This window comes from Canis aureus, chromosome 19 (genome assembly GCF_053574225.1).
Source record: "Canis aureus isolate CA01 chromosome 19, VMU_Caureus_v.1.0, whole genome shotgun sequence".
Taxonomy (NCBI): domain Eukaryota; kingdom Metazoa; phylum Chordata; class Mammalia; order Carnivora; family Canidae; genus Canis; species Canis aureus.
The window spans coordinates 43,449,061-43,521,149 of record NC_135629.1 but is presented as its reverse complement, the minus strand read 5'-3'; the positions used below and the strand labels follow the sequence as shown (position 1 = coordinate 43,521,149).

The 72,089-nt window shown below is 41.2% G+C and overlaps 2 protein-coding genes and 1 long non-coding RNA gene across 10 annotated transcripts; 2 read left to right on the top strand and 1 right to left on the bottom strand.

Moving 5' to 3' along the window:
* Window positions 1-15,231: 15,231 nt before the first annotated feature.
* Window positions 15,232-22,096, bottom strand: LOC144289295 (uncharacterized). The gene is made up of 3 exons (XR_013357261.1): window positions 22,000-22,096; window positions 17,017-17,065; window positions 15,232-15,451 (listed from the first exon to the last, which is right to left on the bottom strand). It is a non-coding gene; the product is annotated as an uncharacterized LOC144289295 (long non-coding RNA).
* Window positions 22,097-44,967: 22,871 nt separating this feature from the next.
* LOC144290187 (C-C chemokine receptor type 2-like) lies at window positions 44,968-53,534 on the top strand. Of its 4 annotated transcripts, none has more exons than XM_077859169.1 (3): window positions 44,968-45,084; window positions 45,232-45,339; window positions 49,541-53,534. In XM_077859169.1, the coding sequence occupies exon 3, from the start codon at window positions 49,552-49,554 to the stop codon at window positions 50,668-50,670; it is 1,119 nt and encodes a 372-aa protein (XP_077715295.1). In that variant the 5' UTR covers window positions 44,968-45,084; window positions 45,232-45,339; window positions 49,541-49,551; the 3' UTR covers window positions 50,671-53,534. The 4 variants fall into 4 exon arrangements, with proteins under 4 accessions (XP_077715295.1, XP_077715294.1, XP_077715293.1 ...); XM_077859168.1 differs by having other exon boundaries at window positions 44,997-45,084; window positions 45,186-45,339; XM_077859167.1 differs by having other exon boundaries at window positions 44,998-45,339.
* A 6,644-nt stretch (window positions 53,535-60,178) lies between these two features.
* LOC144290186 (C-C chemokine receptor type 5) lies at window positions 60,179-64,984 on the top strand. 5 transcript variants are annotated; one of them, XM_077859163.1, is made up of 2 exons: window positions 60,179-60,332; window positions 61,954-64,984. In XM_077859163.1, exon 2 carries the CDS (start codon window positions 61,965-61,967, stop codon window positions 63,021-63,023), a length of 1,059 nt encoding a protein of 352 aa, XP_077715289.1. In that variant the 5' UTR covers window positions 60,179-60,332; window positions 61,954-61,964; the 3' UTR covers window positions 63,024-64,984. The 5 variants fall into 5 exon arrangements, with proteins under 5 accessions (XP_077715289.1, XP_077715290.1, XP_077715292.1 ...); XM_077859164.1 differs by lacking the exon at window positions 60,179-60,332 and adding an exon at window positions 60,347-60,690; XM_077859166.1 differs by lacking the exon at window positions 60,179-60,332 and adding an exon at window positions 61,202-61,341.
* The last annotated feature ends 7,105 nt before the right edge of the window (window positions 64,985-72,089 follow it).

Sequence of the window (72,089 nt, the reverse complement as noted above, 5' to 3'; positions counted from 1 at the left end):
CAGCATAATACCCTCCAGCTCCATCCACGTCGAAGCAAATGGTGGGTATTTGTCGTTTCTAATTCACAACCAGGACTTTGTAAAACAGCAGTGACACGTCCCCTTTTCCCAAGGGGTTTGGGGGGGCGTGTCAAGCAGTTACAATATGTAAAGCACTGCAGAGATGCCTGAAATAGCATGAGACTAAACTGACTGTCACACAAGAAGAAATACTAAGGACATGGCTATTTAAACTAGGGGTTCTCAAAGTTAGGTTTCCAGACCAGCAGCACCTTGTTACCTGGGAGCTGGTTAGAGAGACAGATTCTCAGGGTCCCACCTTCACCCTATTCAACCAGAAATTCTGGAGGCAGCACCCCATAGTATGCTCTTCACCAGCCCTCTGGGGAAGCCGAGGTGCATTAAAACTCAGCACTGCTGGTTTCAGCCAACAGAGGAATATATTTGAAGGATATGGGGGCTTGTCAGGGGATCCAAGGACAGAAATGCAACAGGACCTCAAAGATGGACGGCCAAGATGGGAGCCCAAGGCAACAGGAGCCTCCTCTCCCTTCTCTTACCTTCGGGCCCCACTCTTCCTGCAGCTGCAGAGGAGCTTCCTCTGAGTCTCCTTCCACAGGCCGGGGGTTTCTTCCACAGAGTGGCCAGACCAGGAGGCTCCACTCTTACACAAGTCATTTTGGAAGCGACTCACTGGCCCTGCCAGAGATAGACTGAGTCACTTGATCTGAGCACAGTTACCTCCCCACCGCCAGCCCCCCTAAGTGGATGGAAAGGAGTGTGAGTCTCCTGTGCTTGGAATGCCAGCCACATGCGTGGGAAAGAGGTCAAGGTGAGGGAATGAAATTTAAGAGTTACAAGCTTTGGGCTCAGTCCAACAGAGCAATGGTGTCAGCCACCACCCCAGACCTACGGAACCAGAAACTTTCCAGTGGGCTTGAAAGTCTGTGCTTAGCAAGGACGAGTCAGAGAACCACTCTCAGGGCAGGCTCAGAAAGGGTGCAAAAACCCTATTTGATCAGAGGGACGAATCACCTCTATCTATAACCTCATCTGTCTCTCACCCCACTTCCTTAAAGTCATAGTGAAATAGGCAGAAAGGACATCAGAAGAAAAAAACCATCTGGCAGGGGCGGGGGAGGCTTCCCCTTACTTTTCTTGCTCCAATGCAGCGTGCATCGCCCGAGCTGGCTTCTCAATGCCACGGACCCGGCAGGGCTGGGATGGAGCCTGATGTTCTTTCAGCACTGTTGGGGAAACTGAGGTTCTAAGAGGTCACAGGCCACGCCCTACGTCTCTCATTCATCGACAGAGGAGGACTGAAGCTCAGGCCTCTTGGCTTCAACTTATCATGATGAACAATGAAATTTTTCTTGGTCAGAGAGAAAAGTCACGGAGAAAGTAGATCAGAACAGAATCCCGTGAGACCTTCATGAATAATGAAGAGCCACGCAGAACCAGCCAGTGGAGCTGGCGTAAGGGTTGCATCTACAGTGTCATTTTGTAGAATCCCTAGCCAAAGCGATCAACCAACATCCATTATCAAGCCTCAGATCCCACCATTGTGTTTAAGAGTTTTTCATAAATTGGGCAAGCCTAAACCCAGGGCTACCTCGAAATTAGAATATTCATAAAGCTTTTATAAGAACGGGAAGGAGAAGAGGAGAGGAAAGAGAGAAAGGAAGAGGCATTTTGCAGAGCAAAAGAAAACTAAGCTTCTAAGTTCTCAGAGTTATTATTATTATTATTTTTAAGTTCTCAGATTTAAATGGATCTGGGAAATATTCCACAGGGGCAAGTAGCTGAAACACAGTGGACAGAGCAGTGAAAATGATCTACTTTAAAAATCTGACCTTTGGGAAACTATAAGAAGAAAAATACTCTTGACAGTTATTGTGTCATCTTTAATAAAAGGAAGTGGCAAGTCCAGTCCGAATTACAGTAGGTCAGTGTGGCATGTGTGGGATGCAGAAAGACAGGAGCAGACAAAAGAAAAAAAAATTTAACAAGGATAAAAGAGGAAGCAGACTGAATCCAAACCAAGAAATATCTGTTAGCTCTTAGCAATGGGTTTTACCAAGATGCAGACTAGAGGAGGGGTGGGCAAGGACAGTTGTGCAGGTTGCACCCTGAACACTGCTGGGTTGCCTTTTTGAGATTTGTAATTTGATGTATGTATGTTCAAAGTGACTGCTCGGCAACCCATTCACCTAAGAACAAATAAACAAAACATGATTTGGGTTCTTTTCATAGAATACCTGTATTTTCTTTATAAAGTCCCAAACTCAGGAGATATAAGCAACCATTTAAGCAAGTCAATATCTTGGGGCCGGAACAAAATGATAGAACACTGTGAGTGACCAGATCTGCTCTAGGGAAGGGGCACCAACTACAGGATGGTGCCCTTCTGCTTCTGGAGCCAGAGTCAAAACTCTCCTTACTATTATTATTATTTTTTAAAATGTCATCTTGTTTATTTCTGCAACTAATATTTTCAAGATCTCAGGGATTTTGATGATTTGGGGACTTGCTTTCTTATGTCTTTCCAGGACATCTCCATGCTTTACGCGACTAGGAGTTGTCAGACCATTTCAACTCTTGGAAATCCTTCTCGAACGTCCCCTCTCCGTGATCGAAATCCAGCAAACAGAAATAGTAGTGGCCTCCTCACTTCCACAGGGAGTGGGAGGGGAAGGCTGCTCCCCTTGGGAGAAACTGGCTTCCCACAAGGACATACTGAAGGGAGGAGGCTTGTTGGCTGTTTGAAAATTTCTCACCCACCCAACTGGACAGCGCATGGGAGTGAGGCCAGGGATTTGCATGTGCTCAGCATCAGTCATCCAGGATCTGACCCCGTCTCCCCCACCTCCATTGCCAAGCCACCACGCCCCCACTGCCACCGTGGGTAGGACTTGTTTCTCTGTGTGCTTGATCAGGCTATGTCCAGTGCTGCTTCCAGAGCAATCCCGTAACAACATCAGTCCCTCCTCTACCCAGCGCCTCCAGTAGCCCCCCAGCTGGTGCCCAGTAAAGGGCAAAGCGCCCACGCAGGGCCCAACAGCTCCTCTTGACCTAGCTTCCACCTCCCCTTCTGCCAATGTGGATCCCCCCACGCTCCCCCTTGCTCCCCTCTGCTCCAGCTACCCTGGTCTCCTGGCTGTTTCTTGTGGACCAGTGTTGCATTTCTCCAGGCCAGAGGCATACCTAAAAATGGAAGTGCCGAATCAGAGCATCTGTACATTTTCTAGATATTACCAAATTGCTCTCTTACCCAAGTTATCGAGGGAACTGGCTCTCCACATCATCTGTAGCACTTGGTATTAAAGATTTTACTAATCACATGGGTGGGAAATGTTAGCTCAATACTGTTTCAATTTATATTTTCTTCATTATGATGGAAGTTTAGTGTATTTTCATGTTTACTGACCGTTGATAGCAAATACTCTGGAAATCTGCTGGGGTAGGGAGGAAATTTTAACAATTCAGTTTCTTAAAAGTTTATTCTGTTTTTCTATTTTCAGGGGTTAATTCTGACAATGTATAATTTTCTAGACAATTGCTCATTTTGTCTGAATTTCCAAATGTTTTGGCGTAAAGTCATGCCAGGTATTCTCGTAAGGTGACTATTCTCTCTCCTATATAGTTATGTATTTTGTTGTTGTAGTTGCTAATAGGGCTTATTTGTACCTATTCTATTTTTTTCCCTTCATTGTCTTGCTAGAGGTGAGAAAATGAAGACTGAGTAGGCTCAGGTCAGATTTTGCCACCAGGCGAGTTATGAACTAAAGTTTCAGTTTTCAGAATCTTTTGGATTTCAAAATTGCAGACTGCATGGATTACAGATCTTTGCTTTCATTTTCATTCAGCTCTCATTTCTTGGTGATTTTTGTTCTGCTTTTATTTTGAACTCATAATGCATTTAAAAATGTATTTTCCCGTTTTCAAAAACATGTGGTTTTTTTAGGATTTATATAAGGAGGGTTTTTAATTTAATAAATTACAGTCAGGGAATGCAGTCTGTGTGATACCATTTTGTTCATATTTGCTAATAAGTCTATTATGAACTTGCAAAAGGTCAGCTTTTATCAAAATTCCATATATATTCTGTTTCAGAACTTCCCAGCCAGTGAGCCATGAACGGGCTATGGGTGTGTCGCAACATATGGATTTCTTCAGCACTGGGGACAGATGGGTGGGGCCTTATTCTAAGCAATCTCATCTGGGGTTCCTGGCAGGCAGCCTCTCGTCTAGAAGCTCACCTGGCAGCCCCGCGTGGGCAGCAAGCACACGACCTCCCTGCAGCCTTTGTACTCTAAGGTCAGGAGCTGAGCCTGGGCAAGGAGGCATCCCTCGGTGGACATCCACATCGCCCGCCAGCTGCAGAGCTCATGGCTGCCCATCAAAGACAAAGGGTCTACAGAATTATAGGAGAGTTCATTCATGTTCCAGGTGCCCAGGAGGTGGAGCACAGCCAAAGCCTCATGGTTGGTAGAGGTCAGGGGGCAAGAGAGTCTTTGCTGGGGCCCCTGGCAGACACAGCTTTAGGCAATAGCACCAACTCTCTGTTTTACGTTTTTTTGGTCACTTCTGCTCATTTGTGGCTGATGTGCTGTTTTACTGGCATCCAAACTGGCCACAGGGGTGACTGTTCTCACCATGTATGTATGATTTGTAAAGTAGAGCTGCAGCATTTTCCAAACTCTTAGTATATGACATTTGGTTGCCTCTGATAGTCATTGTATTTCAGTATTACAAGAAATTTCAACATTACATGTGTTAATGAAAGTGAAAGAACTACCAGATTTCTCAAATATAATTTCAATTGTTGCAAAAGTTTGTATGGTTATAACCATTTTGCTTTAATTTTTATCACTTGCTTAAGTGAATAGAATTTCTCATTGATGCTGATGATCAAGGATTTGAAATTATTTCATCAAAAGTCTTGATCTGCAAAAAAAAAAAAAAAAAAAAAAGTCTTGATCTGCAATGTGTCCACCAATCTCAAGCATAAAATATGATTAAGGCTTATGTCTGTAGGGGCAACCTCATTTCTCGTTTAAAAATGGGAAAATACCCTATTTGTAAAACTGATAAAAAGTCAATATTTTATATTTTATAATATTTATAATACAGTTATAAAAATAAATTTAAAAGTCAAATAAAATTATAAAAGAAGATAAAGTTACAATAATTTCTAATTAATTAGATGATAATTGTGAATTTTACATTGTTTATAACTACAATATTAACAAATTGAGTATTACTTTCCTAATAGATCATTCTTTTAATATTATATAATTTTATGCTTTTCTTAAAGATTTTGCTTTAAGTTCTATTTTAACATTCTACCTCAGCATTTGTGGAGTTTTTTGGTTAAATTTTTTCCAGAATGTCTCTTTCCTTTTTTTTTTTTATTTAAAGATTTAATTTATTTATTCGTGAGAGACACAGAGAGAGAGAGAGGCAGAGACACAGGCAGAGGGAGAAGCAGGCTCCTTGTAGGGAGCCCCACACGGGACTCGATTCCAGATCTCCAGGATCACGCCCTGGGCGGAAGGCAGGCACTAAACAGCTGAGCCACCCAGGGATCCCAGAATATCTCTTTCCTTCTATTTTCAACTTATGTAGTTTTCTTATAGTTCTGTGTAAGCAGTGCCTGATGATTTATGACATTTGACAAATGATGTCAATTCATTTACTTTTTATCTTTTTTTGTGATTACCAATATAATCAGACTGACCAAAGCCATCTTATTTTGTTTGTTTACCAGCTTTTCCCTTTTAGCTCATCCTTAAATCTCTTTCCCCATCTTTAGTGTTTGTTTCTCTTGTGTTATTTTGGAAGCTAGAGATCATACTCAATTCTCTTTGAAGTTCCTTTTATGTTTTTAAATATGCATAGTTTTTTAAAAGATTTTATTTATTTGAGAGAGACAGAGAGAGCATGAACAGGAAGGAAGGACAAAGGAAGAGAGAGAAGCAGACTCCCCACTGAGCAAGAAGCCCAAAGCAGGGGCTCCATCCCAGGACTCCAAGATCATGACAGCTGAAAGGCAGATAGATGCCCAGCAGACTGAGCCATCCAGGTACCCCTAAACGTGCATATTTAATTATAGATTTTTCCAACAGATTCTAAAGTTATTTAATATTTTTATCTTCCTCCTAAACACAACATAGTTTTTGTACAATCTTTTCACTCACCAAGTATCTATCCCCTCTGTACTATGTAATCATCCCTGCCTTGAGTGTTGTTTCTATGTTTGTTTTTCATTTATAAACAACAACCAAATTTTCTTCCATCAGAATTTAAATTTGCTGATAGATTTTTATCGGATAGTCCTTTTATTGTTTGTAGATAGTAAAATTACTTAATCCTTGTATGTCTTGGGATCTTTTAAATTTGTCTTGAATGATAAATTAGCAGGGTATCAAACCTCTAGGTTGACAGTCATTTTCTGTAAACACTTGGATGTTATTATTCTTTTGTCATCTGGCTTAAAACCCATCTTTTCTCTCTGACACCTTGGAAGAGTTCCTCTGGACTCTTGATGTGCTACACTTTCATAATAATATGATTGGACATATTTTGGTTCCATTCAAGATGTGCCTAGACATATTGCTGTAAATTACTAAATATAGTTATTTTAAAGTCTTTTTCAATTAATTAATAATTTCATCCAGAGTACATTTGAAGCAGCATAATTTTAGACACAACTAACAGAAAAGCCAACCAAAATAACAGCTTCAACAATAAGGAGGGTTATTATTTCATACTTTTAGAGGTCCAGAGCTAAGATAATGACCTGACAGTAACCAACCATGCACAATGCTTTAAGATAAATCTACCTGTATCATAAGTTTCTTTTACCTTCTACATTCTTCTACTTCATAAAGAAATTATACATGCCTTTTTCATTATAAGTATTTATACTTTACAAAATCATAAGAGCCATGAATATTATTACCAAGGGCAACAAATGATCAAGCAAAGAATCAATTCACAAATCAGACATTTAGATACTTAAAGCTGCATTTGATAGTGATAGTGATAATAGTATAATGTCTACTGTCTATTGTAATGTCAATGGTTATGTCTAGATGTCTTGAATATCTGTTAGAAGTGCAAAGTAAGAATGACTTTTTATGATACGTGTAAAAGGTGATCGAAGTTAACGAATTTTCTATTTCTTAACAGACAAAGGAGTAGGACCAATATTCTTGTGAATGTTTCCAACTTAATACATTACTTAGAACTGACTCTTGAACTATCTTTATGGTTCAGAACTTTGCCTTCTACAGCTGCTGAACAGTGGGGTTGGTAGAGAAAGAGAAAGGGAGAAGGACTTCCTTAAGTCTAATTTTTCTTGGACAATTTTCAGAATTGATAACGAAACTTGGAATTGATAACTAAAAGTACCTAAATTCTCAAGGTTAAGGACAGGCCTATCATTACTTCAATTTCTGAGCACACAGTCTTTATGTGACTAAAAAGAGGGCTTTACCTTAAAATCCACTATATTTTATCCCATTGGTTTTGGCCCATTATTCCAGCCTATTATGTGTGTTTGAATTTTGATCTTGTTTTTTAAATCACCAGCTATCATTCCCAACTTTGTGTCAGTTGCTATTCTAATAAAACACACTTCTTTATTTACATACCCTCAATCACACAGTGCAATCACTCATTCATTTGTGTGGTTTTTTAAAATTAGAGTTTTTTATTTCAAGATAATTGTAGATTCACAAGCAGTTATAAGAAATAATGCAGAAAGATTTTACGTGACCTTTACCTCATTTCCTTTATGGTAACATCTAGGAAAGTCAAATACAGTATTACAGCCAGGATATTGACTTGGATACAGTCAAGGTACAGAACAACAGTGTGTTTCCCCATTCAACCACTGAAGGCCATCTGAATGGCTTCCAGTTTTTTGCTCTTATGAATAAAGCTACTAAGAATATTTATGTACAGGTTTTAGTATGAAGATAAGTTTTCATTTGTCTTCAAAGCTGCAACACATGGTATTTACATGTTTAATTTTTTTTAAAAGATTTTTTTAAAATTTTTATTTATTTATGATAGTCACAGAGAGAGAGAGAGGCGCAGAGACACAGGCAGAGGGAGAAGCAGGCTCCACGCACCGGGAGCCCGATGTGGGATTCGATTCCGGGTTTCCAGGATTGCTCCCTGGGCCAAAGGCAGGCGCCAAAGCTGCGCCACCCAGAGATCCTTACATGTTTAATTTATTTTTATTTTTATTTTTATTGGTGTTCAATTTACTAACATACAGAATAACCCCCAGTGCCCGTCACCCATTCACTCCCACCCCCCGCCCTCCTCCCCTTCTACCACCCCTAGTTCGTTTCCCAGAGTTAGCAGTCTTTACGTTCTGTCTCCCTTTCTGATATTTCCCACACATTTCTTCTCCCTTCCCTTATATTCCCTTTCACTATTATTTATATTCCCCAAATGAATGAGAACATATAATGTTTGTCCTTCTCCGACTGACTTACTTCACTCAGCATAATACCCTCCAGTTCCATTCACGTTGAAGCAAATGGTGGGTAGAAAATGCTCTGCATCACTTGCCATCAGGGAAATACAAATCAAAACCACAATGAGATACCACCTCACACCAGTGAGAATGGGGAAAATTAACAAGGCAGGAAACAACAAATGCTGGAGAGGATATGGAGAAAAGGGAACCCTCATACACTGTTGGTGGGAATGTGAACTGGTGCAGCCACTCTGGAAAACTGTGTGGAGGTTCCTCAAACAGTTAAAAATATACCTGCCCTACGACCCAGCAATTGCACATGTTTAATTTTTAAAGAAACTTCCAAACTGTTTTTTCAGGATGGCTGTGAGATTTTACATTCTCACCAGCAATGCAGGGTATGAGCACTTTTCCTGCATTGTCACCAGCATTTGATTTTGGCCAATTTGATAGGTATTTAGTGATATAGTTCATCATGGCTTAACAGGAAGCAACACTGAACATCTTTTCATGAGCTTTTTTTGCCATCTATATATCCTCTTGGGTGAAATGCCTGTTAATGTCTTTTGTTCTTTTAAAAATTGGATTGTTTGGTTTTCTACTGTCAAGTTTTGAGAATTCTTTGTATATTTTAGATGCTAGGCCTTTGTCAGGTATGTAAGTTGCAAATATTTTCTCCACTCTGTAACTTATCTTTTCATCCTCTTAAGAGAATCATTTGCAGACCAAAAGTTTTTCATTTACATAAAGTTCAATTTATCCATTTTTTCCTTTTATGGATCATGCTTTCAATGTCAAGTCTAAGAACTCCACTTAACCCTAGATCCCAAAGATATATATATATATATATATATATATTTATTTATTTATATTTATATTTATATATAATATATAAGATATATATAAGATATAAGATAAGATATATTTATATATAAATATATATTTTATATAAAATCTTATATAAATATAAGATTTTTATATATATATAAAAGCTATATTGTTTTATGTTTAATATTTAAGTCTATAATCCATTTTGAGTTGATTTTTGTATAAGGTGTAAGGATCTTTTTTGAGGGGGACTATTTGACTATTATTTCTTAAAAAGTTAATTCTTCCTCCATTGAATTGTTTTTGTGCCTTTGTCAATAATCAGTTGGTTATATTTATGTCTTTATATTTGTAATGGGTCTATTTCTGGATTCTGTAGTCCATGTCATTTATCTATACCTTAGATATCTATTTCTCTGCTAATTCCATACAACATTGATACTGTAGTAATATAGTAAGTCTTGAAATCTAGTAGACTAATTCCTCCCATTTTATTCTTCATTTTCAAAATCATTATAGCTATTCTAGTTCCTTTATCTTGCTCATATCTACAAATAATCCGACTGGGATTTTGAATGTAATTGCATTAAGCTTGTGTATAATTTTGGAGATAATTGAGATCATTACTACATTGAGCCTTTAATCCATGAACCTAGTAAGTCTTTTCATTTATGAAGATCTTTTTTTGATCTCTTCATCAGCATTTTATAGTATTAATATATGCATCCTATGCATGTTTTAGGATACTTATACTTAAATATTTCATTTTTGAAGAATTGTAAAATTGTATTGAACTTTCAGTTTTTGTGTCCACATGTTCATGGTTAGTATATAGAAACAGAGTTGAATTTTATTTGTTTATCTGGTATCCTGCAACCTTGTTGAACTCACTTATTACTTCTATGTGTTCTCTTGTATATTTTTTCAGATTTCTTATGTAGACAATCAAATCATCAGCAAATAAGGACAGTTTATTTCTTACTTTCAGATCCACAGTTTTAAAAATTTCTTTTTCTTGTCTTATTCATTAGGTAAAAGATCCAGTGCAATGCTGAATAAGAGTGGAAAAAGTTGACATTCTTGCCTTTGTTCCTGACTTTATTGGAAAAGCATTAACCCATTTACTGTTAAATATGATGCTAGTTTTAGGGTTTTTTTGCAGTAGCTCTTCATCAGTTGAGGAAGTTTTGCCCTATTTCTGGTTTTCTGAGATTTTTTCCACATGTGCATTTTGAATTTTGTTAAATGCTTTTCTGAATCTATTGATATAGTCATGTGATTTTTATTTTTTATCCTGTTAATATAATGGGTTACATTGATTAATTTTGCATCCCTGGAATAAACCACGTACTCATGATGTATAATTGTTTTCAAATATTATTGAATTCTATTTGTTAATATTTTTAAAGGGTTTTTTGAATTCCATAATCCATAGAGATATTGGTCTATAGTTATCTTTAATTATATTGATTTTTTTCTGTTTTTTTTATAAAGGTAATTCTAGCAATATAAGATTATAGCTGTTTCCACCTTTCCTATTTTTTGACAGAAAGTGCATAGAATTGGTTTAATTCTCCACTGAAATCATGTGGACCTGAAAATTTCTTTCAGGGGGAATTATTTTTTTTTAATTTACTTATTTTTAAGATTTTATTTAGGGGCACCTGGATGGCTAAGTGGTTGAAGATCTGCCTTTGGCTCAGGTCATGATCCGGGTCAAGTCCCACATCAGGCTCCCTGCAGGAAGCCTGCTTCTCCCTCTGCCTATGTTTCTGACTCTCTGTATCTCTCATGAATAAATAAATAAAAACTTTGTAAAAATAATAAATATTTTATTTATTTACTTGAAAGAGAAAGACAGAGATAGCAACAGAGATAGCAAAAGAGAGCGTGAGCAGGGGAGGAAAGAGAGAAGCAGGCTCCCTGCTCATCAGGAAGCCTGATGTGGGTTTGATCCCAGAACCCTGGGATCATAACCTGAGCTGAAGGCAGACACTTAACCCGCTGAGCCATCCAGTTACCCCCCTGGGGAAGTTTTCAAATTTTAAATTAATTTAAACTAAATTAATTTCCTTAATAGTAATATGGATATTTAAATTATCAATTTCATATTGGGCGAATTGTGATAGTTTGTGATTTTGAAAGAATTGGTTCATTTTATCTATGCTATGAAATTGATGTTTGTAGAATTGTCTGTACTATTTTGCTCTTTGTTAGTCTTCCTGGAGGTTGTCAATATTATTGATCTTTCAGAACTAGCTTTTGTCTTGATTTTTTTTGTCTTGATGATTTTATGTTTTTCTCTTTTCAATTTCCTTGATATCTACTTTTATTTTTACTTATCTCTTCTTGTTTTGAGTTTTTTAGCTCTTCTTTTTCTAGCTTCTTGTGGTGGATGCTTAGATAATTGATAGGAGATTTCTCTTCTAATATAAACATTTAGTGCTGTAGATTTCCCTCTTGGCACTCCTTAAGCAGTGTCCCAAAGATTTTGATATGTTGTGTTCCCTTTTTCATTCTGTTTAATGTATTTTTTTATTTTCTTTGAGTCTTCCTTTTTGATGCATGGACTTTCTGAAAGTAGATTGCTTAGGGTCCATATATTTGTTGATTTTCCTGTTATCTTCCTATTTTGATTCCACTGTAGTCTGAGAACACATTCTGTATTATTTCAACTCTTTTAAATTTGTCGAGGTTTGTTTTATGGCCCAGGACATAGTCAACCTTCACATGTGCCCTGTGGATGCTTTAAAAAAAAATATGTACCTACAGTTGTTCAGTAGAGTGTACTTTAAACGAAATTAGATCCTGGTAATGAATAGTATTTTTATAAAGGATTTTTTATTTTATTTTTTTTATTTATTTTTTTTATAAAGGATTTTTTTTATAAAGGATTTTTTTAAAAAGATTTTCTTTATTTATTTATTCATGAGAGATACAGAGTTGGAGGCAGAGACATAGGCAGAGGGAGAAGCAGGCTCCCTATAGGAGCCCAATGCAGGATCTCAGGGTCCCAGGATCATGCCCTGAGCTGAAGGCAGATGCTCAACTGCTGAGCCCTCCAGGCACCCTGTGAGGCTGTTATTAAGTCCTTCTGTAAACTTGCTGATTTTTGGTCTGGTTGTTCTATCCATTGTTGAGAGAAGGATGTTGAAGTGTCCAGCTATAATTGTGGATAGATCTATTTCTCCTTTCAGTTCTTTCTGTCTTTGCTTCATTTATTTTGTGGCACTGATTTGGTACATACATCTTTAGGATTTCTGTGTCTTCTTGGTGAAGTGTCCCTTTTCTCATTCTGTCCTCTCTGTCCCTCTCGGTCCTTGTTAATTTTCTTTCTCTGAACTTTGCTTCAACTGATATTAAGATAGCCCATTATTACTTCTTTTGACTGATGTTTGCATGCCATATATTTTTTCCATCCCTTTATTTTCAATCTACACATATTGTTATATTTGAAGTGAGATTCTTAGAAGACCAGATAGTTGGGTCATATTTTTAATCCATCATGCCAATCTTTGTGCTTTAATAGGTATATTTACACCATTGACATTTAATGTAATTATTAGCGTGTTATGCATGCAATTTATTTTTTTTCCTGTTTTTTCTCAATCTGCCTCTCATTTCTTTATTTTCTTTTTTTTTTCATTTCTTTATTTTTTTATTCTGCCTTTCTGTGAGGCCTTTGTACATTTTTCTCGAATTTCACTACAGTGTTTTTGAAAGCATTTCTTTTTGTATAGGGTGTTTTGTTTTGTTTTGTTTTGTTTTGTTTTGTTTTTGGTGGTCATTCCAGTTACTACATGATATATGCATAACAGCACAGCTTACTGGTACTGACATTTCACCAGTTCAAATGACATGTAGAAACTTCCTTTTACTTCCCTTTATCCTTCCCTATTTATATTTAAATTATCTTAAATATTTCCTCTACATATTATTTCAAACCACATCAAATAGTGTTACAATTTCTGCTGTGAGTGTCAAACATCATTTAGGAAACTCAGAAGGAAAATGTATTGTTTTGACCCATATTTTCACTCTTTTCATTGTTCCCACCCCCTTTTTAATGTTCTAAGATTTCTTATTTCATTATTTCCTTTATGTTTAGAGAATTTCCTTTAGTCATCCTCTTATGGTGGTCTGCTGGTAACAGACCTTTTCTTTTCTTTTCTCTCTCTTTTCTCTCATCTGATGTCTTGATTTTTTTCTTCACCCCTGAAGGATATTTCCACTGGACATAGGATTCCAGATTAATAGGGGAGTTTATTTGTTTTTATTTTATTTTTATACTTTTCTTTAAAAAAAGATTTTATTTATTTATTTATTCATGAAAGACAGAAAGAGAGAGAGAGAGAGAGAGAGGCAGAGACACAGGCAGAGGGAGAAGCAGGCTCCATGCAGGGAGCCTGATGTGGGACTCGATCCCAGGACTCCAGGATCACGTCCTGGGCCAAAGGCAGGCGCTAAACCGCTGAGCCACCCAGGGATTCTCCAGTTTATTTATTTGTTTGTTTTTGTATTTAGCACTTGAAAATGTTGTGCCACTCACTTGGACCTTTATGATTTCTGATGAGAAATTTACTATCATCCTAATTGTTTGCCCCTATAGATAAAGTTGCTTTCAAAATATTTTCTTCATCTTTAATTTTCAGAAGTTTGACAATGATGTGTCTTGGTGTGGATTTTGGGGGGTATATCTTGTTGTAATTTTCTCAGCTTCTTGAATCTGTGAGTTTCAAACTAGGTTTTTTGCTAAGTTTATAAAACTTTCACCTGTTATTTCTTTGAGTACCTTTTTCAGCCTCCTCCTCTTTATCTTCTTTTGGGACTTTGATGCTGTGAATGTTAGATCTGCTGCCAAGTCATGAAGGTCTGTTCTTTTTTTCTCAATCTTTTTTCTCTTTGTTGTTCAACATAGGTCATTTCATTGTTCATTCTTCAGGTTCACTTTATTTTCTTTGTTACTATCTTTATGCTGTTGAGTCCTTCTAGCAAGATTTTTGTTGTAATTTTGAATTCTGTAATTATCCTGTGATTCTTCTCTATATATTCTATTTCTTTGCTGAAGGATTTTTCAAAAAGGATTTTATTTATTTGAGAAAGAGAGCATAAGCAAGGGAGATGGGTGGTGGGGAGGGAGAAGCAGACTTCCTGCTCAGCAAGGAACCCGATGCAGGGCTCTATTCCAGGACCCTGAGATATTGACCTGAGCCAGAGCCAAAGGCAGACACTTAACCAACTGAACCACCCAGGTGCCCTTCTTTGCTGAGACTTTCTGTTTCTTTGCTGAGTTATATGATTTATTCATATGCTTCAAGTGTGTTCATAAGTGCTCTTTGAAGGCTTTATATGATGGCTACTTATAAATATTTGTATTTCTAACACCACTTCCATTTTGGTGTTGGAAGCCATTGATTATCTTTTTTTCATTCAAGTTGAGATTTTACTGGTTTGTGGTATGACAAATGACCATCTAATGAAAGCTGGACATTTTGAGTAGCATAATATAAGACTGAATCTTATTTAAACCCTCCGTTTTAGCTGTTTTCCTTTGACACTAGTCTAGTGGCAAAGAGTGCTGCTTTGTTACTGTCAGGTAGGGGTAGGAGATTTTTCTGGTTTCCATTGACACCCAAGGCGGAAGAGGGGCTCTTGTATTGCTAGGTGGAACTGGGAGTTCCTACTGGGTTTCAGTTAATACCATTCTGGATGGGAGGGTTGGGTGTGGCTCATTACTGTTCTCCCATGCAGTCTCTGCTGACACCACATTACCACCGGACCTTGTTACTGATGAGTGGTGATAAAAGTCCTGCCTTCCCACTAGCTATCCTCTGACACCACCCCAATGGGGAGTGAGAGGAATGGTTTTATTTTTTATTTTTTAATTTTTATTTATTTATGATAGTCACAGAGAGAGAGAGAGAGAGAGGCAGAGACTCAGGCAGAGGGAGAAGCAGGCTCCATGCACCGGGAGCCCGACGTGGGACTCGATCCCGGGTCTCCAGGATCGCGCCCTGGGCCAAAGGCAGGCGCCAAACCGCTGCGCCACCCAGGGATCCCGAATGGTTTTATTTTACTGCTGGGTGGGAGTTGAAGTCCAGGCTCCTCACACAGTCTCTGCTGACCCTGCAGGAAGGAGGAGATGAACCTCATTACCACCTGGCTGGGATGAAAGTCCTTGCTTTTTAGCTGGCCTTCTCTGACACAATACCACCATGGGAGGAGGGGAGGTTTGGGCAGTCTCCTTATACCCTGTGGAAGATGAAAGTCTCTGGTCCCCAGTGGCCTTTAATAGCATGGGTGGGGTTGGGACATAGCTTTTTATGTGGTGTTTGGCTGGAGTAGAGCATTTAATGCCTAAAATTTTTTTGTCTTTGTAGTCCTTTGGCTAGAGAGAGTCAGCTTTTGTTGGAGTTATTTTTTGTCTGTGTCTGTTATCATTTCCAGGTTTCTAGCTTCTCCAGCACCTGGGGATATATGAGACACAAGAAAAAGCCAGAGAACTCACCACTGTATTGTTCCTTGCAAATCCTGAGGTCTCAAGCTGGTCTGCTTTCTCTCCACCTTTGAGAGTTTCCTTATGTTTGTTTTTTATATGATGATCATTGGGGTTTAGTCATACTTAGTGTGAGGAATAGGGAAAAAATACTCTTGCTTCAACTCCTTGGAAGTTTCTGTTTGTATACTTTTATGTCTTTTTCCCACAGCTAGACTGTAAGACCAGACTGTAAGTTTGTGAATATCATAACTTGGATATCATTTTTTAGTTTCCACCTCCAATCTCTGGCCTAAACTTCCTTGCAATGATTCCACCATTCTTATGAACTCTCTGGTTTAGCCCCTCTTGTACGTGCTTAAGCAATAGCTTCTCAGTTCCACCCCACTTGCCCACCTCTGGTTTTGTTGTTGCTTAATCCCTTGGCCTATTGCCACTCCCCTCCTTTGGCAGAGCAACCAGCTCCTCCACCATAAGACAACATAAATCCCCTAACAACAGTTCACACCACACCAACCACATTTCCCTTTTTTAACGAAGTTACTCAATTGGTAAATCCAGGAATGCCTGATGAACCTCAGTGCCAACAAGTTATTTGGCAGACTTCCTGCTGCTTAGTATGTATTTTGGCATTTGAGGCTTAAATCTTGACAAAATAAATTTAATTGCATTGGATTGGATTGAGTAGAGCCTATGGGATAGCTTAAAGGTGAATGAAGACTGACTGGTTCGACACTGGTCTCTAATAGTAGTTGATTAATGGGCTAATCTTACCCTCAAAGAAGGTCTTTAAGGGTAAGTTAAAATGCATCATATTGAACTATTTCCTAGTCAGTGATTTGTCAGTTACTTGAATAAGGACACTAAAGCTGTGCCTTATTGGAGTGACAATTGGCACAGTTGGGAATGATAGCTAATAAGTAACAGAAACAGATTTCAAAAAACATCTTGACAGCCTGAAATAACTAGTTAAAACTAAGAGGATAAACTGTAATTGGAATAAATAAATGTAAAATCTGGTTTTAGAGGCATAAGAACTAACCTCTCAAAACATCAAATGTAATAATAGCTAATGTTTATGAGTTTGTAGTAAACATGATCCATTCATATTTCATAAATTTTTATGAAATTCATATTTCACTGAAAATTCATAAACATCATTGGAAAGTTACTGAACAAATGTTTCAATACTCACAAACTATTTTTCCTCTTTGACACAGTAACTCCATTCCTAGGACTTTATCCTGCAAAAAATAGTTTATGAGTATGAATTTCATAAAAATATCTAAAAAGAGGAAAATGTTAAATACAAAAAGACTTATGACAGCACTATTTATAATAGGAAAAACCAGGAGATGAAGGTTCAACAACAATGATAATATTTAGTAATTTGATATGTATGTCAACCACATTGTGCAGCTTTTAAAAAGGAAGTTTTAAAAGGAAGGGGTGTTATTCTAAAGACAATATAGCAACAGGAAAAGATCTTACAGTACACGATAAAAACATAAGATTAATTATTTCCTATTCTGTGTGTTCAGTTGCAAAGTTAGATGTGCTTATGTATATTTTGAATGAGAATTATAAACAAGAATTGCACAAAAACAGAAAAATGAAAGCAATCTGTGTTAGGCTATTCAGTAAAGTATCTGATCAATATTTTTAATATGAAGAACAAAAGACTGATAACGAGGTATAATAGAAAAGGTATTGATATCTGATAGAGCTTACTTCTTGTAGTATTTGCCTCAGACAAACTACAAAACTATCTGAGCCTTAAGTTTCTTATGTTTAAAATGAGAATACCGGGTGCCTGGGCAGCTCAGTCAGTTAAGTGTCTGCCTTTGGCTCAAGTTGTGTGCCCAGGGTCCCGGGATCAAGCCCCATATTAGCTCCCTGCTCAATCAGAAGTCTGCTTCTTCCTCTCTCTCTGCCTCTCACTCACCTCGTGCTTTATCACTTGCTCATGCTCTCTTTCTCTCAAAAATAAATAAATAAATAAATAAATAAATAAATAAATAAATAGGCAATCACACCAAAGGCTCTGACTGATCTCCAAACATAAGAGACCCTCCATTGCTTGAACATCATAAGCTGTAGGCACCTAGAGTGAGAGCCGACCTGGACTAGACCAAGGCCTCCCTATCATAGGGCCTTCAGGGGCTGACTTCAAGTTTGCTCATGAAGTTCTTACTTACTGTTGTACCTTGTTTGTTGTGTGACTTTGTAGTGTACTTTCTTTTGTGTGACATGTATGAAGCCAAGTTAAATACCTAGTGAAATGTCATTGAGCTTGAAATGACAATCCTGAACCTGCTTAACAATTAAGCTAAACTTACTTTATGAGTGAATAAAGCTGATGTTGTAAAGTCACAACTTGTGTAGGCACCTTTCTAGTGTGCTCGTGACAAATAATGAAAATGGGGGATACCGGTGCAGAAGTAGGCAAACAAATGAAATGAAATAGTCAAAACAAACTTACATGTATATAGAGATTTAATATATACTAAGAGGAGTATTTCAAATTAGTCAAGAAGAGATGGGTTATTTAATAAGTGGTGTTGGGAAAACTTGTTATACATTGGAAAGAAATAGTTCAACTCTCCATACAATATATAAGAAACAAATTCCAGGGATGCCTGGGTGGCTAAGCAGTTGAGCCTCTCTGCCTTTGGCTCAGGGTGTGATCCCAGAGTCCTGGGATGGAGTCCCCCACCGGGATCCCTACAGGGAGCCTGCTTCTCCCTCTGCCTATGTCTCTGCCTCTCTGTGTCTCTCATAAATAAATAAATACAATCTTTAAGAAGAAAAAGAAAAAATATAGACAGCTTAAATATAGAAATGTATGAAATAAAACTCTGTAAGTACTTGAAAAAATATAGAATATTTTTATTCCTTTAGGGTACAGAAGGCCTTACTAACAAAAACATAAAATCATAGTAATAAAGGAAAACAGTCAGACACAATAAATCCATTTAAAAGGCAATAGAGCAGAAGAAAATATTCGTTTAATAGACTGAAGATTATTATCCAGCCTCATATGATAAGAACACCTCAACATAAAGATGCCTCTTTAATTTGTCCCACATGGATCCTCAAAGCAAACCAACTGCTTCATTTTGAGCAAAGCTGAAAATAAAAATAAAAATAAAAAAAATAAAAATAAAAATAAAAATAAAAATAAAAAAGATCTGTTCCAATAGTGAAGGAAAATATTGGTGGAGCAGCTAGCTAGCACCTTCAGGCAAATTAGAAAAAGCTATTTCTTCTAATGAGCCACAGTTGGCATTCAGCTTGATGAGCAGAGGCAGGGCTGTATTTCAACTTCCAGTAGCACCCCAACCACACAATCATTCTCAGAGTTCCTGAATGTTGCATTTCCCAACAAATTGTTCAGTTTGCCCTCAGTCATATTGTGATATAATAAGAATATAGATGTTTGATCTTCTTCCTGGCTTCTGGCCAGGGATCCTAAACCCCTTGTAATTTCCTAAGTGATAAGAAAGATAAGAAGATATCTTTCATTATAACATTTGATTTTTGTTCCCAGTTCCTGAAATAGCACAGGAATGAGAAAGCTGAAAGGAATATTTTTGTTATTCATAACAAACTCCTTTCAACCGCACCTGAGTTTACCGCACATGGTAATGAGGTGACTTTTGGAAAAACCTCTAAGGATGAGGTGATGGTTGCCAGGGAACCAATCATGATTCCCTAGATTAGAAGGTTGGAACTTTTTGTCCAACCCTCTACATATCCTCTCTGTTCTCCTTCACACCTCAACTCCTGGGATCAGAGAGGGGCTGGAGATTGATTTCAATCACCAATAGCCAATGTTCTAATCAACCATGCCTATATAAGAAAGTCTCCTTAAAAACCCTAACCAAAGGAGTTTGGAGAGCTTCCAAATTGGTGAATACATTGAGCTGCTGGGAGGATGGCACATCCCGAGAGGACATGGAATCTCCACATCCCTCCCCCCATACCTTGCTCCATGCATTTCTGTCATCTGGCTGCTCCTGGGTTGTATCCTTTTATAATTAACCAGTAATCTAGCAAGTAATTCATTTTCCAAAGTTGTATGAGCTGTACTAGCAAATTATTGAACACAATTTGCAGTTAGTATCTGAAGTGGAAGCAGTCTAATGGACTGAGCCCTTAACCTGTGGGGTCTACGCTAATTCCAGGTAGCATCAGAACTGGGTTGTAGGACACCAAGATATCCAGAGAGTACTGGAGAATTGGTTGGTGTGGGAAAAACTCCCATACATTTGGTGTGAGAAGTATTCCATGGGAAGAGGAAACAGGGTTTTCCTTTATTTGAAGTGTGAGCAGAGACAAAAAAAATCCTTTTCTTTTAGTCTTCCTGAGGATTTTCAAGGGTAGTATTTCTTTGCTTTTAATTAGTTTTTTGTTTTACTCTATGTTGTGATCTATCTGTGGGATGCAGCTAAAATAGTGCTTAAAGGGAAATGAATAACATAAAACAATATAGAAGATATAGAAAATAATAGAAAAAAAAGGTCTCAAATCAATGACCTCAGCCTACACCTTAGAAAACTAGAAAAAGTTGAACAAATTAAACCCAAAGCAAGCAAAAGAAAGAAAATAAGATAAAAGTATAGATCAATGCACTAGAAAGCAAAAAAATAGAGAAAAATTGACAAGCTAGTTCTTTGAGAAGAGAAAGATTAATACAACTCTGGCCAGATTCATTGAGAAAAAAAAAAAAAACACAAGTTAAAAGAAAGAAGACACAATATCAAAAAAGAGAGGGAGCATCACTACAGACCTCACAGATAATGAGGGACTATTATGAACAATTTTATGAGTAAGTTAAACAACTTAAATAATAACAAATTATCTGAAAGATACAAAGATCACCTACAAAGAAACAGATAAACTGAACAGCTACATAGCTATTAAAAGAATTGAAACTGCACTTAGCCCCCACCCCATAATGAAAACTCTAGATCCAGATGGCTTCAATTCCACTAGATATTTAAAGAAAAAAAATTCTTAACAAACTTCTTCATAAAATTGAAGAGGAAGGAATACTTCCTAACCCATTCTATGAGATTAGCATTACCCTGATACCAAAATCATACAAAGAAAATCTAAGAAAACTACACATAAATATTTTCTCATGAATGTAAATAAAATCAATCTAGCCCCATGCATAAATTGACACTTTACTCTTCTACAAATACAAGCAATCCAGCATTGTTGAGTGTCCTTCCAGTTGTGTTAAATCCTGCCTCTTTCACTTGAAGGCATCCTTCTTAAGGACACATATCAATATTTCCCTCCTTACAACTCCTTCCTCAGTCCTCAGCACTTGCTGACCTATCACTACAAGGATAAAACATAGAATAATTTCATGAATTATTTTAGGGAAAAAATAAGAGGAGAAAAAGAATTTTGTATGGGAGAAGAGGGAGTAAATCCTTGTGTTTTTTTTTTTTCCTTGTGGTTTTGTACAGATAGAGCCAAGGGAAAATTATAGATGTGAAAAGAAAGAATGTGTAAAATGGTGTCCTTGGTATCTCACATATAAAATGATTTCACTCTTTTTTTTGAAAATTACAAATATATCAGTGCTTGGTGCTAAATCTTTATTGAATGTGTAATATACACTGGTTCCTCATCCCTGAGGTTGGAGATGATAACTTCCTCTTTTCATTTGATTATATTTGGTGAAACAATTCAAAGGCTGAGATTTAAACACATTCTATTTCAGGTGCATGACCTTACAACTGGGCTTATCACAAGGTGAATTACACTTGAAGGTGCCAGAACTTTTCAGTTAGAAGTTTAACAGAACTTTTCTTATAACCCTGACTTTGGCCATATAGCTCTGGTTCTTAACATCAAAGCAGACAAAAGCCAGAGGAAGTGACTCATTTCTGCTTGAAGTAAGTTGAAGCCTTCTAATGAGGAAAGGCAAGATGCACATCTTCTAGCTCTGGTGTGTAAAGTCCATATAATTTAGGACTTAGGATCTATCTGGATTTGAAATCCATAATCAAGCATTGGAGCTGGAGTGATTGGGAACAACACTGGTGGCATCATGGGCCATGGAATGTCACAAGAAAGTGAAACCCCATAAAGATTAAATATCAAAACTCTCCCCTTCACTTTCCTGGGGGATGTGGATTATGGCCATAGACTGACATACCTGGGATGGAATTGGAGAAAATATTATTAAGTAGGTGTTTCAAAATATTTGTGAGAGCTAGCTTCTTTGAATAAGAACCCATCCTGTTTCCATGGTGACTCACTAAGCATCAATTCTAAGAATCCATGGGTCAGAAGAGTCCTTGTCTTCTCTATCACCTGGGACTCCAGGGAAGCCCAGCATATGAACCTTTTCATATTCCTTTTTTTTTTTTTTCCTGCCAATAGTCTAGGTGTTTCTAGAGGGCAGGAGTCAAAATCATGCCTAATGGGGTCAGTCCCGGTGGCCCACCAGTTTAGTGCCGCCTTCGGCCCAGGCTTGACCCTGGAGACTCAGGATCAAGTCCCGCGTCGGGCTCCCTGCTTGGAGCCTGCTTCTCCCTCTGCCTGTGTCTCTGCCTCTCTTTCTCTCTCTGTGCCTCTCATGAGTAAATAAAATAAAATCTTTTAAAAAAAAATAATGCCTAATACATGGTAAGTACTCAGTATGTATTTGTTGAAGGACTGAATGCATGAGTAGATGAATGAACCTTAACGACCCTCCCTAAATTTGATTTGTCAATCATACCTCAATAAAGCTGGGGGGAGGGGATCCCTGGGTGGCTCAGCGGTTGAGCGTCTGCCTTCCTGGAGTCCCGGGATCGAGTCCCACATCCGGCTCCCTGCATGGAGCCTGCTTCTCCCTCTGTCTGTGTCTCTGCTTCTCTCTCTCTCTCTCTCTTTCTCTCTCATAAATAAGTAAAATCTTTAAAAAATAAAAGTAAAAAAATAAAGCTGGGAAAATGAGCCTCCTTGTTTCTGACCAGAAGATTAGTTGTTTTGCTATTTTCTTACAGGCGAAAGCTCAGCACCTGGGGCATCTAAAGTGATCTAGCAGTACAGTGGCTCTCAAACTTTGCTGTTTCAGAACCATCTAGAGGCCCAGGTTCTTTGAAGTAGAATAAGTCCTAAGCCTTTGTAGTTTTACCAAGTTCCCCAGGTGATTCCAATCTATGCAAAGTAGAAAACCAATGCTTTTGTGTCATACTTCTCAACCTTTCCATGCCATATCAGTGTAGAAAATGATGCTTATTCAGCATAGTAAACAAGGGGAAGCTACTTGCAGCCAGAGGACTCAGCCTCTTGGCCCACGCAGGATCCCGTGGCTTACTGAGAATACCAATTGGAAAGTTCTGCCTGACCTTGATAATCAAACAGTGGTTGGGAACCAGCAGCTTCAGTCAGGAGCTTGTTTCAAATGTGAATCTCAGTCTCTCCCCCAAACCTGCTGAAGCAGAATTAGCCTTCTAACAAGATCTCCTGTGGATTCATGTGCATATCCGAGATTGAGAAGCACGTGCCTTGACACCCGTAACCCTGAAAGTCTAACTCTTCTCTGACCTAAACAAAACTTATGTATGTCCAGGAAAAGGCATGACTCCTTCCTCCCTATAGTTGACTCACAGACACAAGGGAAGTGGGGCCGAAATCTGCTGAGCTCAGCTACAACCACTATTCACACTTGAGGTTGTGTGTATGTGTGTGTATGCACATGCATGCATATGTTCCATTCCTGTCAGGGCACTATTGAGCCAGAGTGTAATGAGTACAGTCTTAGATGTTTAAAAAAAGTCAAAATGCTAAAAGATGCTGAAGAAAATTTCACATTGACCCTTAAGGTCTCTGTCTGCAGTTGAGACTCAGGACAAAATTTTCTGTTCCATTCCTGCTACCATGACTTCAGTTCATTCATCCACTCATTCATTCATTGAGCATCTATTCTGTACCAGGCAAAATGTATACTAGGCACCAGAAATACAAATGTGAAACAACACAGATCCTCACTCAACTTTCTGCCCTTAACTTCTCATCCTCCCTATTCATATCACATAGTGCACCACACTAACTGTCTTAAAATTCATATTTCATTGTGTCACTCCTCTGGACCAGATCCTCCCATGGCACCAACATTTGTTATTTTATGGCCTATCTCCTAGCATGTTCCTATATAGACCTATCAGTCCCAGAAGTTGGTCATTCACTGTCCCCCAAGTGTGTTGAGCACACTGTTGCTGCAATCTGATTGAGCTGAGTCTAAGGAGAGGCCTGAGCATGTTATTTCTGTACTATTCCTTGCCTGGGGCTAACCCACAGCCATGACACAGAATTGCTTGTTAACAAGATCAGAGACTTGACCTTTGTCTTTTAGATATTCGTGGTCTAGCAATGATACAAGAAGGTGGGAAAGGTGTTACTCACCACAGGTTGACATCAGCAGGGGTGGGGCTGACCCTGGACGGGTCCTCCAAGAAGCTGCCCAGAGGAGAGGATGTCTGAAATGGTGTTTTGTAGGTAGATGAGAGGAGGAAAGACATTTAGGCAGAAGATGTGGTATGAGGCTGCATAATAACTTCAGGGGCCTGGAATGGGTTTGGTATGGCTGGGGCTCATGTGGGGTAGTGGCAGGAAGAGGGGGTGGGGAGGGAGAGGGCCAGATCTCAGGTCTGCTATGCCACTTCTCTAGTGATTTTAAAAACATAATGGGGCCTGGGAAAGCAGCGTGGAAGATTTAATCTGGGGAATGGACTGTGGATCTGAACTGTAATATCATCAAATGAGCAGTCTGGAGGTTTTACAGAGGACATGAATAATATGGGGGCTGGGAGCAGGTAGCCGGGGAGTCAAATTGGAGAAGGCTAATTGGAGAAGCCACATATGAGTTTAGTGTAGTATAAGAGAAGGAAAGCCATCAGGACTTGGCTCTGCCACTAGTGGCTATGCAGCCTTGGTCTAGTAGCACCTTCTCAGGGCTCAGTCTCTTTAGCTATAACATGGGCAGATTATATCATGTAACCAGAAAGATCACTCCCAGCTCTACTAGCCCACAATGTGGTGAAATTTAGTCTGAGAGACATTTTTTTTAATTGTGGGGAAAATACACATAAAATTTAGCATTTTATCCATTTTTAAGTACACAGTTCAATGGCATTAAGCACATTCACATTATTGTGTGGCCATCACCACCATCCATCTCCAGAACTTCTTCATCTTCTCAAAATGAAACTCTCTTCCCATTAGGCATGCAACCCTCATCCCCTCATCCCCTGCCCCTGGCACCCACCGTTCTGCTTTCTGTCTCTATGAATTTGACTTCTCTAGGACCCTCGTATTAAGTGGAATCATATAGTATTTGTTTGTCCTACTATGACTGGCTTATTTCATCAGTATAAAGGCTTCAAGATTCATCCATCATATAGAATTTCCTTCCTTATTAAGATTGAATGATCGAGGATGCCTGGGTGGCTCAGCGGTTGAGCATCTGCCTTCAGTTCAGGGCATGATCCCTGGGTCTGGGATAGAGTCCTGAATCCGGCTCCCTGCAGGGAGCTTTCTTCTCCCTTTGCCTATGTCTCTGTCTCTCTCTGTGTGTCTCTCATGAATAAATAAATAAAATCTTAAAAAAAAAAGACCAAATGATCTTCCACTGTATGCGTATACCACATATTGCTTATTCATTCATCTGTTGGTGAACAGTCAGGTTGTTTCCACCTTTGGCTTTTGTGAATAATACCATTATGAAGACAGGTGTACAAACATCTGGGGCAAGTCCTACTCTCAATTCTTTTCAGTATATACCTAGAAGTGGAATTACTGGATCATATGGTAATTCTATGTTTAACTTTTTGGGAAACCAGCATACTATTTTCCACAGTGGCTGCAGCATTTTACATTCCCATCAGCAATGCACAAAGGTTCCAACTTTCCTACAGCTTTTTAAAAAATATTTCATTTATTTATTCATGAGAGACACACAGAGAGAGACAGAGACATGGACAGAGGGAGAAGCAGGCTCCTTGCAGAGAGCTGGATACGGGACTTGATCCCGGGACCAGGATCATGCTCTGAGCCGAAGGCAGACACTCAATCGCTGAGCCACCCAAGTGTCCCCAACTTCCCTACATCTTTATAGACACACACTATTTTCTGTTTTTGTTTTTGTTTTTAGTAATACCATCCTAGTGGGTACACCTGTACTTTATACCCTCTGTACCTCATTGTGGTTTTGATTTGCATTTCCCTACTTATTAGGGAAGTGAACATCTTTTCAAGGACTTAGTATTCATCGTCTTTTTTTGAAGAAATGTCTATTCCTTTGCCTAGTTTTAAATTGGTTTGTTTGGTTTTTGTTGTTGAATTGTAGTTCTTCATATGTTTTGGATATTAATCTCTTATTAGATACATGATTTACAAATTTTCTCCCATTCAGTGGGTTGTCTTTTCATTCTGTTGATGGTGCTCTTTTGATGAACAAGGTTTTTAATTTTGATGAAGTCCAGTTTGTCTATTTTTTCTTTTGTTGCTTGTATCTTTGGTGTCAGATCCAAGAAGTCACTGCCAAGTCTAATATCATGAAGCTCCCCACCCCCTATGTTCTCTTCTAAGAGGTTTATAGTTTTAGCTCCTACACTTAGATCTATTATGAGTTAACTTTTGTATATAATGTAAGGTAAAGTCCAGATTTACTATTTTGCATATAGAGACCCAGTTTTCCCAACACCACACTGAAAATGCTGTCCTTTCTTCACTGAATGGTCTTGGTACTCCTGTTAAAAATCATTTGACTGGGATGCCTAGGTGGCTTAGCAGCTGAGTATCTGCCTTTGGCTCAGGGCATAATCCCAGGCCTGGGGATGGAGTCCGGCATCGGGCTCTCCGTGGAGATGGGGAGCCTGCTTCTCCCTCTACCTGTGTCTCTGCCTCTCTCTGTGTGTCTCCCATGAATAAATAAAATCTTTTTAAAAATAAAAATAAATAAAAATCACTTGACCATTGATTCCATTGATCTTTATGTCTGTCTTTATGCCACTACCACTGTTTCGATTTTTGTAGCTTTGTATGAGTCTGAAATCAGGAAGAGTAAGACCTCTAATTTTGTTCTCTTTCAAGACTGTTTTGGCTATTTAGAGTCCTTTGAAATTCCATGTGAATTTTAGAATGTATTTTTCTATTTCTGAAAAAAAAATACCCTTAGGTATTAGGGTTTTGACAGGGATTGCATTGAATTTATAGATTGTTTTAGTTAGTATTCACATCTTAAGTCTTCTAATACATGAACATAGATGTCTATTTATTTTGTCTTCTTTAATTTCTTTCAGTAATGTTTTGTAGTTTCAGTGTGCAACTGTTTTTTATTCCTTTTTATGCTATTATAAATTAAATTGTTTTCTTAATTTCCTTTTTAGTTTGTTCATTGTTGTTATATGAAAATGGATCATGTTTTTGTGTACAGATTTTGTATCCTGCAACTTTGCTGGATTCATTTATTAGTTCTTACAGGTATTTTTACAGAACCTTTATATATAGGGTTTTCTATATATAAAATCATATCATCTGGGTATGATAATTTTACTCCTTTCTTACTGTTTTTGATGGCTTGGGTTTCCTTTTCTTGCCTAATTGCTCCGGCAACAACTGTCAGTACTATGTTGAATAAAAGTGGTGAAATCAGGCATCCTTGTCTTTTCCTAATCTTAGAAAAAAGCTCTCAGTTTTCCATGATTTGAGAGACTTTTTAATCTGTTTTTGGATTTAAAGAACTTCAGAGGTTTGCTAAGTAAGAGGTCATTTTATTGGCTTAACTAGCAATAATGTGGAGACATCAGAAAGGAAATAGAAGAGATTGGAAAGCATCTGGTGAGTATAATGCATTGAGTGTGCTGCATATACTTCTAGTTTTCCATAGGTATTAAATGCATCACAAAAGAATGAAAAATAAAGCAAAATGCTAAAAGTTGACCGAGTATCACTGAATGAAGTGGCTTTTCCTTTACCCCCGTGGATAACTTCCCAAGGAGACTCCAGCCTTGATTTTAAGCTAAAACAACAACAACTCCTAGCATCTAAAACCAGAAGCCAAAAAAAAAAAAATATATATATATATAAAACAAGAAGCCTTGGAAGAATAAAGAAGGACTTCAGTGACCCAGGCCATGTCTATTCCAGAACAGGTTTCCTTCTGGGGTTCTAGCCCCTAAAGAGCTATGCAAAAAGTACCCTTGCCACATCTGTTGAAAGAAGGAAAGTTGATCTAAAAATACATGAGAGGGAACTGAAACACTTCAGAGAAGGCAGGGCTCAAGAGCCAGAAACAAAAAGAGGAAGGTAAAATTCTAGTTACAAAAAAAAGAGGAATGGAAATTGAATTTTCTTACAAAGAAAGTCCAGAAGCTTCCCCCTTTTCCCTGAGTACTCCATCAAAAAAGGGGAAAAAATAGTCAATGGGAAACAGCTCTGAGAAAAATAAGTCTGCACCATTACAGTTGAGAATTCAAGCAACCTGACCTGAAAAGCCAAGCAATTTTCCAACTACAGCTGTGTTAGAGTTGAAAGGGCTTGTCTTGAAAATGTCCATCCCTTCCATCTCAGAAAAGGAACTTCTGATGAAAGCCTTCTGAAGCTCCTCCAGGGTCACAGAGCTAATGAGGGTCAGGTCAGGCTGGAAGATCACTTTTGGACATTTGTCCTGTGTTCTTTTCATTGGACCCCCATATCAATATAATGTACTTCTTGCATTGAATTAACATCTCACCTTGAGCTTTCCTCAGTGCTGGGTTTACATCCAAGACCATGGTTCTCAGAGTGAGGTCCTCACTCAGCAACACCAGCAGCACCTAGGAACTTGTCAGAAATGCACCATTCTCAGCCCCACCCTAGGCCCATGGAATCAGAAACTCTGGGGATGAGGGATGGTCCTAAAAAGCCCACCAGGGAATCCCGATGCACTAAGGTTTGAGAACCGCTGGTCCAAGAAGTAATATTCCTTTTATTCATTATAATATAGCATAAGTAATAATCAGCATGTGTTTCACAACTTACAAAAGAGCTTTTAACATGCATTCTTTTTTATTTGAGGAGGGCCATTTTTCCTTTAGCTATTCATCTATTTCCATCTCCCCTTTTATTTCCATTGCCTTCTCTCCAGTTACTTCATGCCAACTAACTCTTATAATGGCCTCTTAGCTCATCTACTCTGTAGGTTTGTTTGGCTTCAATCCATACTGCCCACTGCCATCAGATTTACCTTGTCAAAAGACTAATTCATGAAAGGCAGGTTTGAGATAACAAATCTCTTCCTCCTCATTGTCTAAAACTCCTGAACTTTTCATTCAAAGTCTTCCATAACTACCATGAGTCAACTTAATATTTTAGCCTCATCCCCAATGTCTTCACCACATACTTCATGCTATCTCTCTTTCTCTACTCATAACTTTGCTTATGCCATTTACTCTACCTGAAATGAACCTCCCTTACCATCTACCCAGATTTAAATTCTTTGGAGCTCATTTCAAACACCCTTTCTTTCATGAAGTCTTTCATGAAAACTCCCATCAGGAGGGTCTCCCTTCTCTGAGCTCTGCAAAACATGGAGATATACATTTGTGGCTATTATCCTATGTTGCCTTGTATTAAAACTTCCCCAGCTTGCCACATTTTCATTCCCTTAAAGACAGAACCTTATCATGCTTTATGCGTCTTTGTATTTCATTACCACAGCATCCAAAATGCTTTAAGTACTCACCTAGTATTTGATGAATGAAGCATATATTCTATTTCCAGTCATATTTGCATATGTTTTGAGTGAACCATTAATTTTTCCTGATAGGGACCTAAAGAATGAATGATGAAAGTCAGTGCAAGTCATTAACAAATATAGAGGACGATTTATTGAAAAATTCTACAGGCTGATCTTTACATATTGTAATACCATCCACCTGACTTTAGAGCCAGTGAAATATTGGCCATGTTAATGAGTGAAAGAAGAAAAGATAGTAAAATATAATGAAAAGTGCCCAGCCAGCCCAACATCCCCCTTGAGCCCCAGGTAATAAATATGACCCTATGATAATACTTTTGAACACTAAAATTCCTGGTTCTCTTGACAGTGAAGCAAGAGCTAAGAGAGAAGTCTGCAAAGCCTTTGTATCTGGCTGCCAGAACTTTTGAGAACAATGGTCTTTCTTCTCTTCTGCTTTCCAATTAATAGTCAAATTGGCAACCTCTAACCATATAGGAAAGGGAAGCTGTATAAAAGCCATTCAAAAAGAGAGATTCTTGGAGATGTAGTCTCTTGTTTCCATTGTACATTTTCCTGATCAAAAACCTTTACAATTTTTTACATTAGACTTAAATTCCTGTACAAGGCATTATACACTCAAGTGCCTCCAACCCCATAAACCCTCACATTACACTTTGTGCTCTGGGAATACTGTCCTTTTAATTCCTTGAAAATGGTGGTTTCAGATCCAGATGGCTTAGAAACTTCAATTCATTTTTTGGTTATATCCTTTCTGCTATAACAATATATATATATGAGAGAGAGAAAGAGATGTATACATATGCGTAATATACCTCCAAAACAAAAATCCAGGCTTGAAAACAAGCATCTCTGGGAAACAGAAGTGGAGCATAAAAACCAATGTGGTGAGTGGAGTTAAACCACAAGTTTGTTGGGCCCAGGTCCGAAAATAGGCAATGGCAGCCAGGAGTGTGGCTTCTGATAGGTAGTAGTTACTAAAAGTGTCTACTTGAGATAGGAATAGGAGCCCAGGCTGAGTCTTAAAATTAAAAGTGGAATGAAACTCTTTAACTCCAGACAGAAGGCTGACATTTTGTCACCTACACTTTCCTAGGGTTACAGCTATATAAAGCAGCAGATTAAGGAATCAGGAGTTCCAGACAGCACCTGGAATCCAGGCACTGAGCCAAGCGACTTGCTGTTATACCCCCAATATCCTATTGGGGCCAGTGCTTCAGGTCACCGGACAAAGCCTGGTTCCACACTGAGGAACTAGATGAAGACTACCACAAAGTAGCTGGACAGGGAAAGACAAACACTAAAGAAGGAAGACCAAATATTATTTTATTCAAAATGAGGTTACAATTCAAAATCCCACAATTCATGAAGAAATCAAGTGGTTATTAAGATAGCCAAGGCTTATCTCTTAAAGTCAGAAGCTGGGATAAGGTTCTAGGACTCCTGAGGGATAGAAATACATTCAAATGTCTGACTCTAACAGAGACTACTGTGGGCCTTCTGAAGGCTCTCCTTCCTTAGGAACTGCATCTTGCTTAGAAACAAAATCCTGGGCAAGGAAATTAGAGCCAAACAAAAGATGACTTTTCACAGCTTCCTTTGCTACTAGATATCACTAGTCTGGCCAGTGAGAAGTGAGCAGAAGCATTATGAAGAACTTCTGCAAATTCTCCTTAAAAATGAAGGGAAGATTGCCATTTTGTTTTTCTTTCTCACTTGCTCATTCCAGCTATTTGAACATGAGCATGGTGGCTGGGCACACTTTTGACCACCAAGTGACCCTGAGGATAAAAGCTTTGTGCCAGAATGGACGGAGGTGGAGGAGTAGAAAAAGGAGAAGTGATAATAAATTTCAATATTGCTAAGACAGCAGTATTTCCCACACTGAGCTACAGATTCAACTCAACCTCTGTGAAATTCAGCTGACGTTCTTGTAGAAAGTGACAGACACAGTGATCACAAAATTGACATGGAAATGCAAGGGACCCAGGAAATTCAAAACAATCTTGAAAAGAAGAATGAACAAAGTTGGAAGATTCATACTTACTGACTCAAAACTTACTAGAAAGTTTGGGTCAGGCAATGTTTTCTTAGATATGACACCAAAATCACCAAGAACAAAAGAAGAATAGATGAATCGGACTTTATCAAAATTAAAAGGACTTTTGTGCTGTAAAGGATACCATCAAGAAAGTGAAAAGACAACTCACAGAATGGGAGAAAATATTTGCATGTTATATATCTAATAAGAGACATGTCTCCAGAAGTGCCTGGATGGGATAGTTGGTTGAGCATCAGTCTCTTGGTTTCCACTCAGGTTGTGGTCATGGGTCCTGAAGTCAAGCCCCATGTTGCTGAGCATGGAGTATCCTTCAGATTTTCTCTCTCTTTGCCCCTCCTCTTGCTCTCTCTCTTTCTCTTTCTCTCTCTCTCACAAATAAATAATCTTAAAAAAGAGATAGATTTATCCAGAATGCATAAAGAATGTCTACAACTAAACACCAAAAAGATAAGTAACTCAATTAAAACATGGGCTATGTTTAGGGGATTCAGGGGATATGAATAGGCATTTCTCCAAAGAATATAAAAATGGCCCATAAACACATGAAAAAACATGCAACATCATGGTTGAGGAAATGCAAATAGAAACCACAATGATATGCTAACTCACACTTACCCAGATGGTTATAATAAAAAACACAGGTAACAGCTATTGTGGGCAAAGATGTAGAGAAACTAGAACCCTCACACATTCCTGGTAGGAATGTAAAATACGCAGCAGCAGCTTTGACAGTGTGGCAGTTCTCAACAAGGGAGCCATATGGTTACTATATGAACTAGCAATTCAACTTCTAGATACAGATCCAAGAGAAATGAAGACATACATTTACACAAAAACTAGCATACAAATGTTTGTATTAGAAATATTAATGTAATATATTAGACAATGTTATACAAATTAACATATTAGTATATATTATATATAAATAATATATGATTGCATCAAATATAAGACTATATAATTATAATATAAACAATATAATATACAAGGTTATGTTAATTACTATAATATTATAGTACAAATAATATGAGACACATATTTATTGTTAGCAGTATTACATTATCAATGAATAAATAGTCAAAAAATGGAAACAAACCAAATATTCATCAACAAACCAAATATTCATCAGTGAATAAATAAAAGGTGGTATAACTATAAAATGTAATTTGGCCATAAAAGGGATAAAGTACTGTTTCATGCTACAAAGTGGATGAAGCTTGAAAACATGATACTAAGTGAAAGAAGCCAGTCACAGAAGACCATATATTTCATGATTCCATTTTTATGAGATGTCCATAATAGACAAATTGACACATATAGAAAGTAGGCAAGAGTTTTCTTGGTGCTGGCATGGCAGGGGGACAGGGAGTGGGAAAGATAATGAAAGGTGATTGATAATGAGTAGAGGGTTTCTTCTTGGGATGATGAGAATATTTAAAAATTAACTTGTGATGGTAGTTGCACAACTCTGTGAATATACTAAAAAACCATTGAATTTTGCATTTTGAATTGGCGAATTTTATGGTTTGTGCATTACGTCTCAAAAAAAACATTAAAAATCGGCTCAGGTCGTGATCTGAGGTCCTGGGATCAAGTCCTGCATCGGGCTCCCCACAGGAAGCCTGCTTCTCTCTCTGTCTATGTCTCTGCCTCTCTCTGTGTGTATCTAATGAATAAATAAATAAAATCTTTTTAAAAAATAGACCCTTCCCTCAGTCTACATTCAAAAATAAGTTCCAAATGAATCAGGTGCCCAAAAATGTAATCCCTTAAGAAAAGGATTCTTTAAAAAAGACACAAAAACATTAATCATCAAGAAATATTTTAGTGAAATGCATTAAAATAAAAAGTTCTGTCTACAAAATAATCCAGGAGTAAAGTTAAAATAAATCACAGTAAGAATATATTTGCCAATGATATGTTTTAAAGAAAGATCCAGAATTTATAACCATCTCCAGCAAGCTTCATTAGTAATCAGGGAAATGCAGATCAAAACTATGGTTAAACACTGCTAACCACCAGACTGGCAAATATATTTAAGTCTGATGAGAAAGATAAATACTGTCTGGTTTCACTCATATGTGGAACCTAAAAATAAATAAATAAATAAATAAATAAATAAATAAATAAATAAACATACAAAAAGCAGAAAGAGATCTACAAATGGAGAGAACAAACTGATGGCTGCCAGAGGGAAGGGAGGAGGGGATGGACAAATGGAGGGAGGAGAGTGGGAGATAGAGTCTTCCAGTCCTGGAATGAATAAGCCACAAAGGCACAGCATAGGGAATGTAGTCAATGATGCTGCAATAGCGTGCTATGGTGACAGGTGGCAACTACACGTGCTCTGAGTGCAGCACAACGTATAAACTTGTCCAGTCACTATGTTGTACACCTGAAGCTAATACAACATTTTGTGTCAACTATACTCAAATTTTTAAAAATTACAAAAAGAATACATTCAAGTTTGATAATACACAAAACAGTACTGAGTTGGCCCAACAATCCCACCCCCTTTAGCAGTATTGCCTAGAGAAATACTACTAAATAACTAACTAGTGTTCATGGTTACATTATTTAAATAGTGAAAAATTGCAATCAGTTAATATGTTCACAAGCAGGAGCCTTGTTTTAATTGGGATTTGTTCATCTAATGGAATATTACATGAAGTAATAGTTCTTTCATTTTACCAAATGGAAGCCTTCACAAGAGGACAATTCTAACCATGGTTTGACCACTGGGCTTCTCTAGTATGCATAAAAATTTAAAGTGAACGTATTCTTTGGTCTAGTACTCCCACTTTTACCAATTTTCCAAAAAGAGGCGATTATAACTAGTGACAGTAGGTACACGGCCACTCTGTCATTTTAAAAAATATTTATTTACATTTAAATACCCCATTTTATTTTTTTAATTTTTTTATTTATGATAGAGAGAGAGAGAGAGAGAGGCAGAGACACAGGCAGAGGGAGAAGCAGGCTCCATGCACCCGGAGCCGGCCGTGGGACTCGATCCCAGGTCTCCAGGATCGCGCCCTGGGCCAAAGGCAGGCGCCAAACCGCTGCGCCACCCAGGGATCCCCTAAACGCCCCATTTTAAAAACAAAAATACAGGGGTGCCAAGGTGGTGCAATCAGTTAAGTGTCTGACTCTTGATTTTGGCTCAGGTCATGATTTCAGGGTCTTGAGATTAAGCCCTGCCTTGCGTCTGCCTGAGATTCTCTCTCCCTCTTCCTCTGACCCTCCTCCCACTTGTATTCTAAACAAACAAATAAAATCTTAAAAACAAAAACACACATGTAATTTTTTTTAATTGGCTCTTTTCTGCTTCTTGGCCTCCCTGACCTATATGGCTCTCTCTGCCTGGATTCTTCAGGCTTTAGTGAAGAGCAGGTTGTTGAGAAATACTACCTGGACTGGAGTTCCAGTGCTGAGTTGACTTAGGGAGAGATTCTAATCTCATTGCTTCCGTTTTTTTCCAAAAATTGAATATAATAATAGCATTGAGCTCATAAGGTAGTTACAAAGATTAAATGTGGCCCCTATATGGAGAGCACTAGAGCAGTGTCTATAAGCACTTAATAAATTTCTGCCTTTACCATCATCATCATTGATATCACCATTATTATTAAATCTCTTTGTCCAGGCAACTCCTATTTACCTTCCATACTTTAGAGATCAGTTAAAATATTACTTTTCAAAGAAGTCTACCCTGGATCTCCATTATAAATTAGATATCGTAGGAACCTGTTCATTTTTGTACCCACATGTATTAAAATTTGTATTTTGTACGTGTATGTATTTTTATTTAACATTTGTTTGGTAGGGACACAAAAGTTTGGGCATTGGACAAACTCCACATTTGGACACAAAAGTTTCCTGAGGGTATGTTTGCTTCATCTTTTTATATACGTGGTCCTGTCTCAGGCGGACAAGGAATAGAAAGTGATATAGAGTCTGAGTATTTATTTACTGAGTGAATGAGCAGATGAACTATTTTATCATTGAATGGTATGCAGCCATCAAAATTATGTTTACAAAGAATTTACAGTGGAAAACGTTTTGGCCTGCTTGGTGGAAAAACTAAAAGGTACAAAGGTGTATATGTGATGTGACTCTAATGCCATATAAATAGCACCAAAGACAAACCTATATATTAGGGGACAACAAGAGAGGTATATGTTCACAATGTGTGCAACCACCTCAATCTACTTCAAAACATTTCATCATCCCCAAATAAAACCCTGTACCCATTGGGCTGTTATTCCCCACATTACCTTCCCCAGCTCCAGACACTACCAATTCGCTTTCTGTTTTCATGTCTGGTTTACTTCCCTTAGCATGGTGTCCTTCAGGCTCATCCATGTTGCACCATTTATCAATACTTCATTCTTTTTTATGTAACTGTATGTATATATCATGATTCGTTCATACATTCATCTGTTGATGAACAATTGGGTTGTTTCCATCTTTGGGTTATTGTGAACAATCACTGCTATGAACATTTGTGTATCAGTATTTGGCTATTGGCTTTCATTTTGGGGGAGATATCTATCTAGGACTGGAATTGCAGGGTCATGTGGTAATTCTATGTTTCTTTTTAGGAACTGTCACAATGTTTTCCAAAACTGATGTGCCATTTTACATTCCCACCAAGCAACGTAAGAGAGTTCCAATTTCTCCACATCCTCACCAACACTTATTATTTCTTTTCTTTTTTTTTTTTTTTTTTTTTTAAAGGACTAGGGATCCTGGGTGGCGCAGTGGTTTAGCGCCTGCCTTTGGCCCAGGGCGCGATTCTGGAGACCCGGGATCGAATCCTACATCAGGCTCCCCCTGCATGGAGCCTGCTTCTCCCTCTGCCTGTGTCTCTGCCTCTCTCTCTCTCTCTCTCTCTCTGTGACTATCATAAATAAATAAATAAAAATTAATAAAATAAAATAAAATCTCCGCAATGATGGGCAATTTATAAAAAAAAAAAAAAAGGACTAGGGATCCCTTGGTGGCACAGCGGTTTGGCACCTACCTTTGGCCCAGGGCACGATCCTGGAGACCTGGGATCGAATCCCACGTTGGGCTCCTGGTGCATGGAGCCTGCTTCTCCCTATGTCTCTGCCTCTCTCTCTGTGTGTGTGACTATCATAAATAAATAAAAATTAAAATAAATAAATAAAATAAATAAATAAATAAATAAATAAAGGACTATAGCCATCTTAGTGGGTATGAACACTTCTATACCTAATGGGTGTCTCAATGTGGTTTTGATTTGTAATTCTCTGCTGACTAATGATGTTAAGCACCTTTTCATGTGCTTACTGGCCATTCGTATATCTTCTCTGGTGAGCCATGTCTTTAAGTGCTTTACCCATTTTTAAATGGGGTTGTTTGCCTTTTTGTTCTGGAGCTATAGGCATTATTTGTACTTTCTGGAAACTAGACACTTAGCAGATACACAATTTGCGAATATTTCCTCTCATCCTATGGATTGTCTTTTCACTTTACTGGTAATATCTTTAATGCACAAAGGTTTTTAACTTTGATGAAGTCCAATTTTATTTTGGTTGTTGTTATGCCTTTGGTGTCATATCTAAGAATTCATTCAAAATCAGAGGTCATAAAGATTTACCTCTATATTTTCTTCTTCTTTGTTTTAAATACACACTTTATTAACCCAGGCAATACAACAAAACTTATTTTTAAAAAATTCAAACAATACAGAAAAATATAAATAAAAATTGTAGTTGCCGTTCTGTCCCATTGTACTTTCTTTGTTAAACTAAATACAATTTAATGTATGTACATCTTTAGAAATCTTTATGTATTTACAAACATGCACATGCATATGTATGTTTAAGAGGAGTGTGTATATAAATGGGATATTACTGTATATCCAGTCTTGCAATTTGTTTTCAACCTGATAGTATGTCATGGGGATAATTCTATGTTGATACATATAACAACTCTCCTACCTTATTTAATTGCTGCATATATTCCTTTGTAGGATTATATCATCATGTATTTAACTCTCTCCTTTTTCTAGAAAACTATGTTTTTCCAGTTTTTCACTAATCAACAAATACTGAAATGTACACATATATCTTTGTTTTGATATAGACCAGTGTGTGTGTGTGTGTGTGTGTGTATACAAGAAGGCTTGAGGCTAGATTTTTTGAGGTAGATTGTCTGGAGCTATATTTTCTTCTAAAAATTTTATTGTTTTAGCTCTTCTATTTACATCATTGATCCACTTTGAGTTCATTTTTATATACGCTGTGAGAAAGGGATCTGACTTCATTCTCCTGTTGTCCCAATGCCATTTGTTGAAGAGAATTTTCTTTCTCCAATTAGTGGTCTTGACACCCTGTTGAAAATTAATTGGAAGTAGGAGTTTATATCTGGACTCTCCATTATAGTCTGCTGATCTATAAGTCTGTTCTTATGCTAGTGCCACACTGTTTTAATTAATGTAGCTTTGAAGTATGTTTTGAAATCAGGAAACTGAAGTCCTCCAAAGTGTCTTTTTGTTGTTGTGACTATTCTTTTTTTTTTTTAGGATTGTTTTGGCCATTCAGGGCTCCTTGTAATTCCATATGAATTTGAGGATCAGCTTTACTATTTTTGCAAAGGCAATTGAAATTTTGGAAGGAATTGCATTGTATCTTTTAGATAGTTTTGGGCACTATGGCCATTTCAACAATGTTAAGTCTTACAGTCCGTGAACATGTATTGTCCTTCCATCTATTTAGGTCTTCTTTAATTCCTTTCTGCAATGTTTTATGGTTTCAGTACAAATATTTCACCTCGTTGGTTAAATTTATTTCCAGATATTTAATTTTTTTGATGTTATTGTAAATGTAATTGTTTTCATTTCCTTTTAAGATTGTTCATTGCTGGTATATAAAAATACAACTAATTTTTGTGCCTTGATTTTATTTTCTGCAATTTTGCTGAAGTTGTTTATTGGTTCTGGGAGATTTTTTTGTGGATCCCTTCAGATTTTCTATATATAGGACCATGTCATCTGTGAATACAGATAGTTTTACTTCTTCCATTCCAATTTGAGAATACAGATAGTTTTCTATCTTCCATCACTCACTGCCCACTCAGGGTGAGGCCTCAGTGATGCCCAGTAGTTCCTTTTCTTTCCTGATTGCTCTTAGAGGGGAGGCTTTTAGTCTTTTACCATTGAGTCTGATGCTAGCTGTGAAGTTTTACAAATCCTTTATGATGTTGAGGCAGTTTTCTCATATTTCTACTATTTTGAGCACTTTTGCTACAGAAGAGGATTGAATTTTGTCAAATGCTTTTTCTGTGTTGATTGAGATGAACGTATTTTTTTCTTCATTCTGTTAATGTTGTGTATGGCATTGGGGATTTTTCCTATATTGAACCACCATTGCATTCTTTGGATAAATCCTACATAGCCATAGAGTATAACTCTTTTATTTATTTATTTTTAAGATTTTATTTATTTATTCATGAGAGACAGGGAGAAGGAGAGGCGAGATAGGCAGAGGGAGAAGCAGGCTCCATGCAGGGAGCCTGATGTGGAACTCAATCCCAGGACTCCAGGATCATGTCCTGGGCCGAAGGCAGGTGCTAAACCGCTGAGCCACCCAGGGATCCCCAGAGTATAATTTTTTTAAAGTGCTGCTGGATTCAATTTACTTGTATTTTGTTGAGAGTTTTGCCTCTATATTCAGAAGATATAAGTCTGCAGTTTTCTGGTGGTGTCTTTGTCTGGCTTTGCTATCAGGGTAATTCTTGTTTCATAGAATGAGTTAGGAAATGCCCCCTCCTCTTCTATTTTTAGGAAGAATTTGAGAAAGACTGATGTTAATTTTTCTTCAAATGTTTGGTAGAACTTACCAATGAAGCCATCAAGTCCTGGACATCTATCTGTTGGGAGATTTTAAAATTTTTAATTTAATCTCTTTTTTTTTTTTATAAACCATTTCAGATTTTCTACTTCTTCTTGAGTCACTTTTTGGTAATTTATGTTTCTAGGAATTTTTCTATTTCATTTCATTTGCCCATGTTAGTGAATTTGTTAGTGAACATTGTATATAATCTCTTCTAATCTTTTTTATTTTTGTAAATTCACTAATAATATCCCCCTTTCACCTGATTTTAGCTATTTATGTCTTTTCTTTTTTTCATAGTTAGCATAGCTAGAGGCGTGTCAATTTTGTTGATCTTTTCCAAGAGCTAACTTTGCTTTCAGCATGCATTATTTTAAATATATGTAATATACCTGCATTGCATTACAAGAATTGTCCTCCCCAAACTTATCTTTCCCCACTACCAAGAATTTATGGTTCCTGCAAAGCCAACAGCAGTTAGGCACATCTTCAACTAACCATACTTGGGAAGAGTCTATCTTCCATCACTCACTGCCCACTCAGGGTGAGGCCTCAGTGATGCCCTCCAATCAGAATCTCTGCCACATCCAGATTTGTGGGTTTCTTGTCATGACACCAGAACCTTCAAAGAACACTATGTGGGCTCTTTGCAGATGACCACAGCATTGTGCCCCTCCCAAGGACACCTCAGAAGCTATAGTCAGAAGGTAGATGATGTCAGAGGTGGGAGAAGAGTGACTATAGCCCTTAATGCCATATCTGAAACCTCATCCTGTAGGCAGTCACCCCATCCTCCTCTTACCACATCTTGGGTGGAGGGCAGGTGATGGCGGTGACAGTGAATTCTAGTTTCTGATTCCCCAGAACCAGCCCTCCACCCACTACTGCCATGTCCTGGGGGTCTCTAAAAATGCCTTCCAAAATGCTATGTCCTGACTCATCCCCAGCCATGGCTTCCTCCCCAGAGCTAAGGTCTGAGTCTAGTCACAGAGTAGTTTAGTAGTAGTTCTTCTGGGCTGTAGAAGAACAGAAGATTATCTCTCTACTACAGGTTCAAACAACATCCTCTTAAGTCACGTGAGAGGGCTTTTCAGCAACTGGATGTATTAAAGATCTTGACTTCACCTCTATTTTCCAAAGTTGATTTTTTCTCAAGGTATAGAAACATCCCATCTGCTACCTTTACACTTTCAGTTAATGGAGACTTAAATTACTTGTTTTTATGACTTTTTTCTTTCTTTTTTTTAAATTATCTATCCTTGTTTGTTCTTGGTTCACTGGAGATGGTGGCAAACTTTGAGAAGGAGAAAAATAAGTGCCCATCTTCTGTTACTTGGCACCTTCCCTTTCCAAAAACATTTGGTTTCTGGACTTTCTTGCTGCTGTGTTACTATGTCACTTGGGACAATAGCGGAAATATTTCATATTCTTTTTATTAAGGAAACATGACCAGAACATGTAGGAATGTATAAATGTGCTTTTTCTGTGGGTATCCTATTTGTCGAGATTAATGTTCTTAGCCAAAACTGAAGATGTAAAATCCTAGAACACGCTAATCTATTTTAGTAGGTCACCGGAAGCATGAAAACCATAGAAACCACAATCAACCAAAGCATCTGTGTTTAAAAAAAAAAAAAGGCAAGAATTTATCTTTTAAAGGTGCCAACTGAACAAATCCATCACAGATAAGTAAGGGAGTTAGAAACAAGGGGAGTCATCAATGTAACCTGAGGCGAATGATAAACATTTCCTGACTTCTTGCCCTGGCAGCAATTCTTTCCAGCCACACTTTTCCCCATGTTTTTCTTTAGCTGAATATTGCCATCTGTGCAAGGGGAAAGAGATTCTTAGGACTAACTTTAAGCTTCAAATGTCTGACCCCTAATTTGCTGTTGACCTTCAGACTACAGATAAATAAGAACTCTTAACCTTCTCATGACTGGTGTTGGTCTGGTTCTTCCCTCTTCATTCAGGAAGCATGACCTTTTTTTATTTCTTTGATTTACAGAAACAAGTGTCCCCTTATCCCTGCCCCAGGACACCTAAAGGTGACCACAGCCATGCCTGCTATTGAGATAAGAGGCTGATGACACGCCTTCCCTCAACTCTACTCAAAAGATCATACCTTTCTCCCATACTGAGAATTTCAGTGCCAACAGGTGAACATGAAGCTTTCAAACTGCTGGAAAGCATTGTTCCTAACTCTCTTCGTGTGCATAAAGAATTCTAAGGTGTACTTACCCTGGTTCCCAATTTTCTGATTATCTGCATGGACCAGGTGAGAATATAGTGACCAAAAAAAAAAAAAAAAAAGTTAGACTTGATAGCTGGTTACAACAAATAGAAATCTAGAAAGGACTCCTGGTTTGCACTGAGTATTTTGTTGTTGTTGTTGTTGTTGTTGTTGTTGTTGTTGTTGTTAATTCCTATTTGTTGAATACCTTCTTTGTACCAGACACTGTACTAGCTGCTTTGTATCCATTTAAATCCCACAGACCCCAGAGGCCTTATTATATCTATTTTATAGTTAGGGAAATCAAAGCTTAGAAATTTGCCAAGGTCACAGCATAAGGATCCTGACCCAAGATCTGAGTTCCAGAAAATCTTTGGAGCCAAGTCAAGTGACTCAATGTTCCTGTAGGATCTGAGGAATATTCCTAAGTGTGGCTCCCTAAACTGCAAAATTTGTACTGTTAATGGCAATTTCTCTTTTTCTTTTCTTTTTTTATTGTGATAAAATAAGCATAAAGTATATTATGTTTATATAACATAAAATCTTACCATTTTAACCGTTTTTAAGTGTAAAGTTCAGTGGCATTAAATACATTTGTAATTTTTCCAACCATCATCACCGTCTATCTCCAGAACTCGTTTCATCTTGTAAAACTGAAACTCTGTACCCATTAAGCACTAACTCCCCATTAACCCCTCACCCTGGCACCTGGCAACCACCATTCTACTTTCCATCTCTATGATTTTGACTAAGTGTCTCACATATGATTCTAAGTGGAATCATCCTGTCTTTTTTTTTTTTTTTTCATCCTGTCTTTTTATGACGAGCTATTTCACTCAGCATAAGGTCCTCAAGGTTCTTCTGTGTTGTAGCAGGTGTCAGAATCTTCTCGTAAGGCTGAATAATATTCATTGTACATTGTATGCATGTACCACATTTTGCTCATCCATTCATCCACGGGTGGACAGTGGATTTCTTCAATGTTTAAGTTATTGTGAATAATAATATGGCTATGAACATGAGTATATAAATATTTCTTCAAGACTCTGCTTTTGGAGCACCTGGGTGGCTCAGTTGGTTAAGTATCTGCCTTCAGTTCAGGTCATGATCTCAGGGTCCTGGGATTGAGTCTCGCATTGGGCTCTCTGCTCAGCAGGGTGTCTGCTTCTCCCTTTCACTCTCCTTCTGTGCTCTCTCTCTCTCAAATAAATAAAATCTTTTTTAAAAAGACTCTGCTTACATTTCTTTTGAGTATACAATCAGAAGTGGAATTGTTGGATCACACAGTAATTCTATTTTTACGTTTCTGGGGAACTACCATACTGTTTTGCACAGCAAATGTACCATTTTACATTTCCACAAGAGCACACAAGAGTTTCAGTGTCTCCACATCCTCTCCAATGCTTGTTATTCTCTGTTTTTTGGATTGCACCCATCTTAAAGGCAGTGCGGTGGTATCACATTGTAGCACTGTTTTGCATTTCCCTCATGATCACTGGTGTTGAGCATAATGTGCTTATTAGCCATGCATGTATCTTCTTTGAAGAAATGTATTTTCGAGGCAGGTCCTTTGTCTAGTTTTGAATTGAGTTTTTGTTCAGTTACAGCCTCTCCTGAAAAATATCCCATACATTTGAGAAGAGTGCATGTGCTATTGTTCTTGGGTAGAGTATCCTGTATCTGTCTGTCAGATCCAGCTGGCTTATTGTGCTGTTCAAGCCCTCTGCTTCCTGACTTATCTTCCATCTGGTTGTTCTATTTGTTATCAAGAATGGGGTGTTGAAATCTCCAACTGTTATTGTGCAACTGTCTTTTCTCCCCTTCAGTCCTGTCAGTTTTTGCTTCATATATTTTGACGATCTGTCATTAGGTGTAAATGTAGCTGTTATATCTTCTGGCTGTATTGAACTCTTTATTAATATATAATATCTGCCTTTGTCTCATAATCTTTTTTACTGATTTTTTAAAAGATTATATTTATGTATTCATGAGAGACGTACAGAGAGAGAGGCAGACACACAGGCAGAGGGAGAAGCAGACTCCATGCAGGGAGCGATGTGGGACTCGATCCCGGGACTCCAGGATTACACCCTGAGCTGAAGGCAGGTGCTTAACAGCTGAGCCACCCAGGCGTCCCCAATCTTTTTTGATTTAAAATATATTTTATTATTATAGTTATATTAGTATATTAGTATAGTTATCCCTGTTCTCTTTTGTTTCACATCTTTTGGTAAATATTTTTTTCCATCCTTTCACTTCCAATATATTTGTATGTTTGGATCAAAAATGAGTCTCTTGTTGACAACATATAGTTAGATTGTGTTTTGTTTTGTCTTGTTTTGTTGTTATTCATTCTACCATTCTCTATCTTTTGATTGGAGAATTTAATCCATTTACATTTAAAGTAATTACTGTTCAGGAGGGACTTAATTCTGTCATTTTGCCATTTTTTTCTATGTGCATACTTACAGCTTTTTTGTCCCTCATTTCCTGCACTGCTGTCTTCTATTGTGTTTGGTTGATTTTTTTTTGTAGTGAAATGCTTAAGTTCTTTTTTATTTTCTTTTGTGTATATTCTAAAGCTATTTTCCTTGTGATTACCATAGGGATAGCATATACCAACTCAAAGTAATAGCAGTCTAATTTAAATTTATACCACCTTAATGTCAACAACACACAATACTCTGCTCTTTACAGCTCTGTCCTCTGCCTTCACCTCACACATCTTTATATATTGTGTGCCAAGGGGAGGAGTTGGGGGATTGGTAGCTGCTAATGTGCCAAAAACTATAATCTACCAAAGTTAACTGCAGCTGATCATCCAAACCTTCCCCTGACAGCTGTGGCTTTTAGTATATTCCAGAGTTCCAGAATAGTTAGATTAGACAGATGCTGTCAGTGCATTTGTTGCCTGGGTAGGGAGAGAGACTTCTGATGCTTCCTATGCCACCACCTTCCCAGAATCTCTGTGCTGTTTTCTTTTAGAAAAACTTCTTTCTGAGAAGTGGGACCTATAATAGCTGAGGCCCTTCTCAATAAGGACATCTCTGATACAAGAGACCATTTTGCATTCCCTTTTCAATAAAAATCTCTGCCTAAATAAAATTTCCAATCAGACCCCAAATCCATGATGTCACTGAAGCCAGTGTGCATGGTCACAAAAAACTCATCTTGTTTTCCACAACAGTCCCCTTGTTAAAATCAAGTTCTGCTCATCTCATGCAAATTATCACTTGTAGAAGAGAAAGGAAGATTTCCTGATAGAGGGACTCACAAGATAAAGAAGCCCAGAGTCATTAGACACAGGAGCAGATGTACCCTGTACATCTGCTTGACTCACACTCACGGTTGCATAAGTAAGATTTCAAAATTAATATTACTCTGGAGACCTCAACCTAGTGTACAATGCTCCTGGTTGGAAAAGAAGAACTATATCATTCTTTTTTTTTTTTCTCAGATCTTTACCATTACTTGCCGTTGTATCTCCGCCTTCTTTTCTGCAGGAAACATTATTTCCTACTTCTGCACACCAAGTTTCTACCTCTAGATCTGTTTGTTCAGTTGCTGTGAAGCCTGACCTTCCAGTGCCACTTGGAAGAAGCCATCCACTGGTGAGTTGTGGGTGCTTTTTCCATTATTTTATGAATCACAGGCTCAAAGTATCCCAATACTGGAGAAGCAGGGACTGGGAGCACCCTGAAGGTTGCATAGCTCCGGACCCTGAGGGATGGTTCTTGGGGGTAGAAAAGGGTGGAGGGTGGTGTCTGTATCAGAAATGTTGTAGAGGCCCTGATGGCAGTGAACAAGGGCAGAGCAGAGTGAGACCATCCCATAGGGCTCAGGTGAGAGGACAGTATGCTAAAGAGGACAGTCAGGAAAGTAAGGACACTCAGGCTTCTCAGCAGTTTCTCCTCTCACTCAATCCCTGCCAGCCCCTTAGGGCTTTAAAGAGCTGGAACTTTCTATCCAAAATACTCCCCCTCCCTCCTCCAGTCCATATATGTGATGGTCCAGGCCCTAAACCAAAATGGACTTCTTGCCTCAATTGAGAAGGCCCACAGGGTCTGAAGTGAGGAATCTACTTTTCCGACAGGCAGCTTTGAATTGATTAAGGAAGTATTCTGACACTTAAAAGTGACACCTTGCAAGTGTCTGCTGTGCCAGGAGTTAGATGTGCTGGAGGGACTGGGGAAAAGTAGTAGAGGAGGAGGTGGCTGGTGGTTGAGAAACCAGTGTAGGTAAACAACAAAGCAGAGAGAACACACGGTGGAAGTGGTCAGGGCAATTCGCCCCCTCTCACCATACCTTCTCCCCCTATCTGAATCACCAGAGGGTCTAGGCTGTGCATTTCTGACTATCAGACTTCCTGTGATACTGAAGCCCAGCATTTGAAAACCACTGGTCCAGTGCATACTTTCCCGTCCAGATGTGGAGGTTAGCCCTGTGGTTGGTTACAGAGCAGCCCAGAGGGTGTGCTGCACTTAAGGGGATATGTGCAAGGATACCCAAAATTTTAGTCTTTATACGATCTCACACTGGATTACCTGGGAGGCTAGTCCACAGTGGGACATTGTGTTTCTTGGTAACTTGCAGCCTGCTGGTTCTCTGTCAATCACTTACTGAAATGGTATTTATTTAGCAGCCTCTAAGTGCCAGATCGGACTCTGGGGCACCAAGACACCTTATTGCAAGACAAAGGTCTTGGCCCCTGTGGAGCTTATTTGTGTGTGTGTGTGTGTGTGTGTGTGTGCTGTGCACGCACACACCTCTGCACACATAGGTGGGGAATGCTTGTATGGGTGAATATGTGGGTTTTAAGTCTAAATGCCAAAGAAGTTCTGTTGAGGGCATGGAAGCATATCTACAAAATTGTTATCTATTCTATATCCATCCCTGCTCTCCCAGACTGGAGATAGGAGCTCCTGAGGTCTTTTGTAACAGAAAACCCCAGATCCAAAATCCAGCTTAGCTATTACTTGTTTTGTGAGTTTGGGAAAGTCATTTAACTTGTCTTTGTTTAAATTTTGAATTACTTCACTTGTAAAATGTATAAACACTTGCTCACAAAATTTTTGCAAATATTCAACTAATTAATGTATGCAAAGTATTCAGCACAGCACCTGGAGCTTTAGGTGCACATAATTAATGATCATTGCTGTAATTCTTTAGGTGGATACTACCCCACCCCTCGGACCTTGATTAGAGGTCTTATTTAGTTTCTGCAGATTTCCAAGAATCTGGCTCAGTGAAATGCAAGATCTATGAGATGAATCGATCATAAGAAAAATAGGAGAATAAGGTGTGTACAAAGATAAAAACCAATTCACAGTCACTAACAAGAAAGAAAAAAAATATTCTTTTTTCTTTTTTAAAAAAAAGATTGTATTTATTTATTCATGAGAGATACAGAGAGAGAGGCAGAGATATAGGCAGAGGGAGAAGCAGATTCCCTGCAAGGTGCCTGATGCAGAACTCGATCCCAGGACCTTAGGATCATGACCTGAGCCAAAGGCAGACGTTCAACCACTGAGCCACCCAGGTGCCCCCCCCCCCAAAAGAATATTCTTGAGAATCAAGCCTAATGATGTTAGATGTCATACTTAGTATAAAGGCTTTCATGCATTCTTTCAATGAATATTTATTGGTGCTTCCTTCAGCCAGATAATATCATAAGAGCCAGAGACAGAAACATAATCTGGACTTCAAGGGGCACACAGTGTGTGGGAGATCATGTGATAAGGGCTTGTTTAAAGGCATGCACGGTGTTATGAGATGATTCGATTGATTAGAGGAGGCAGGCTTGTCTCCACAGAGAAGGAGAATTTGAGCAAGAGGCACTGGCGGATGACTAGGAGCTCACCAGGATTTTACACAGAGCGGGCAAGTGTATGCAAAAACCACAGAAGCTGGTGAGTTTGCAGGAAAATAGACAGAAGATGGTCAGGGTGGGAACACAGGACCTGGGGTTTGAGAAGTGACTGGCGATAAAGCTGGGAAGATGTGAGTGTAGAAAAGACGGACGAGTGGTCTGGGCATTGCCTTTGAGGTCCACCACTTCAAATGCATGGGACCACTGCAGTTCTCAGGTGAGAAGCACCCGCACAGTCCCATTGCAGTGTTGGGGAAGGCAGGTTGAAAGGAGTAGGTCAAGAATAAGCTGTAAGCAAGGCAAGACCATAGCAAAGATGAAAGTGGGGAGCATTTAAGGCAAGGCAGTGGCAGCTGACAGAAATGTAGAGGGGTTGAACCTGGAGGTGTTTATGAGTCAGAATTCATGTGGCAATATTAGTGACAGTAGCACAGAGCACGTTGTCATGCCAGGTGCTGCACTGAGTCCTTATCTCCGTCCATCTTCATGGCCACTCAGCATAATTAATGTTTTAGACATAAAAAAAGGGGGGAGGGGTTAAAGAAGTAATTAGCCCCAAATGCCACAACTTGTAAGCCGGAGGGTTCACATCTGGGTCTGTTGGCCCCTAAAGTCTGCCCCTAACCTTCTGAAGAGGAGGGGACCCGAGACAATGCCCAGTCTAGCTTCCCAGACGCTGGAGTCAAGGACATTAGCCAAGATAAAGAGTCCATTAGCTGAAGCACATTTCTGGGGATGTTGAGTTTAGGGTGGGTTTAATTGGAGGTACCTGTGTGATACCCACTTTGCTCACTGCTGTATCGCTAGTTACCTAGAACAGAGTAGGGCTCACGGTAGATGCTCAGTAACACTGGCTAAATGGGGAGCTATGCAGGAGGCTGTAGAGGAAGTGATGGGGAATTCAACTTCAAGATGTAGGGGTTGAAAGGTGGGACCGGAAAGCAGAGCTTTGGGCTGCATTGGCACTCAGGGGGCCTGACACCCTGCAATTAGACAACAGGACCCAGCAAGCACTTCAGAGCGAGAATAAAGAGGTAGCAGGTAAAGAGGTGGCAGCAAAGGATGGTGGTGCCCGGGACTTCTCTCAGTGCGGGCAGGTGAAGGAGACACCAATAAAGAAAATGAATGAGGCAAGAGGCAGGGGCTAACCTCCTAGAAGCCAAATGAGTTTTAAATGGAAGAACTTCGCAGAAGGATCCAATGTCTCGCAGAGGATGAGGCTGAAGCAGAGCCAGGGCAGTCAGAAGTTGGGTAGTGTTTGCAAACGTTCCAGGAAAGAAAGCTTCGGTGGGGATGTGGAGGCAGAGAGTTGAAAGGGGAGTCAGTGAGAAGGCGTTCAGCTGCAAGTAACAGAACACAGGATTCACAGGAGCTTAAAAACAAGGACTTTTTTTTTTTTTTTTTTTCAAAAACTCAGAGGATGGGCAGTTCAAGGCTGGGCTTACGACTTGGTGGTGTTGGGACTCAGCCTTGTGTTGTTGCTCCAGTTCTCTGAGTCTTTTGTTCAGGGCCCCCAACACCAAGCCCTCACTAGACAAGCGCCAGAAGCAGAAGGGTCAGGCCCGGGCTTCCGGTGCATCTCTCCTGTCAGAGCAGAGCATTCCTGGAGGCCCCCTCACAGATCGCCCTTCCTCAGGTCACAGGCCTGTGTGCCCCCTGCAGAGGAGGCAGAGAGGCAAGTGTGCAGCGCGGGGGAACTGTATCATGAGAAGTCGGATCCTCCAAGAAGGCCCAGCCTGTTGAGAAATGGCTGGTGGGGAGAGACAACGAGCATCTGCTCCCAGGAGTAAAGGGAAGTGACCAGCCAGCATGAGAGCTTTCCAGGCTGTGGCTGCAGAGCAAAGACAAAGACTGGGCCATCGCTGAAGCGGAGCCAGGCTATTTTGCAGGTCAGGGATGGCAGCCCTTACGTGACGTGTTATCATTTTGTTCCCTGATTACAGGTCGGAGGAAGATGGGTGACAATGGCACCTTCTCCCAGGTCAGCCACAACATGCTGTCCACATCGCATTCTCTGTTCACAACCAACATCCAGGGCAGCGATGAACCCACCACCATTTACGACTATGATTACAGCGCGCCCTGCCAGAAGAGCAGCGTGAGACAGGTCGCCGCCGGGCTCCTGCCTCCGCTCTACTCACTGGTGTTCATCTTTGGCTTCGTGGGCAACATGCTGGTCGTCCTCATCCTCATCAACTGCAAAAAGCTGAAGAGCATGACTGACATCTACTTGCTCAATTTGGCCATCTCGGACCTGCTCTTCCTTCTCACCATCCCATTCTGGGCCCACTACGCCGCGAACGGGTGGCTCTTGGGGGAGGTGATGTGTAAGTCATTCACGGGGCTATATCACATTGGGTATTTTGGCGGGACCTTCTTCATCATCCTCCTGACCATAGATAGGTACCTGGCTATCGTCCACGCTGTGTTTGCTTTAAAGGCCAGGACGGTCACCTTTGGGGTGGTGACAAGTGGGGTCACCTGGATGGTGGCCGTGTTTGCCTCTCTGCCCAGGATCATCTTCACTACAGTGCAGATAGAAGATTCCTTTTCCTCCTGCAGTCCTCAGTTTCAACAAGCATGGAAGAATTTCCATACAATAATGAGGAGCGTCTTGGGCCTGGTCCTGCCCCTGCTGGTCATGGTCATCTGCTACTCGGCCATCCTCAAGACCCTGCTCCGCTGTCGAAACGAAAAGAAGAGGCACAAGGCCGTGAAGCTCATTTTCGTGATCATGATTGTTTATTTCCTTTTCTGGGCTCCCAACAACATCGTCCTTCTCCTGAGCACCTTCCAGGAGTCCTTTAACGTGAGCAACTGTAAGAGCACCAGTCAGTTGGACCAAATCATGCAGGTTACAGAGACCCTCGGGATGACCCACTGCTGCGTCAACCCCATCATCTACGCCTTCGTCGGGGAGAAGTTTAGAAGGTATCTCTCCTTGTTTTTCCGAAGGCACATCGCCAAACACCTCTGCAAACAGTGCCCTGTCTTCTATGGAGAGACTGCAGATCGAGTGAGTTCCACATACACGCCTTCCACAGGGGAGCAAGAGGTCTGGGTTGGCTTGTAAATGAGTAGCAGTTTGTTTCTTACTTTAAAGGGGGGATGGCAATCTGTACATAATAAGCCTCGACGGTCTATTGCTGAAGAGAGGCCTGTGAGTCTCTGAAGCGAGTCCCCGGGGCCTCAGGGTATGGAGCACCACCTACAGACTTCGTCCCTCGCTGTGTAGCCAATGCGCACTCAGGGGATATTCCAGAACAACCGTGGATAGAGACTGACTTCTCCAGCAAGCTCCTCCCAGTTCCTGGAAAACACCACATCTGGAAAACGCTTCTGTGCTTCCCTGAGCCTTCACCTTTGATTGCTTCTCTGGCTCGGCAATGTTATACGTTTGGTCAGGGGCCCAGCTGGACACTGACGGATGGCATGAGGGCACGTGGGGTCAGGGCTGAGTGCCAGGGGGAGGGGGGTGTGGTCAAGGTGTGAGCCTGGGAGAGGAGGATGGCAAGGGCTTCCCTGAGCCCAGCCAGACAGCCCCGCCTCCCACCCTTGTTAGCTTGGAAGGCCTCACCTGCTCAGGGAGAGCTTGGGGACTGCAAAACTCTCTGACAGCTTCATTTGGGTCCGATCGTCCTCTTCTGTGTAAATACACGATCCATTTTTTCTTTGTTGGCGATTTATTTGTGACAACCACGCACCCTACATTTGAAATGTGTTAAGTATCAGGCACTACTGTTGACGTGTGTCTTTAAGCCACATCCCCCTATGTAAAAATGTATGAACAGTTTTGTTTATAAAATAGGTGTCAGCTATGATGAGATGAAAAATAAGCTCTTGTTTGCTGTGCCCAGGGAAAGGGGAGGTTTGCTGGTAGTGATGGGGAGAAGGCGTGAAGGCAGATGAGACCCTGCCTCAGGAGGGCAGGGGCTGTAGTGAGAGCTCAGGAGGATGTGTGAGGCCCAGCCCAGCAATGTTTCCAGAATCAGCTAGGAGAAGAGGCCAGGAAGGATGCGTCAGAACCATAGAAGCCCCAGGTCTTTGGATCTGCCTGCTTCCTGCCACCCTGGCCCCATCTGTCACCTTACCCCCAGCCCCCAGCCCCATCTCCTGCCCAGAGGACTGCCCTACACCTGAGCCACTTCGTGGAGGTCCAGAAGAGTAGCCTTGGGGAGTATAAAACGGTACAGCCAGAACCCTCAGGGGGCCCTGGAGAGGGGGGCAAATATGTGGGGGCCCTGGGATGTATTGCCAGGCTGGACAAGGAGCCAAGACGTGAGAGAAGTCCTTGCCTTAGAAGTCATATGCCAGCCTGTGAATCTCGGGATCTAACCAGATGGGGCAAAGCTACACAAGAAAGACTCTGGATGGGTCGGGGAAGTGTTTTTCAAACTCCCTTCGAGCCCCTCATTTTTGGATACAGACATAGAGTTTGCATATGTTAAAAAAATCATAATAAAGTAAAACACAGAAGTAAAGCTGAAACTATAACTTACAAATGGGGCAGAGTATCATTTTAAGAGTTGCTATTATGTCCAGCCTGAAAATACCGTATTAGTCCTAGAGAGAACTCTGGTTGTGAGCTTAAAATGTTGGAGCCTGTGGTATGTTTGGGAGACTACCAATTCAACATAAATAGTTGATCAGAGAGTCCGGTGTCTGTGGTCTACTGCCTACTAGCTTATGATGACGTAGAGTCTAACTGGGACCATTTGGATCGTAGCACGCACTCCACAGGTCGTATCTTGGCCTTGCTGCCTCAATCCTTGTGTGTCATTATGATGCCTAGGAAGTCATGGATCTAATCATGTTCAAATGCTTCAGTGCTTTGCAGACCATTCATGTACAAACTGTCTGGTTGGGTGTGGGAACTCCTAAATCACACTGACCCCTAATCAAACTTTTAAACTCGATTTGTAAAGGAAGGGAGTTGGGTCACTAAGTCAGCAAAGACTTTTGTCTTGGCTGAACCAAGTTAAGAACGGGCACACATGTTACCCAGTGTATTTCTGATATGACCCAAGCAGGAAACACAGGACTTCTGGAACCTGGCAGCTTGGGAACTGTAAGTGACAATGGTTCCCCTTTCCTTCTTTGTGGCTAGAGGTTTCAGAAAGAAGTGTGTATCTTTGGGGTTAGGGAGAGCATGCTTCACTTTCCAATATCTGTAGCATCCTAATGAATGCATGAAAGTTTGTTTGGATGATGAAATGTAAATATTGGGGTTATTTTTGTTTTTTGTTTTGTTGTTGCTTTTTAAAGATTTCATTTATTTATCATGAGAGGCAAAGAGGAAGACAGAGACATCGGCAGAGGGAGAAGCAGGCTCCATGCAGGGAGCCCAGTTTGGGACACGATCCCAGGACTCCGGTAACATGCCCTGAGCTGAAGGGAGATGCTCATCCACTGAGTCTCCCAGGGGTCCCAATCTTGGGGTTTTTTAAAGCTATGATTTGGAAAATAAAGTAATGCCCTAACTACATTGTTGTTTACAAAATTATCTGATTAGGACTCCCCCCTGCTGCACCCCCACCACAGGCTCTGGCAACCACTATTCTGTTCTATACATCCATGATTCTATTTTAGATAACTCATAGAAGTGGAATTGTGTAGCTTTTGTCCTTCTATGATGGTTTTATTTCACCCAGCATAATGTCCCCAATGCTCACCCATGTTGCTGCATATGGCAGGACATCATTCTTTATAAGGGCAAATAAAATATTCCATTGCATGTATATGCTGCATCTAGTTTATACATTTATTAATGTGCATAAAATTTCAGTTATACAAGGTGAAACATTCCAAACACCTGCTGACAACGTTGTACATGTTGATGCAATACTGTATTGTACACTTAAAAATCTGTTAAGAGGGTAAATGGCATGTTAAGCATTCTAACCATAATAATAATAATAAAAACTGCCTATTTTGTTATTCTGTGGTGTGGTAGATTGTCTTACTGTTCATCACTTTTCACTCCTTCCCTTGTGTGATGACACATGTCTGTCCTTGCGGTGTGACTTGCAGTGTGCCCTACAGGTGTCCTCCCCTGCCCTATCCATGGGAGGCTCGGCCACCAAAGAGTGAGCAGAAGTGCCATCTGTTTCATCTACACAGAGTAGTAGAAGTGACTGGGCTGAGGCTCTACTCTCCATGTTCAGCCACGGGAAGGTCCACCCCAGGCAACGCCAGGTCCCATAAAGAGCCATCAAGAAGACACAGAGAACAGAACCAGAGCCCTGAACACAAGAGGTCCATGTTTGCTCTTTTAAGCCACTGTGGTGGCTGCTTGCCGAGAAGCACAGAGGCTAATTAGTACATACAGTGCATAGTGGCTTCATAAATGCAAATTGGAAAAGTATCCATTTGTCATTCCATCATGGAATTTGGTGTGGCAAACACACCTGAGGATCTATCCTGTACTGGTCTGGGTCCGGTACATAAAGATGGCTGTGTTAATTCCCATGTTCTTAGATCCCTCTAAGTGCAGGGACGGGGAGAGTAGGAGGGGCAGAGAAAGGGGAGCCCAGAGGAGAGAGCCACTAACTCAGTGAAGGTCCTGCATCACCATAGTAATAGCTACCATAGGTTTTATTGCCATCAGAGAATCCACCACATAAAAGCTGCCTACTATCTCCATTTCTAGCAGTGGGAGCCTGGTCTTCTTTATCCCAAGGTGAATGTTTGAGTGTGAATCAAGCAGATATCAGGGAAGATAAGCATCCCCAGGGATGGGTGGCTTAAGACTTCTGGTGGAGCCACCTCCTGGGAATGAGCCACCCAGACCCCATCTTCTCGGCTTTGCCTTTTCACATTATTAGGATTTCCCTAACAAGTTGAAATGGCTTCGGGGTGGATTACCAGTAGCAGCAGCAATGGGCACCAAGAGGAAGCTGGTCAGAGAGAAGAAGTCTCTGGGCTGGCAAGAAGATGATCACTAGGAATCTAGGGAAGGACTGGCCCTGCGTTTGGTGAGTGACTGAGGCTAGAAATGTCTTCAGACATTGTTACTTTGACACTATGTTTGTGACTTGACCCAGGGGTGTTCTCCTGTCCTCAGGACCTCCTTGTAGCCTTGCTGCTATGCCTTGTCTCCTCTCTCTCCTCTCTCCAATAACCTCTTCGCCTGCTCAGCCAGCTTGCTGTCTAGTGGACGCCCCTCCCAGCAAGGAGATGCTGGCCTCCCCTTTTTGCAAGTCCCCATCCTTCACCTGATTGTCTCAGACTCTGTGCCCTTGGATTAGAGGAGAAGACTCCCTGCCACCCACATTCCGCATCAAGCCCACCCATTTCTACAACCCATTCCGGCACACGTTTGTCTCCTTATAGGACAGGGGTGGGAGAAGTTGACATGGCAACCATGGGCACAGAGCTGATTCTTTCACCCTAGGAAACCTCTAGGAAGATGTGTGACCCCAGGTGTCAGTGGTTTTCCTTAGAACTCTAAGGTGCTTAACACCTCTCTGCCCTCAGCCTCAGGCCATAACTGCCAGTTCTAGGGCAACAGGAAAGGTCCTGCATGATATCCTGTTTTGCACAGAGTTGAATACAGAGGTCAGGTGGATCCAATCCGAAGTCACAATGGGCCTATTGCACACCTGAATCAGTGCACTTCATTGCAAAAGCTCCATGTCTGGGCACTGATTTGAAAGAAATACCCAAAATGCATAGAACAGACTTCCCAGATGAGTTAAAGGGTTTCCACCACATGTGGACACAGCTAAGTAGCAAGGAGGTAGACAATTCGCAAATGTCTACTTGGTTTGGTGGTTTGCACAGGGCCTGGGGGTTGTGGTGCAGAGGCCGGGAAGGAGGTCATTCCAGAAAGGACCTGGAGGACAGAGACACTGGGGGTAGAGAAGACAGCATGATGGTCTCCAGCCCCACTTGCCATGAACTCTATCTGAGGCTAAAGGTTAAGAGGCAAGGGGAGCCATGTCCCCTAGCATCATTGCTAAGGCACACAGGTGACCAAATGTGACACTCATGGTCGAGAGGGATTCTTCCTCTTTCTTGTGGACCATGGGGATTCTCTGACTGTCTTGGAAAAGATGACTTTGGGGACACTGGGAGCATCCTCCTTGGTGTGGTATCAGAGCACTGCCCGCTGCACTGAAAATACATAGGCAGTCCATAATCCTGATCAATGGAAAGAACATGAATGTCTAATAACAGAACTCTGTCAGGTATGGTTATGGTATTATATGGAACAAAAGAAGCCAGACACAAAAGAGAATAGCGTCTATGATCCCATGTATATAAATTTAAAGGAGAGGCACATGATGATCTGTGGCGATAGAAGTCAGAGCAGCCCTTACCGCTGGGTGTGGTGCAAGGGCACGTTCTGGGGTGACAGGATGATTCTCTATCATCTTGATGTGGGGGGGTTGGTTATGTGAGTATATGTATATCAAAACTTGACCAAGTTGTGTACCTAGGATTGGTGCACTAGCTGCATCTAAATTATACTGCCATAGGAAGAAAAGAAAGAAAGAAAGAAAGAAAGAAAGAAAGAAAGAAAGAAAGAAAGAAAGAAAGAAAAGAAAGAGAAAGAAAGAGAAAGAAAGAAAGAAAGAAAGAAAGAAGAAACAAAGAAAGAAAGAAAGAAAGAAAAGAAAGAGAAAGAAAGAGAAAGAAAGAAAGAAAGAAAGAGAAAGAAAGAAAGAAAAAGAAAGAGAGAGAGAGAAAGAAAGAAAGAAAGAAAGAAAGAAAGAAAGAAAGAAGAAAGAAAGAAAGAAAGAAAGAAAGAAAGAAAGAAAGAAAGAAAAAGAAAGAAAGAAAGAAAACAATTTTACCTGCATGAAAGTAACGATAACAATTATATAGGGAACTTTTTATTTATTTATTTTTAATTTTTTTATTTATTTATGATAGTCACAGAGAGAGAAAGAGAGAGAGGCAGAGAGAGAAGCAGGCTCCATGCACTGGGAGCCCGATGTGGGATTCGATCCCGGGTCTCCAGGATCGCGCCCTGGGCCAAAGGCAGGCGCCAAACCGCTGCGCCACCCAGGGATCCCCTAGGGAACTTTTTAATAACATGGAGAAGTGCCTATATTTTTAACTTTTTTAAGATTTTAAAAATTTATTTAGAGATGGATTGAGAGTGGGAGGAAGGGCAGAGGAGAAGGAGAAGCAGACTCCCCGCTGAGCATGGACCTCCATCCCAAGACCCCGAAATCAAGACCTGAGCAGAAGGCAGACACCTAACTGACTGAGCCACCCAGGCATCCCCATACTGGAGAGAGACAGAGGGAAGTATATAGAACTGGTTTATGTGTGGGAACAATTAAGCAAAAAAGTATACATGGGAAAATGTCTGGATTGAAGCACATTGTATGTTAAAAAGTATTCTTTTGAGATTGTGAGAATGTGTCTGATTTTTTCTTCCTACTTTCCATTTTTTCTGTTTTTCCCAACTCCATACAATGAGCGTGTGTTGGTTTTATTAGACATTTGTTTTAAAAACGAAAAGATCTTCACACAGCACATCTCACTCTTGCCTGGCATTGACCTTCAGGCAGGCCGGATTGTGTGTGTGTGAGCTGCCATGTGGCAGGCAGCAGGAGCTATGCTCACGAAGTTGACCCCCTGAACCCAAGGAGGAGAACCAATATCTTCCCCCATCCCGTGGCTGATGCTCTGCAAGAGTGGAGCGATCTGTGCAGCCTGAATTCAATGTCTGGACACTGAGCAGCTATTATTCAAAGACTGGCCAGCTCTCCAAAAGGAGGGTAGGTGCAAGACATCCTCCAATATGGGCATGGAGTCTAGAGCAACAAACAGGGCAAAAGATCATTTCTAATGGGGACTCTGAATGCCATTCCTGGGAGAACAAGAGCCCTACAAACAGGAGGAAAGTCTTAAGATAATCCGAGACCAAGAAACTCAGGCATTGGCATGCCAGGCTGAAATGTTTCCTTGATTCAAGGCTAAAGAAGTTCCCATGGGTCCTCACTTCTTCACTTCACCTCCTAGAGGTGAACTTTCATCTCTAGAGGTGACCTGAATCCACCTCTGGACCCAGAAACCCGAAAAGGGTGACACACCCGCTAAGCTGTGCTTCCATGTTTTGGTCTATGAATCTTCACCTCGTTTCCCCTCCAATTTGTATTGTATTGTCCCAACCGCTTGGCCACAGAGTTATCCAGTATTGAATGGAGGAGCTGCCTTGGAGATCCCCAGGTCTAGCACATCACCCTACTGGTGAGGATATGGAAGCTCTCAGAGAGGGGAAGTATCTTGCCAAGGGCATACAGGGAGTCAGCAGCACCTTCTGGGACTCCAAGCTAGCACCACTACCCCATACTGCCCTCTAAGGGCAAGCATGCCATCACATCCTCAGATGCCCTGACCAGGGACACCCAGAACCCAATTTGGGGGTGAAAGAAAAACCCAGTTGCTGTCACGTACAGAAATGAAACATTTATCCAGCAGTATCTAAGAGTTCTACACACATTACCACCAGTGAACACAAGGCTGCTCTTCAGAAGATCAAAACTATTTATGCCACCTATTTTCTAAAAAATTTTATATGGATTTATTTGCTATCCATTGTGTGAACCCACAATTCTGTGAAATATAAGGCATCCTTAGAGAGTCCACGGAGGGCCTCTATCTGTGAAGCACCCTACCCTTGTTATATCATTTGATCTTGACCACAGACCTATCAAGTAGGTTTGTGTTTGTGTTTTTTTTGTGTGTGTCCCCCCCCACCCCCCGTTTTACAGATAAGAAAACTAAGGCTTGAGGAGTTTCGGAAGCTCATTCAGAGTCAAGTGAAATATGATGAAGCTGGGACTTAACCCCAGAGCATGTCTGCAGAGTTGGGTTCTTAATCATTGCCTCCTGACTTACACATGCAGGATGAACTTAAAGATATTTTTCATGATTCACTGTCCTGTTTATGACGACCGGTTGTTGGGCTTTGTTGTAAAACAGACGCACGCCCCTGGATGGGTGGTTATTGATTGCTGGGCTGTTTCTGCACTTTTATGGCTGCCCCAACCATCATGTCCTTCTCCTCTATTCTCCAGGCACCAGTCCCTAGCTTCACCCCTGAAGCTTCCAGGCTGCTGATAGTACTCTGCTCTAGACAAGGACCCTGGGAACCAATTATGTTGAAATTTTATCAAATAAACTCTCCCCAGGAAAGGATCACGAGTGACTAGGAGTTTGATGTTTACCAAGTAGATTTTAGGTGCTAAATTCTGGGTGTGGCTGCCCCATGTGCCCCTCCCCACAAACCCATTATTCAGCCCATTGCCCGGATGGGAAAGCTGAGGGTAGGGCAGAGCTTCAAGCTTGGGCCATCTGGCTGCAGAGGCCACGTGCTTCACCCTGTGTTATGCTGCCTCCACAGGGTTTGTGGTCTCCGCTGCCCTCTCTTAGACCTCAAGCCCATGCTTCCGATTCTGTAATGGAGGAAGTAGAAGACCCCAGAGGGCGCTCTTGAGGCCCAGGGTGGTTCTCCACTGTTCTCAGCTGTTGTCAATAGTTGAGGTTTTTAGATAAGTCACCAACCACCAAGAAAGTTCAATGTGCCTGCATGTGCTATTGTCATATACTTCTGAATGTGACATTCTTCTTCCACCAGTTGCTGCTCATTTTATGTGGACAATCTCTCACAGCTGCAGATGGACTGTGTCCTTGGAGGCAGGATCTGTGCTGTCTGTATCTCTGGTATAGTGCAGGCACTCATGGATGCCTGCTGGTTTGGAGGGCTGCAAAACAGTAACTGGGTGGAGGAAGTTCGTAATGACGTGCCCCACGACCCCAAGGAAGATGGGCAACATGTTTAGCTCACAGGTGAACCTACAATGGAAGCCCTTTAACTCTAAGGCAAAGGAGGGTAACTGAGGGGGAGACAATTAGAGAGGAAGACAAATCATGAGAGACTCTGGGAGCCAGACGAAGGGTTGGAAAAGGGGAGGTGGGTGGGGGTGGGGTGACTGGGTGATGGGCACTAAGGAGGGCACTTGATGGGATGAACACTGGGTGTTCTAGTGTATGTTGGCAAATTGAACTTAAATAAACATAAAATAAAATAAAATAAAGTTCTTTAGACAACCAGTTGTTTTCATTTGCAGAGAAAAATAGTACCAGGGGTGGGGTGGGGTATGGGTGTGAGCTGGGGTAGGCACAAGGATGGGGGAGGCGAAGGGGGTAAACGCAACCATGGGTTTAATGGGAAGCATTCTTATCTCAATTTCAAGTTGGTCTCCGTGGCTTTGATTGAGGACAGATATTAAGAGAACCAGAATCTCTCTTGTGTAGCCTCACCCTTTGATAAGCCCTGTGGTCTTATACAAATAAATCATTGGCCTCTGAAGCAGCAATTTCTTTCAGCAAAATGAGGGATTTTGACACAATAAATGTGAATGTTCTTTCAGTTCTAATATCCTTCAATCATTATTTCCTAACAGATTCTGTGTAGTTGGATGAGCAGCAAACAAAAGAAAATAGCGTAATGAGGAAGCTGATGAGTCAACGTTCAGTCCAGAAATTTAGTCTTCTTTATTTTAAGTTCAATTGAAGAAACAAGAAAAAGAAGAACTGTGCTCTGATTTTTTTTTTTTTTTTTTGCCAGGCAATATACTTATTCACTAAAACTCCACCTCCCCCTTGCTGCAGAAACTGTGCATTTCCTACTTTTATGCTGCCTATATGTTTTATTTGCACAGCTCAGCTGGTCAGAGGAGCTGAGACATCCGTCCCCCTACGAGAACCCTCCTGGTAAGTCACTTTTCAGCTACTTTGCCTTTTAGGTAGCTCAGCTTCTATGATGAGTAACAGGCTTACAGGAAACCCATAGAAGACATTAGACAAACACCAGGTGCCTCTAGAGCTATCTTGAAACATAATCTTTGAGAGAAGAAAAGAGAATTTAGAATGAGTTTTTAGACTGTGATAACATCGAAGATACAAAATACAATTGTGAATGAAAATTATAAAGGGAGCAATGTTAAAAAGAAAAGAAAAAGTGAGTGAGAGAGAGAGAGAGAGAGAGAGAGAGGAGAAGCTTCATCCTTCAAAAGAAAGATTATCAAGAGAGATGATTCTTGACCAAAATCTTGGCTGAGATTATCTTCTGGTAAGAAGAACTGAAACCCACCCCCCCACCCCTGGCGGGATGCCCTCTGAATGTGTTTCCAAGCAGAAGTTGTAAGTAAGTCTCCCCTTCTGTTTGTTTGTTTGTTTCCCCCAAAAAGAGAGAAGCTAAAAATTGTCCAAATTAATATCAACTGCAAATAGCAAATAAAGTTTCCCCTTAATATATCAGTTCCATAGCATATTTAGTGTGGGAGTCTTGTCTCAGAATTTAAGATAAAAGTTCCTGTATGTTTCTCCTACCTGCCTAATCTGAGGTCCAGGGGACTTGAGATCCACAGGGATAAATTAAAGAAACTTCTCAGCCAAGCAATGGAACTGCAATAGACCAGGCAAAGCCAGGTCCTGAATGTGGCTGAGCAAACCCAGAATGTGGTGGCGGATGAAACGTTTTACACCTGGCCATTTCTCGTGTATGTGTGGGAGCTCTAAATCTTTGCAATTCAGGAACTATAAAAAAAATGCAGAGCAGGCGTGAGACTGGCAGTCTGGACTTTATAGCTGGCTGCCGGCTCCTGCCACCTTCTCGGGGGACTTGGGCTTCAGCCCATTTCATCATGACTATGCCGAGACACCAGGCTGGTGATGCCGCGCTGCTGTTAACCTCACTGACAAGTGAGAGATGGGGTGGCTGGTGGGTAAGAGCACGGGCTGCCTGCATTCGACATTAGTTGCTTCCTAGCTGTGTGTCTTTGGGCAAGTTACTCAGCCTCTATGTGCTTTGAGGTTCTTATCTGCAAAATGGGGACAATTACATGACCTGACTCATACGGTGACATTGAGGATTAATTGAATGAATCGATGTGATGCTCAGAACGTTGGTTGGCCCAGAGTGCTTTTGGGAACTACTAATGGTTTAGCACACTGGGGGTGATGCTCTTGTAAGGTCACTGCAGCATAGGTTGTAAGACAGTGTTGGACAGCACCTGAGTCAATTTCTTGAAATTGTTATCAAAGCTTCATTTGCTCCCGGAGGCTACAGAGCACTAGATTTTATCTGGTCTGCCAACGCATTTGTGGATTTCCCCAAGAGTCATGCTCTCTGTCTAGTAAGTAGAGATGCTAGTGGTGATCCCCTCCTTTCCTGCAAAAGTCCTTTGTTTGGCCAAACGAGGGAGCTCCGTGAAAGGTGACATCATTATACTAAGGTTGAGCGCCTGTTCGTGTTTAAGTCAATTTGTGCTCGTGATGGACTGCTCGGTACCTTCTAGGCCTTCATAAAAGATCACTTTTTCTTTATTCACAGGGTCAAGCAAAATGAATTATCAAACATCCACTCCATACTATGACATTGATTATGGGACGTCAGAGCCCTGCCAGAAGGTCAATGTGAGACAGATCGCCGCCAGGCTCCTGCCTCCGCTCTACTCACTGGTGTTCATCTTTGGCTTCGTGGGCAACGTGCTGGTCGTCCTCATCCTCATAGACTGCAAAAAGCTGAAGAGCATGACTGATATCTACTTGCTCAATTTGGCCATCTCGGACCTGCTCTTCCTTCTCACTATCCCGTTCTGGGCCCACTACGCTGCAGACCAGTGGACCTTTGGAAATAAGATGTGCCAAATTTTGACAGGGCTCTATTATATAGGCTTCTTCACTGGAAACTTCTTCATCATCCTCCTTACCATGGATAGGTACCTGGCTATCGTCCATGCTGTGTCTGCTTCAAAAGCCCGGACAGTCACCTTTGGGGTGGTGACAAGTGGGATCGCCTGGGTGGTGGCCGTGCTCGCCTCTTTCCCCAGGATCATCTTCACCAGATCCCAAAAAGAGGGTTCTCGTTTTACATGCAGCCCCCATTTCCCACCCAGTCAGCACCATTTCTGGAAGAACTTCCAGGCGTTGAAGATGAGTGTCTTGGGCCTGATCCTGCCCCTGCTTGTCATGATCATCGGCTACTCGGCCATCCTCAAGACCCTGCTCCGCTGTCGAAATGAAAAGAAGAGGCACAAGGCCGAGAGACTCATTTTCGTGATCATGATTGTTTACTTTCTTTTCTGGGCTCCCTACAACATCGTCCTTCTCCTGAGCACCTTCCAGGAATTCTTTGGCCTGAATAATTGCAATAGCTCCAACAGGCTGGACCAAGCAATGCAGATTACAGAGACCCTCGGGATGACCCATTGCTGCATCAATCCCATCATCTATGCTTTCGTCGGGGAGAAGTTTAGAAGGTATCTCTCCTTGTTTTTCCGAAAGCACATTGCCAGACGCTTCTGCAAATGCTGCCCAATCTTCCAGGGAGAGCTCCCCGACAGAGTAAGCTCAGTTTATACTCGATCCACCGGGGAACAGGAAATCTCTGTCGCCTTGTGACCTGGACTAGGTTTTTGTACACAGCCTGGGGGTGGGAGTAGTGCTTTTAAAAAGGAAGTTACTGTCATCTAGGGTCTAAGGTTCATTCACCCATCTGGCATCTCTTTTAAGTATATTAGATCATTTGAAGCCATCGCTTCCGGAGAGTCAAATTGATATACATTGATGACATAGCAACCTTCTCATGTCCCCACCACACACATCAATTTATTGGCAAATCTCCCTTCATTGCAAAAGTTCTTTATAAAAAAAAAATCCTCTGAGAACTGCTGATTCTTGAGTTTGGTTGCTTAAACAAAAATAACAAAATTAATCAAGAAATATATTTTATAGTTTCATACCTGCTCCAGGCAACAGGTTGCAAATGGGCTTAAAGCAGGTCCTTGTCGGTCCTTGTCATGATGGGTTAGGAAATAACATCTAAGTGCAATTTGCCCTGCAAGGTGTGGTTGGTAAGTTCCACAGATGTTCAGGACCAGGTGAGAACTGGGAAAGCTTCTTTGGTGAGAAGGGGATCCTCTGTTGGGCAAGGGGAGGGAAACTGAGCTCCAGGCTGCAGACCCAAAACACTTGGAGTGGCTTGGCAGTGGAAGGACTGGCACTGGCTGGGCAGGGAAGGTAAGCCTGGACCATGGGAAGCATGCACAGCACCACTTGTCAAAGCCAGAGCAGAGAGTATCCCAGCAGCCATTGCAGTGAGTTCATTGCACGGCCAAAGGATGGCCCAGAAAGGTGACAATTTAGGACAGGGAAACCAACAACATGCAGGTAAGATGAGGAGGCTTCCATGTAGGTCCATCCCTGCACCAGGGATGGGAAGCAGAGAGTATTTTCACAGCACGTAGGGTGAGAGCGGAACTTAGGATGGATTTGGGTTTGAGGTAAGAGACAGAGAGGAGACAAACAGAACCTCCAGGCATCAAGCATGCAGACTGGAGATGCCCTAAGGAAGACTTCAAGCATGGAAAGAGGATGAGGTTTAGGTCAAAACCAGGAGGGGTTGGTGAAAGAGGAAGGATCTGATTTTGTGAGCTTGAACATAGCCTTCTGTAGACAGAACCTGGGCTGTCTGAGTGGCTGCTCCTGCCCTCAGAGCTGTCCTTTCCAGCCCAGCTCCAACAACGGGGTGTCTCCGGGAGGCTTGGAAACACTAGATTTATGAATGCGTGAGTCTGAGGTCCAGGAACAATTTTAGGTCCAATATGATTTCCAGGTGAAGGCTGATTGCATAGTTAATGAACCGCCAGAGCTTTATAAACATTAAACTAAGAGGTCCTGACATAGAGAAGGAAGCCCGAATAACTACGTTTCTGGCCTCCCAGGACTCACCACGACATACACATTTTTTCAGTAGGCTGAGGGCAGAAGGGACAGATTGATTTGGAAACAGGCCACCTCCCGCTTAATCAGTCACAAAAAGCACAGCTTGTGGACCTTTGTGTTTCAGGCTGAGTGTGGTGGCTTTAGACACTCCTTCCAGCCGCCATCTCCAAGACAAATCGTCCCCAAACACTAAGGGATACGTTCATGTCAGAGACAGAGTCATGACTTTATGTTCTGCTGTTGCTACTTTTATTATTTGGTACCTGCCTGAGTTTGTTTTGAAGCTAGGAAATAGCTCAGACCATTTGGAAAAGATTAGGTGATGGATCATAAAGGAGTGAGAGTCGCTCAAGAGTTTAAGGTGTCAGAATCATAAGAGGCGCTGCGGACTTTCCTCAAGCTCTGAAATACGAAATGGGAGGGCATGGGTGTCAATGGGGAGCAACCAGAGGTGCTCTTAAGGTTGTTTCAAGGGTGTAAGTATCATATGACCCTGGCCTCTGGGTTAACTCAAAGACATTCTGATATTTTTGTGTATGGATATATATCATACATGTATGTGATGATCTTATGTACATAGAGAGTTACAAATTGCTTGGAAGAAAATCTTTACCTAATAAAAACCACCTCTAAAATAATTGATTATATTCTTGCTCTTTCAGTGAAGTGCACATTTAGAGACTAGCATATGAATTTTTTTTTGTTTTTTTAGCATATGAATTTTTAGATAGTTTAATTCTATATACACTTTTACAAATATATTACATATATTAAAATACATATTTATTTATTATTTTATTATTTTTTAATTTTAATTCTTCCCTGGGTCAAATTGCCAGAATAATTTGAGGATGCTGCCTCTAAGGGTAGCGCTTCTGAGCAATGGACACTCAAAATGTTTAAATTTTTCACTTAATTCTACTTCCCGAGCAAATATCTGACATATTAGAAGAAGAAATTTGATGCCTGTTTCTGCACATGCCAGCTGTCTGTGTTTGACAATGAAAAAGACATAATGTCACAGCCTGGTCATTTCTGTCATCCTAAATTGCAGATGCATGATGCATGAGGATGGCCACTACACAGGTTGCTTTTCTTTCATTTCAAATCCCTTCCCAAAACTCGGCTGTAATTGCAGTGATGACAATGCATTTGTCATTGACATTTGGATTTCTGTACACATGCCTCTTGTCCCGAGACGACAGGTACTCCAGGAAAAGGTGACCTGTCCAGTCACATTCACAGTTTAGAGCCTGTTGGTTTTCAGGTTCTTACCTTCCAGAGTAGGTCACCATCCTACCTCGAGGTCAGTGGAATGAGCAGAAGACATGGATAGCGGGAACTGTCACAGGGGTTGGCTTTTCCTCAACAACCTGAAGGATTGCCTTCCACCCCTTATCATGAGGAGGCATGACCCAAGGAAGGGCAGAAAGCGGCTGAATCTGAGTAGAAGAGTCCAGGGCACACTCCCATCATCCCTGCACTCCTCACTTTGCAGCACCCTCCACTGCCCACCCTCCTCTGCCACAGCCCTTAGATTGACAAACCAGTTGGGATTCATGGTGACCTTCCGGTTCTGGCTCCACTCACTCCCCAGCCCAGAGGCCTCAGTCATGGAGGGGGTCATATCTGTGCCATGGATAAAGTCAAAGTAAAGTGAATGTCCTTGGCAGGGATGGAAAATGTGCAAACTCATAAGTTTGGATTCTACTCACACTTGTATTCCAAGATTCTAGCTTAAACACCTCCAGTTCGAGTAAAGTGCATTGGCCTCTCCACTGTTAGGATGAAATCAAGTTATTTCTCTTCTATCCAGTGGAAGGAGGACACGGTCCTATACATAAACATCGACTTTTTAGTGTTGACCTTCTGATGAAGACACAGGGCTTACCTCTGGCTACACTGGAGGCTGGAAGAGGAGATGTGAGCGGGAGAGTGACCGTGAACTTCCTGACTGCTCCCACTCACAGCCTGTTCACTACTCACCAGCTTACCCTCAGGGTGCAGAGACCTCCCATAACCCAAGATTTGAGTGTGCCAAGGCAGAAACAAGAAAGCATTTCCAGAGATCCTTCACTTTTAAGTAAAACTCGCTATGGAAGTCTGGCTTGTATTTTTCCAAAACACAGTCAAATTTGGTTTCGTTTCTCTTTCTTACGCTGGTACCCAGTTTTTCAAACACTTTCCAAACTGCAATCAATGAACAGGCCTACAGAGCCAGTAAGAACCTTGGGCTACATCGCCCCCCTGTGGCCACCATGGCAACCAACAAGGGCATCCCGCAGCCTCACCTGGACCACAGAGCCTATCGACGGGGAAAAGTTTACGTTCAGCTGTTTGTGTTTGTCTCTGCTGGCACCCTCCCTGGGGTGGACAAAAGGTATCTCCACAACAGCTCAGAGTAGATAACACTCGATTCTTGCTGCTTCTGAAGAATAAGAGGAGCACCAGTGGAGGACAGATTGATGTCTGCGGGGGAAATGAAAGTCCCCATGCCCCGGGGCCCATCTCTGCAGATCACTGAACCCACGTTCTTGCAACAAGGTCACAAAATGTTTTGTGACAAAGTATTTTTCACAATCCATCAAATGCCACAGCCCTTCCCCTGTGCCTGTCCTGTGTATTCAGCAATGGACACAGGTACCAAATGTTCGAAGCAATCAAATAAGGTAGCCAGTTGGGTGGGTTTCTTTTTTATTCACCCTTCCCTTTCTCCATTCCTGTTTTCACCTCATTCTGAACCCTCTTCTGGTATCACATCATCTGGACACAGAAAGGTTGTTGTAGACCTGTCAGCCCGACTCCTCTCTTTATGGACAAAGAATAGAGCCCCCTCCTCACCTCCCAGCACCAGAGATTTGACGTCATAGGTCTGGATGGGCCAGAGCACCAGGCCTGGTTTCAGTTCTGGTGGGGTTTCTCCGTCACACCTGCGCAGCCAGCGATGCACCACTGAGGAGAGCAGGTGGGAGCCCTTCTGACTTCCTTGATGGTCAGCACCCATGTTAGTGAGGGAGAGCCGGGCCTGTCATTCATGGGGGCCAGGAGCAGGGCCCTGGCTTCATCTTAGCTGCTCCTTGGAGTTACCTGGGCAGTTTTACAAATAGTGACACCTGGTCCCACCCCCAGGCTTCTGATTTGCTAGGTCTGCCGAAGCTCCCAGCGGTTCTAAGTATAGCCCCCTTTGACAAGCGCTGCTCAGGGATGCCTGGGTGGCTGAGTGGTCAGGCAGCTGCCTTTGGCTTAGGTCGTGATCTCAGGGTCCTGGGATCGAGTCCCGCATCAGGCTCCCTGCAGGGAGCCCTCTTGTCCCTATGTCTCTGCCTCTCTCTGTGTGTCATGAATGAATAAATAACTCTTAAAAAGAATACTGCTGAAAGTCCTCCAGATAGAGCATGCAAGTGAGGACTGCTCTCTGTGGAGGATCCTGCCCACCTGGAAGTGAGTGGAGCACAGGCCAGGGAGAGTCCGTAGTCAATTCCTTGATTTTTCACTACAGAACATTAACTCTGTCTTCCCACAAGCTGATGTTTAAAGCATATGACTCTAGACCGAATTGGCAATATAAAAGACCTATGTTGGAGGCTCCAAGTATCTTGGCTTTCGTTTCTGGTTTTGGACTATGTTTTAACCTGTCCATTTCAAGTGAAAAGTAAATAAAGATGGGATGCCAGGTGCCCATGTGGAGTTTGGCACCTTCAAATTCAAGACAGAATAAGTAGAAATAAGTGGATAGGGTCTGCTTGAGATGTTTGACAAATGAATGCGGATTTTTCTTAAATTGGCAAAAGAATTCTCCCCTTCCCCTATTTCCTCGTCCCTCCAGGGAGCCATCCCTCTAACTGTGTCCGATAAAGCCTTATGCTTGAAGACCTACAAAAGACTTGGAAAATCTGGAAGTGTGTGTCAGCCCTGGGTAAGGCAATGATACTTCTGCAGAGAAAGCAACAAGTTAGTTTTAAAACAGCAATAGCCCATATTTACTCTAAAATGCCTGTAGCTTGGTTTATTTCCCCTAGTAATATTCTTCAAAAATCCCTGGTAAAAACATGATTTTTTTTCCCTAACAGATCATCAAATCAGAACTCTCTGTTGATTTGTTATCTCACTGCTTCCTACAGGGTGGAAAGTGGAGCCTGGTAGACAAAAGAGCTGAGATTTAAAAGTCAGACTGACTTGAGGTCCAGCATTGAGGCTGGGAGAGCTTGGGGATTGACTCAGAGTCAGATCAGGATCTCAGAGTCCCTTCCTGCGACTTGGGACTCTCTCCACCTGATAGCTGTGTCAGGATGTAGTTAGTATTGAGACCAAGAACTTTCAGTAATGGTGGAGATGTCCAGTACAACGGCTGTCCAGTACAATGGCCACTAGACTAGTGCAAAACATGGCTAACACGACTATAGAATCGGATTTTTAATTTTATTTAATTTCAATTAATTTTAAAACATCCAATGCATGTATCAATGGACAGTGCAAGTCTGGCATACAATAAGTAGTCAAGATATGTCAGTGTAACTTGGACTATGACATCTGGGATCCTAGGCAAGTTGCTCAATGCTTCTAGGCTCAGTTTCCACATCTGTGATATGGGGCTGATAGTAATACCTTAGTAGCTCATATGTTTGTGCAGGGGATGAAATGAGAGATTGCCTGTTGGCTGAACGCAGTGCCTGGCACATGAAAGTTCTCAAAGCTGGGGATCCCTGGGTTGCGCAGCGGTTTGGTGCCTGCCTTTGGCCCAGGGCATGATCCTGGAGACCCGGGATCGAATCCCACGTCGGGCTCCCGTTGCATGGAGCCTGCTTCTCCCTCTGCCTGTGTCTCTGCCTCTCTCTCTCTCTCTCTCTCTGTGACTATCATAAATAAATAAAAATTTAAAAAAAATTAAAAAAAAGAAAGTTCTCAAAGCTGTTAGCTACTTTCCTAATAATGACTATTTCCTCTTTGGGTTAGAATTGCACTCCCCCAAAGGATGCTCTTCCGTGTCATGGGCAACGCAGCTCCCCTTCTGCAGTGGAATGGAAGCACTGTGGATTGGGGGGGCAGCTCGTGGATGTGTAATCAAACACTGTGGATTGACAACAATTGATGGAAAGGACCTCTCAACTTGATGGCGTTGTGTTCCATCAATGTGACCCTGGGTAGTGCCTTTGGAAAGGCTTTTAGGTGCAGGGGGCAGGGAGCCTGGAGGGGGTAGGAATTAACCTGAGTACATAATTCTGGCTGATGTAGACTCTGCAGCTCTAGGCAAACGGGAGATGGGGGCTGGCAGGCTAACTCCCCACCCCCTCCCTCTGTCTGGGATTCCAACAGAAGCTGACACACGCAGAGAAGTAAGGTGGGAACACAGTTCACTTGTGCATTGACCATATGCAGCCCAGTTTTAGCATTCATTCATTCATGCAACAAACATTTATTCAGGGCCTATGCATGACACAACATGGGGCAAGGGATAAAGGAGCTCCCTTGCAGGAGGCTCTGTGTCCTTGAGCACGGGTTGCTTGGAAGCTCCGTGAGTGGAGCCTGCGGGGAGCAACTGTGCAGTCTCCAACAGGTGAAACAAGACAGGACACTGTCCAGGTGTTTAAGTGGCACAGAACAAATAAGTGGGACAAACAGTGCTTTATCTGACCACTTTGTAAAGAAAGAGTAACTACACCCGATTCCTGGTTCCATGCCTCCTTAAGCAGCTCCCGCAGAACAGAATGTACTTATTCCTTGTGGCAGCACCAGCACGCTGGGGCCCGGGAGAGGGCTGTGTGTCTGCACAACAAGGCACCAGCCTCTTTGAATTCTGGGGGCTGGTTTTGTACTTTCGCTGTCTCCACTTTTGCTTTCAATTTGTTTGTACCAAAGAGAGTAAGTGAAAAGTCTCCTGTCCACTCCTGCTTCCTGCCATTCAGTCATCCATACAGGGGGCGATAAACATACCAGTCTTTTATCATTTGGGAGATATTTCCTGTATATAGAAGCAAAATCACGTCTTTACCCTTAAGCCCTGTGTTTACACGAATGCCAGTAGTGTGTACCACACCTTGGGTTTTTTTCACTTTACGTCTTGGGCAAGTTTCTTAAACTCTCTGTGCCTCACTGTCCCCGTCTGTGAAACGGAGATAAAAGTACTGACCTCATTGATTGTTCTAAGGGGTAAATGAACGAATATATTACCAAGCACGTGGCATATGTAGCAGGTCTTTTTTTTTAAAAAAAAAAAAAGATTTTATTTATTTATTCATGAGAGACACATACACACACAGAGGCAGAGACACAAGCAGGCTCCATGCAAGGAGGCTGATGTGGGACTCAATCCTGGGTCTCTAGGATCATGTCCTCGACTGAAGGTGGCGCTAAACCGCTGAGCCACCAGGGCTGCCCCTGTAGCAGGTCTTAACTATCACAGGACAACCACTTGGTGAATTTTAGCTGTTGTCTGCCATGAAGATTTTATCCTTATGCAAATGAACTTATTAACATTTTCTTTGGTGTCTGGGTTTCATGACATGCTTAGAAAAGCCTTCCCCAGGCCAAGACTGCAGAAATCTCCCATCTTTATTCTGATAACTTAATTTTTTAAATAATTGTTCTTGCTCTTTCTGGAATCCAACTTGGAGTTCAGAGTAAAGTGAGAATCCAAGTGTTTTTCCCCAGATGGCACACGACCATCCCAAGACCATTTATTAAATAATTTCCTTGCTACCTTAAAATGCTATTTTTATAATGTTTTAGGCTTACCTTCTTCCCATGTTTGGCTCCATTTCTATATTTTTAGTTAATTGACTATATGCCCGGGTGTCGTTTAATGTGTTTCATTCCTTGGGGCGGCCGCTCCATACGTGGGGTGAATCTTTCCGTCGGTCCACATGGGGTGTGCTGCCCTGCTTCCGTGATGCAGACATTGATCTTGGGTCAGGGACTATCAGTTAGAACCACTAGAATTTACCACCAGCCTTTGGTGATCTTTCAAGGGCCCTTGCAGCGGGCTCACAAATTAGAGAGGCTGTCTGCCCAACACAAAGTCCAGGAGTGTGCTACCCAAGGTGAGCCAATCAGATTCTTGCTCCCAAAAGTGATGACCATGGATGCACCCCCCAGGGGCCAGCAGTGCCCTGGAGAGAGGCCTTAGGACTGCCTGGGGAGATGTCCAAGGCAGAACTGCCTGGGGTCACATCTCTCCCAAGGGAAGACATCCATCAATTTCTTCTGTCCTGGGATCAACCCCAGGGATGTCCCAGCCCTCCCTATCGCTGCTAGGTGAGCCCGAGCCCTCACCAGTACAGATGTAAGGTGTAGGGTTCTCCCACACTCAGCAAGAAATAGTCCTCCACTTCATCCTTTCTACCTGCCCTTTCTTTTGCCAGATGAGTTGATGGCCAGCTGTTGTAGATTTGGATGTTTGTGGACCTCCCTCAAAATTCGTGTGTTGAAATCCTAACCTGCCACATGGTGGTGTTAGGAGACTGGGGACGCTTTGGGAGGCTATGAGGTCAGGAGGCTGGAGCCTCTCAAATGGGATCTGTGCCCTCCTAAGAAGAGACATGAGAGCTTGCTCCTTCTCTCTGCCCTTCCCCTGTGAAGACAAAATGTGAACATGGCCATCTGCAAACCAGGAAGTGGGCTCCCACGGGACACCACATCTGCTGGCAACTTGATATGGACTGCCAGCCTCCAGAAGTCTGTTCTTTAAGCATCCCCTCCTCCATCGAGTCTGTGTTAATTCAATACAGCAGCCCAAGCTGAGACACC

What these genes read in the sequence shown, in the direction of transcription:
- LOC144290187 (XM_077859169.1), top strand. Translation starts at nt 49,552, where the DNA reads ATGGGTGACAATGGCACCTTCTCCCAGGTCAGCCACAACATGCTGTCC.